The sequence below is a fragment of the Benincasa hispida genome, chromosome 8 (assembly GCF_009727055.1).
Source record: "Benincasa hispida cultivar B227 chromosome 8, ASM972705v1, whole genome shotgun sequence".
Classification (NCBI taxonomy): domain Eukaryota; kingdom Viridiplantae; phylum Streptophyta; class Magnoliopsida; order Cucurbitales; family Cucurbitaceae; genus Benincasa; species Benincasa hispida.
Window position 1 is genome coordinate 63,040,582 of NC_052356.1, and position 72,089 is coordinate 63,112,670.

A 72,089-nucleotide genomic window follows, 5' to 3' on the forward strand; every position below is an offset into this window, starting at 1 on the left:
ACAAGTCCCATATGCATCTATCGTTAGCAGTTTAATGTATACGATGCTCTGCACTAGGTCAGACATCTGCTATGCTGTGGGAATAGTCAGTAGGTATCTGTTTAATCCAGGCCAGGGTCACTGGAACACAGTTAAGAATATCCTCAAGTATCTTCGGAGAACGAGAGACTACATGCTTGTGTATGGATCTAGGGATTTGATCCTTACTGGATACACAGATTCTGACTTTCAAACTGATAAGAACTCTCGAAAGTCCATTTCAGGGTCAGTATTTACTCTTAATGGAGGAGCTGTAGTGTGGCGGAGCACTAAACAGGGTGTATCACCGACTTCACGATGGAGGTCAAGTATGTAGCGGCTTGTGAAACTGCTAAAGAGGTCGTCTGGCTCAAGAAGTTCTTGATAGAGCTGAAAGTTATTCCAGATATGTCTAGGCCCATCACCCTCTATTGTGACAATAGTGGTTCTGTGGCGAACTCCAAGGAGCCCAGGAGTCAAAGGCGTGGCAAACACATAAAGTGGAAGTATCATCTGATCCGCGAGATAGTGCATCGAGGAGACTTGATCGTCACGAAGATTGCCTCGAAGAAAAACGTTGTTGATTCATTTACAAAGGCTCTCACGGCTACAGTGTTTGAGGGTCACCTTCACAACATGGGTCTACAGGACTGCAGAATAGGGCAAATGGGAGATTTTGTTGCACTGGGTTTTTATGCCCTAGTTTATTATTTTATACCTATTTGTTTGTACTCCCCACTTCACTTTAGGACAAGTGGGAGATTGTTAGGGTTTGTGCCTAAAGTCTTGTGTTCTGTAGTTTGTAAATAACTTTGTAAGAACGCTTATGATGTATAATATATATGATATTTACTTCACTTCTTGACTTTGCACATTTAGATGTTTTATTTTACTATAAACCAATAAACTTAATATCTCTAGTTGTCTTTATGTAACTTAAGCATGTATGTAGTGACATACAAGTGGATCATGTCTTAAGTGATAACCAAAATAGTCTGTAGTATATGGATATAGGAGGGAAACCTTATCCTGGTAACACTACGAACACGACCCGCTTTGTGGAATTGTTACAAGTGTTGTGACTTGTCACAGATGATCTGATCCTGATCATTCGTGTAGCGGGCATGCGAGTGGGGGCATCCTATACAAAGAGTTTGTATAAGACCTAACCTCGAAGTGTTAATGTCTCATCATATAACTCCATTCATGATTGAGACTTCACTTCACTAGGATGATCATAGGTAACATGACCTCAATTTTGAATGAGTTGGGAACTCCTTCCACTGAGGGCGGTCTTTTGATTTACATGGCTGAGAGTGGCCAGAGCACTGACTCAAACCTCCACTTTGGGGATTCGTCTAATTTGAGAGCTGGAAACTCAGCTTCACAAGATGAAGTTCACTCCTTCCCCAAAGTAGAGGTAAGTAGATAGATTGCTCTCTTAAGGGTTGATCCTAGGGCTTGAACGATGTGGCGCCACACACCTTCTCATGGCCCGAGAGGTGTTCACAATAGTATGACTATGTTGTATTGTTCATTAGAGGGATCAGTGGTACTTAAGGAGTAAGATGTAACTACAACGGCAAAATGGTAAATTGGTATATTGTAATTACGAGCATCTGTGAAGGGTCATCGTACTGATGATTGGTTATATCTAATGGACATAGAAATATATCTATGGCAAGAAGAGTTCAACTGTCGATCTTTAGTAGAATGCCTGACAGTTAACGGATGGTGGATATCGTGACTAAAGAGTTTAGTCAGCTATTCACGTACCATTGGAGCTTTGAGCCATAGGTCTATAAGGTCCCCTTGGTAACTTGGACACAAGTTAAGCGTCAGTTTTTGGGTCAGTTTGAAATGCTCAAATTGACAAGAGAGAGTTCAATTATATATGATATAATTGAACTAGTTAATTATATATGATATAATTAATTTTATATATGAGATGCATTAATTTGGAGGAAATTGGATATAAATATGATTTATATCTAGTAGAGAAAAAATACTGTGATTAATATATGATATTAATTTATAAGTTATGAATATGATGTGATCATATTCATTGTCTATTAATTGGACGGTTAAAAGGATAATGGGGCGGCGTCTCTTTTGTTTTAATAACGGATGAGTAAGTTGAAAGATCACTTTGAGACGCATAAATAGCTCACGGTGTGTTAAGCAGGGTATGTGTGGACATTGTGTTGAAGTGTGTCATCGCTTAGAAAATATGTGCCTATACGATAGTGCCTGAACGATCGCTTACCTATACGATAGTTCTAAGCGATCGCTTAACGATTACACCTGTGCATGCTATTTACTAAATGATAGTTTATCTTTTCCTAAGTGATTGTTTAGTGCTCGATATTTACTAAACGTTCGTATAGACGATCGCTTACCTTCTCCTACACGATCGTTTAGACGATCGCTTACCTTTTTCCTACATGATGGTATAAACGATCAAGCATTTTATCTATATGATAGATGAGTCTATCTCCCACTTGCTTGATCGTTATATACGATCTCTTTTCCTCCTTCCCTTTACCAAATCCGAACAAAGCCCACCCTTTGGATTCTCACTCCAAGAATATTGAGGGCTCTGAGTGGTGGTGTCATTTCTGTTTCCTTCTGTTCATGTGGAGATTGTTCGAGGTAGACGATTGGGTTTTGCCGAGCAATAGCTTACCGTCTCAGCAAAAGCAAGATTTACTGTGAAAAAGAAGTCTTCAACTGGTATGATTTCTCGATCTCTTATTTACTATTCTTTTGAACATGTAAATATTTTAGCATTATGAATGCATTTTAGTATGTTTGAATGTATATGTGGAAATTCTATCACAATGAATTGGAAAGATCGCTTCCGCTCATAGGTACTCTTGAATAAGAGTTCCTTCAAAAAGGATCTATTGGAATGTGAGTTATTCTGGTAATAGTGATTAGCCGAGAATGTCTCGATTCAAAGGAGGAGGAGTAGACTACCCCTAGGTGGATGTTAATCTAAATCATTGAAGTATCGTCGCAATAAGAATAATGATGGATACATTATTACTTTTCTTAAACAAGATTGGATTAAAAAGGTTTATAGAAATTCACTATTTGAATTTGTTTATATTTTCAACATGACTAGTTCATTAGTACAATTACTTGCTTCCGAGAAACTTAATGGGGACAATTATGCTATGTGGAAATCAAACTTGAATGTAATATTGGTCATCGATGATCTTAAGTTTGTTTTAACTAAAGAGTATCCTCCAAACCCCGACTCAAACACAAACCGAACTATTCGGGATGCTTATGACAAATGGACAAAGGCAAAGGAAAAGGCCAAAGTCTATATTCTTACTAGCATATCTAATGTCTTGGCTAAGTAATATGATGGTATGCGTATCGCTAAAGAGATGATGGAATCTCTGCAGAGGATGTTTAGACAGTCGTCTTTCTTCCTTAGCATGATGCCATCAAGTACGTTTATAGCTATTGTATGAAAGAATGGACCTCTATTAGAGAACATGTCTTGGACATGATAGTCCATTTTAATGTGGCAGAAGTAACAGAGTTGTCATTGATGAGAAAAGCCAAGTAAGTTTTATTTTAGAGTCTCTTCTGAAGAGTATCTTACAGTTTCACTCAAATTGATGATGAAAAAGATAGAATATAACTTGACTACTCTTCTCAATGAGCTTCAGATTTATCAGTCCTTCTTGAAATCTAAGGGACAAGAAGCGGAGGTAAATGTTGCCACCACGAATAAAGTCTATAGAGGATTGTCCTCTAGGACAAATTTTGGCCCTTCTTCTTCAAGAATAAGAGTGTTCCAATGAAAAAGGGGTAAGGGGAAAAGGAAGACTTATACTAGCCACAAAGGCAAGGCTGAAGTTGCAAATAAAAGAAAATGTTTCTACTGCAACAAGAACGAACACTAGAAAAGAAACTTTCCAAAGTACCTTGCGGAGAAGAAAGCTGAAAAGGCAAAACAAAGAAACTAATTTCTGAAGAATACTTGCGGAAAGCGAGATAACTCAAAGGGCTGTGAAAGGGAAAGGTTGTCTTAGCAAAATCAGTGGGAGTTTCTAAAGTTGTTATCGGAAGATAGATTCATTATATTAGATAATATACTTTTTGTTTTTGAAATGAAAAGAAATCTTGTATCTATCTCTTATTAAAACAATTGTACAAAGTATCTTTTGACATAAATGAAGTGTTCATTAGCGAAAGATGTATTCTTATTTGTTCTACTAGAAAATAACTCATATGTTAAAAATCAACCAAAGCGAAGGGCATTTTAAATATCGAGACATTTAAAATGGCTGAAACAAAAAACAATAGGAAAAAAGTTTCTTCAAGTACATATTTTTGGCACTTAAGACTGGCCACGTTAATCTCAATAGGATTGAGAGACTGGCTAAAAGTGGTCATCCAAACCAGTTAGAAGACAACTTCTTATCTCCATGTGAGTCTTGTCTTAAGGGTAAAATAACTAAAAGATCTTTTTCTGGAAAAGGTTTTAGAGCCAAGGAACCCTTAAAACCCGTGCATTTGGACCTCTATGGACCAATGAATGTTAAAGCACGAGGAGGATATGAATATTTCATTAGTTTTATAGATGATTATTCAAGGTACAATTATGTTTACCTAATTCATCATAAGTCCGAAGCATTTGAGAAGTTCAAAGTATATAAGACTGAATTTGAGGACTTGTTAAGTAAAATGATTAAGACACTTCGATCAGATCGAGGTGGAAAGTATCTGGACTTGAGATTCCAAGACTATTTGATAGAACATGGAATCTAGTCAAAACTCTCTGCACTTGGTACCACAGCAGAATGGTGTATCGAGAAGAAGAAACGGAACCCTGTTAGACATGGTTCGTTTGGTAAATGAGTTATCCTCAGTTGCCTAATCTGTTTTGAGGATACGTAGTAGAGATTGCTATATACTTTTTTAACTTAGTTTCCATTAAGAGTGTTTTTGAAATTCCATATGAGTTATGGAGAGGTGGTAAAAGTTGTTTATGACATATAAAGGTTGTTTACGTTATTTCAAAATTTTGAGATAACCAACACATGTGTTGGTGTAAAACCCTAAGGAATTGAAACGTCATTCAAAAGTATGCCTATTTGTAGGCTACCCAAAAGCTAAATACTTCTTCAATTAAGAAGAAAATGAAGTATTTGTATCAAAAAATGCTACTTTTCTCGAAAAAGACCACCTGAAAGATCATCAACCTTGTAATCAGCTAGTATTGCGTCAAGTTTCTAGAAGTTACAGAAAATTAATAAGAGTTGTTGATTAAGTTGATCCTACAACAAGAGTTGTTAGAACCGGTCAGATGCATCTTTCTAAAGAGTTAAGATTGCCTCGATGTAGTGGGAGGGTTGTGTGACAGCTTAGCCATAACATGGATTTAGCAGAAACTCATGTCATCAATACTTGATGAAGGCGTTGAGAATCCTTTGACCTACAATTACACAATGAATGATCAAAGGAATAGAGTCTTAACACACCTCAAGGAGTTGAGGCATCGAAAATGTTCTATTTTCCTCTTCTTAATTCTAGGTCGTTACTATGTTTAATGTGTTTATTTAATGATTTTATAGGTATCAAGTATCTTAGAGGTGGAATCAGTCGTTATGAGCTGTCCAAGGTTAACTTGAAGCAACTAAGAACTAATTTAAGCAATCGGGCTTCAAAAGGATGTGAAATGACGAAAATGCCCCTAAATGGAGCGTTACAATGTCAGCCGAGCATTGTGCAACGCTACAAGATAGTAGCCTCCATAATGCTAAAAACAAGGTAGTGTTGCAATTTGACAGAGGCGTGCAAGGCCTCATAGCATTGCAACGTTGTGACTGCCATATAAAACGTTTCTTCTTCGTTTTAGGACAGATTATGATGAAAGAATCAACTTCTAGTTGGTTCTATGACAATTTTTTCCTCTCCTCATCTCTCCACTTGTATTTTTCTCTATTTTTCTCCCCATCTCATGTAATTAATGAAGACATTACCAGGTTCTTCTCTTCTTCATCTCTATAGGAAGGTAAGACTTAGCTCTCTAGTTTAGGGATATGGAATAAAGTAATTCTTTTGTAGTTTTTTCAATGTAGTTTCTATATTCTTGTCTATGGATTTCAATATAAATTTTATGTTTATGAATTGCATAATTTTGTTATTGATTGACAACCAATAATTTGTTGTGCAATTTGAATGTTTAGAGATAGCTTATAATATGTGACATATAATTATAGATTAATCTCAAAGTAAGTAGTAGGTTAATTAGGCTTCAAATTCATTGTGTAAAATGAATAGTATTGCTCCCATCAACCTAGAGAGAAACCACATTGAATGTTTGATTAACTGGTGGAAGTTGAACACTCATCCTAGCATTATCCCTAGAACTTAATGCGGTTTGTTAATTTGTATGGAACGAATTCATTTTCTATGCATTTTGATTAATTAGGTAATTATGACCATTGATTGGGATTCCAATCAATTTGGCTAGGTATAGTCAAGAACCTCTAATTGCATTTCAATAACTTGATGGACAAGAATTGGATTGGTCCATTCCATTTCCCTAAGCTAGAATGTCGTAGTTAATTGCATTTCTATCTTTTATCTTTTAGTTTTATTGCATTTTATTTATTTTATGCATTTCCTATTCCAATCCACACAAAGCCCCCTCATTTTACCATTTTTACTAAAAATGCGCTTCGAAGAACCAATCTTCTGTGCTTCTCTAAGGTTCGACCCAGGACTTGCCGCTTGTACTACCATTTAGTATAAGTAGTTCGTTCGGTGCTTTATAAATATTATTTGGCTAGCAAGGGTTTATCGTCTGTACCTCAGAGGCAGAGTTCCTCAGAGGCAGAGCAATCCATCATCTGTACTTTGGAGGTAGAATTCCTTATGGAGTGCTACTACTCCAGTGATGATGAGGGCGTCACTCCATGCTTGCCAGTTTGTGAGGCTAAGAAGGATCCTGAGCCTAAACCTGAAGACATCTAAATGATACAGTTAGAGGTCAAAAGACCTCGTCCTGTTCTAACTCCTTGTATTTTGTATATTTTTTAATTTTCCTCTTCTAGTCCTTACGAGTCTATTGAGTCTTTTCTTTGTTTCAACTCTTTTTGGTCATTTGAGTCTTTTAATTCTTTCTTTTTACCTTTTTCGCCATATTCCAAAAAACCAAAATTCGACCTGTCTAGTTCCCTCGAAAAAATGAGAAGTCTTATAGTCTTACTGGGCTATATTGACTCATCTAAGAAGGGACCAGAGAAATACGAGAATTTCTTTGTACTTTGATAGGGGACAGGTCACATTGAGCAACCGATGTTAAAAATTTGCTCTTCTTGGAGGGAGCCAAGTGAAAAAAAAAATTACTGCTTTCTAGTTTAACTTCTTGTTTTTCTTTTGTAGGCTTTTTCCCTTTGCCCCAAAAGAAAAATAAGATCAATTCATGTGCGAGCCCTCATACCACCATCTCGTGTGCGAAAACGCCATCAGGGGAGGTTTTCTGTTTCCTTGACTCCTTTATTTTTGGGCTTAGATTAGAGATACATTAAGGACAATATATCATTTTAAGTTAGGGGTGGGGTATGTTATGATAGCTTGGGGTCCTTGAGCGTTGTACTCGGACAATGTATGTGTGCTTGAATTGCTTGCTTGCTCTTTTGCTTGGTTTGTAATGATGAAAAGTTGGTGCACACATTCTTTGTGATTAGATTTGTATGAGATGATGTTTGAAGATCATTATCATGATTTTTAACCCTTTTTTTTAAAAAAAATCTTATCTCTCATGCATCTATAAGTCCTTTATCCAACAAAATTAGGCCTTGCGTGCTTAGAATTGTATTATGTGGCTTGTACATTTGTTGTCACCCTGAAAGGCCTAGGTAATAGGTGTTAAGTGACTGAAAGCTCAACCTAGTAATGCATGCCTAAGTTTTTTTCCAAACTATTGTTTTGTATTATAAAAGTTAAGTGTTGATGAGTAAATAAAAAGAAAGTTTGTAAAAGGCAAAGCATGTTGTAAAGTAAAAACAAATTTGTATGTTATTTTTTAAGGGGATTACTCATCTTTCTTGGGGTTATGATTAACCTGGGGCGGCTATGACACTCTAGTTTCCTTCTGAGCTAAAGTACCCTGAGAAACGAGTAAGCTTCGGCACCTTATTAGGAGACGTTGCCCATAGTTGGATGTCTTTCACATAACCCTTGTCGACAAGCCAAAATGAAGGTGATATGTCTAGAGAAGGGTTCCTCTTTTGTGTAAAGTAAGAAAATGAGAAAAAAGAAAAAAATTATAATAAAAGTTTGGTTTCCTTAAGTGTGTCATTGCATTGTTAAGTCTAGGAGGCTTAGCTCTTGAACCTTTGAGCCAGAGTAGGGGAAAAATGAATCGAGAGCCTTAAATAACCATTCCGGGTTTTGCGAGCATAATTAGTAGGACTTTGGACTCACTCATGCATGAATAGGTTTAGAATCATTTTTAAAATGTGTTTCATTGATTGACTGTAATCGGATTTCATTTTTTATTGCAAATCTTATCCTTATAGACTGTTGAGACTAGAGTAACAACCCTCGTGATTAAGCAAGCATATTTTTGTGTGAATGTGTAATTCTACCTTGCTCAAGGACGATCAAGAATTAAGTTGGGGGTGTTTGATAGCACTGAAAATGTCTTATTTTCATCTTCTTAATTCTAGGTTGTTACTATGTTTAATGTGTTTATTTAATGATTTTATAGATATCGAGCATCTTGGAGGTGGAATCGGTTGTTATGGGTCGTTCGAGGTAATTTGGAGCAATTAGAAGCTAATTTGAGCAACCGGACTATAAAGGATATGAAATTACGAAAATACCCCTAGATGGAGCATTGTAACGCTCAGCCGAGCGTTGTGCAATGCTATAAGACAGTATCCTCGATGTTCAAAAACAAGGTAGCATTGCAACGCTCCAAATTTTGACGGAGGCACATTGATGCTTGATTTTATGAAGTGAATTATGGATGATATGCGATGGTGAAATTGCGTTGTGCACTTAAGTTTCCTCAACGAAATCCAAGTATAAATTCTACTGAGTTTCTTGGTAAGTCCAGAGTCGAACTCAGGGACTTGTGAAAACAGGTTGCGTTGGTAATTTTTATGAAAACTTTGCAGTAACCGGTAACTCAATTAATTGTGGGTTTTTTGTTGATTGCGTTAGTGAAAAAATAAACAAATGCAGTGGATTTGAGAAAAGTCAATTGTGTGATAGATGCACTAAGTATGCGGATGAATGGGTTGAGAAGATCTTTAGCTAGCATTACGTGGGAATGCGTCAGACTATGCGATCATGCTACAACCATGTACAGCAAGTCATTTTCCAATGAAAATGCGATGCTCCTAAGTCTATGACACATGTGTTGAATGCAAAATTGTCCATAGAGCTTATCCCTAAGTCTCTACTTTTTTCCTATACGATGATGCAAAATGCATAAAGGCAAGGTGATCGCATAAAATCATATCCTATCTCTAGGATGCATGTGATGCGTTGATAACAAATAGTGCTTATTCCTAAACCTCTATCTCTTGATTATGCATTCTAATCTGACTCTCTCGAGCCTAGATTCTAACCTGACCTTCCCAAGCCTAGATCCTGTCCTTAGACTACCCTCCCGAGTATCTCTAATGGACGAATGAAGCATACATAATACAAGATAATTGCATAGAATGAAGATTCCCCAGTTGTGCTAGCTAAATGCTTCTCAACCCATTCAACTGATTTAGCTACTCATGCGTAAATAACAGAGAGTGAATAGATATAGAGAGAGAAATTCCATTTCGATAAATGAGTGGAGTACAAAATAACAATGGAAGTTAAAGGTAGAGAGCCTGATAGCAATTCCTTGCTGACCGAGGCTTTTACACTGTAAATCTCTATTTGGTTCCAAAGATGTTTCTGCTTGCGCAGGTGTCGGCCCTCTCTTTGTCCTTGAAGCTTCCGACGCTCTCCCAAGTTTACCGAAACGATCTGTCGACACAACCTTCTCCTCTCGCGTTCCCCATGAAGTAAAGAAAATCTAAGAACCACGCTTTGAGGAACTGATCTTCTGTGCTTCCCTAAGGTTCAACTTCGGACTTGCCGCTTGTACTACCAGTTAGTATAAGTAGTTCGTTTAGTGATTTATAAATATTATTTGACTAGCAAGGGTTTATGGGCGACAATAAACTTCGAGCTTTATCAAATTGCGCCATTGCTAGGGAAGCCAATTAGTTCTTCTTAGTTAGTTTTTAATGAAAGTTTCTTTTACTTTGATTTTTTTTCTCTCTTGTGTTAGTTAAGCATGACAGGATTTCCAAATCAATCTTAGACGTCCAAAAGTTGAGTTGCAGGTCTTGACGACAAGGTAAGTGGCCTTGATCAACACATTGCCGAGTCAACCGCCTTGGCTGGCCACATGATAGAGTGGAGTTCGCAGTAAGCAGAGGCAGCAGACCTGAGATTGCAATGGAGTTTAGTACCATATGGTCATTCTAAGGAGGGGTATTATGATCATTTGGACTATGAGCCTTACCATTCTTGGTGGGAAGAGTCCTTTGACCATGGATACTCAAAACGGCAGCAGAGCTTAGACAACCAAGATTTCACAGCACCATGCCAGTTGACTTATGCTCAGTCTTCAGGATCAGGTAAATCTTTAGAGGCTTTGGTTATGGAGCTTGCTGACAATACTTTTGAGCTTCAGCAGGACACCCTCCGTAGGCAGCAGGAGTTCGAGTGCTTCCAACATGAGAGTCTTTGCCCCGTGCCAGAGGCTGTAACTGACTTGCAAAGTCTGAGTGGCCTTGTTGCTCAGCTTGCAACTTCAGTTGTGAGGCTAGACGAGTTGTTGCCAGACCATTCCTTGGATTTTCCAGAGACTCAAAAGCATGAGATAGTCCATGTTGACGTGGTGAAGGAGAAAGAATCACTTCCTGAAGATTCGTGCCCAAGTATGTGTTTGAAGTTCTTAATTTCTGAACTTGCTAATAGCTCTTTTCAGTTTGAGCAGGGCGTTCAAGCTTAGTTGCGAAGCATGACTGACCATGTTGCCAAGCTGACAGAGGTCGTGCAGAGATTGGAGAGTGTGCCAGAGAAACCCCTCGTCTATACCTCAAAGGCAGAGTTCCTTGTGGAGTATTACTACTCCCGTAATGATGATGACTAGTTTGAGAGTCACCTAGTGAGTCTAAGACTAAAGGTTGTATAATTTAGGGCAAGTGGGAGAAAAACCCATGGCTATATGATGCTTAGTGAAGACAAACTATTGGTATGTGATGTCCTACTTTATTATATTTCTCTCTAAAAATTCAACAACTCAACATTATGTGTATATATGTGTTACCATTGGAGTTTTAGTCCAAGTAGAAGTTGGTTGGATTTTATGTCCTAAAACTCATGGTTTGTAAACAATAAACTTACTTTGTTATCAATAAAGAAGTTATTGAGGTTTATTCAATAAAGTTGCTATTGAATATATTAATTGCTCATTTCGTTTTAGAAAACCCTAAATCCAATAAACTAAAATTCATGGCTATAACATGAATATTTGGATTTTATGTAGTAACATAAAAGTGGATCAAGTTCAAGTAAATAGTCTAAACGGTCTATAGTAAACGATAAGGTTGGATACCTTATTCTGGAGACACTATCGGATGCGGCCCACTTTGTATTTAGTACAAACGATGTGATCTTAAATTGTTCATATGGAGACATGCGAGTGGGGCATCCTGTGCAAAGAGTTTATATAAGATCGGACAAGAAATAAGTCACTCTTACTTTATAACGTTGTTTACTATTTAAGACTGACTATTTCAAAGCGATGATCTAGGTAACTTGACCTTAATCCTGAGCTAACTATTAACTCCTGTTTATTTGGGATTATCCTTAAATTTGCATTGGTGAGGGTTAGCTTAACAGCATTGGCTCATAAGCTCCCTATTTCAGGGGTAAGACCGGGTAGATAGCTGGGGACATAGGGTGTAAGACGAAATTCACTCCTACCCACTTTTAAGGATAGTAGAGAGGTTGTTCCCTTAAGTACTAACTTCGAGTCTTGAACAAGAGGCCCCACTCTCTCATTGGCCTAGGAGACTCGGTTTGGTGATTGGATCACAAACAAATTGTTCATTAGATGATCAGTGGGACTTAAGGAGCAAGATGTAATCTCGAGGGTAAAAGAGCTTTTGACCTAACCGTTGTTAGAAACAACCTGTGAAGGGTTGATTTACTGATTATGGTTATATCAAGTGGACAGAAGTATATTTATAGTGAAGAGAGTGCAACTACTAGGCTTTAATGGAGTGACCCTATAGTTAATGGGTGTTGGTTAATTGGGTTAAAAAGTTTAGTTAGTTAATCTTGGATCGTTAGAGCCCATGACTGTACGTCCATTAGGTCCCCCTACTAGCTCATATCGGACTAAATCTTATAATAGTGTGAAGAATGAGTTCGAAGTTTTCAAATTCAATTTTTGGAGTAAATTGTTAATTATATTAATATATTTAACCTAATGTTTAATTATGAATTAAACATATAGAGAGAAAAAATATATTTAAATAAGATTTGAATATCGGAATTTTCTAAATAAGGATTAAAAACGATCAATCAGGATTGATCGAAGTAGTATGGTTTTAATTAATTAAATTGTTTAATTAGTTATTTAAATTTAAATTAATTGTTTAAATTAATTTTAATGTAAAGAGGTCAAAATTGGATTAAAAGTCAAAATTATTGACTAGGTTAAAATTAGTATAAAGTCAAAATGCTGACCACAGACTTTGAGAGTCAAAGTTTGATTATTTGACCAATTTAGTGGAAAAATCCAATATCAGCTTAGTGGGAAAATTGATTTTTTTGTGAATTTGATTAAAATATTCTTGCTAGGTGTTCATCCCATCTGAAGACACTAATCCCACTTAAAGTTAATGGAATTTTGAGTTTCGAATTTTGAGTGTCAAATTTTCATAAACTCGACTTTGCATGATTTTACCTATAAATAGAATGGTTCTATGAAGTTTAATCCTCTTAGCAAAAGTGGAAGTTCTTGGGATTTTGAAGAACTTCAACTCTAATTTTCTCTCAAACTCTTATACAATTTTTTCTCCAAATTGGTCAATTATCGGATCCCACCATCTCGTTCTAAGGCCGAAGAATAGTCGGGAAGACTCTCGTGGTGATCTATGAACCGTTCGTGAGAAGAATTGATAAAAAACTAAGAAGGAATTTGGGCTACAAAGGTTGTATATTCTAGCCCTTTAATCTATATTAAAATCCATGTCTATTCATTTGAAATTAACCTAATTAGAGTACTTAAGATCTTTTATTGTTTCTATGTGTTAATAGTTAACTCTTTCACTATGAACACTTTCCCTATTCATCTTGGTATTGACCCATGCAAACACTTTCTGAAGGGAGGCCGCGCCCAAGGCGAAACGAAACCAAGCATGGATCTCACAGTGTGAACTTTAAGGGACACGAGAGCTAAAAATTGATATATCAAATATACTATTTTTCTCCCACTAAAATATTCTATTATTTTAGAGTTTTATTATACTTAGTTAAATTTCACCTAATGAATCTATTTAATTCCTTCTTAATTTGCTCAATATAACATTTGTATTGAATATTTAACAATACTTGATTTCATTTTATTAAACTCTGGAATAAAATCAATCATCTATTGCATGCATATAAATATTTATCCAAATCACCTTTCAGGTCAGTTCCTAGGTAGAGGTGATCCATTTCTGTCAGCTTAAATACCTCCACCTAGTCAGAACGTTCGTAGACAAAGGTTCTTTATGGACAATTATTTTATAAATTTGATCCTTTAATAGAATTAATTTTAATCCTGTTTAAAAAATTAAAAGATTAACTTATTTCTAATCACATTAGAAATACTTGCAACATAGGTCTAGGTGAATTAATTTAAAATCATTTTAAAAATAACTTGGACCTATGTTTGCATGCAACTCTTGATTATAGGTTTTAATCTATCCCATTAAACATATAACACTTATATTTTAATGTCGTATTAAAACCTATAATTTGCATCTAATGACATCGATCAAATATAACGCTTATATTTAACTAAGTATTGTCATGCTCAATGCAAGGTTCATTTTCATTGGAAAAATATAACATTTATATTTGCCATCCATGAAAAAAAAACATTCATATTCATCATTCCACCATACATTATAACATTTATAGCTTTGTATGATGCATGAACATGCTTAATTAATCATACATCAAAATAATGCAATACTTATATTATGATGCATGAGCATGCTAGTAAAATCATGCATCCATAAAATATAACACTTATACTTAATCATGATGCATGAATATGTTTATCCTAAGGTGGGATTTTGAATCTATATAACATACATTATGTAATATAAATTCAAACATTAATTTAAACATACATCCAATGCATAATAAATTAAAACAATAAATTTTGGACCAAGATTTGGCACCCTAAAAATTAATTTAATTAATATAACTAATTTATATTAATTTAATTAATAAAAATAAATAAAATTACAAAATAAAAGAAACACAATTGCAAACACGGAATAGAGGCTTGAACCCACGACCGTTGGACTCCACGTGCATATGAAACTCGAAACGTTGCAACGTTGAGGGGCAGCGTTGCAATGTTGCAGATGAACGTCCTTCTCCCCTAGCCCCCTAGCGTTGCAACGCTTTGACAGTAGTGTTGCAACGCTACAGTCCAGAATGCTCTATTTGGCTTCGTTTTGCATCGAACTTGGACCAAAATCCTCTGTTTCTCATCGATCTCTTTAGCAACTCTTACTCCTCGATCGACATAGACTTATAGACTCGATAGCAAAACATAAATACTCAAAAACAACGACCCTTACATTTTAATAGGATTAAAACGTAAACCTAAGTGCCAAAAATTGCAAACATCCAATATTGCAAACCTTCATTCAAAATGCATATTATAACCCCAACTTTCCACACTATTTTTTGTTTTCAAAATGTGAAAAATAAAATACAAGGTCTGATACCAATTGTAGGGATCGAATCCCGAGCAAAAGCATTATGATCGTCTTGCATATATTTTTTTTAATAAAAAAGATTAAATTTGAAAGAAGTAGTGTTCCTTTATGGGTTTTAGGGTTAAAAGTCCATAAATACATGAAATTTCTAGTTTAAAATTCTAAATTTGAAATCATTTTCACAAAATTAACAATTTAAATTTCAACCATCAATAACAATTTTTAATTTAAAATGAGAAGTGTTCGCTTTTTTTAATTTATAATTTCTTAAATACATGAAATTTTCATTAAACATCGACGACAGACACTAGAATCATCAAAGTTTGATATTATAATAAGCTTGAGGTGTAAGAAATTATAATGGGAATCCAAAATAAATTTTCAATTTATTTAATGACTTTGATGCCACTCACAATTATTAGCACATGTTTTATTTCTAAAATGTGAACTAATAAACATGAGACATTAAAAAACAAAGCAATAACATTTGTTGGACCTTATTTTTTTTAATTGAACAATAAAAGATAAAAGTTGGTAACCTTTTATGGGTGTTATAGGGTACCAACACATTCCCTACACACAAATGGCTTCCAAGCTCAAATCTGAATTTACATAGACCAAACCTTTTTAAATTAGGCGACCAATCATGCCTATTGGTGGCGACTCCATAACTCTTTATTTAAAGAGACCCATAAAAGAGGACGTCGGCTGCTTCATGTCGCGACCACGTTGTAACAAATGGTCACAAAGGATCTCCACTCTTCCATCCCTTTTAAGACGTAGTTTTCTTATTGAGACTCTAGTTTGACTCTCCTTCATTCAATCGGCTACCTTTTTTATCCTCTTGGCTCATTTTTGCAGCATGTAGGTTTGACAATTTATTTGCCGATATAACATATTTCTATTTAGTTATCAATCCTCAAATGTATAATAGTACTTTAAATTTTCAATTTTGTATTAAATAAGTCATTGATTTTCTTAAAATAAATACCTAATAAATTCTTTAACCTTTCAATTTCATGTCAATTAAGCTTCTAACATTAAAAGTGTATAAAAGATATGGTAAAAAAACTAAGAACGTGGTGGAAGCTTGAGCTCATTGCCCTCTAGGTATTATCTCTTTTGTTTATTGTAAGTGCAAGTATAACTTTGTCGTCCACTCTGTCATGTACTATTGTCAGCTATTTTGACCCTAGGCCTTTCCTCTTAAGAGGATCTCTCTAAATATGTGGAATGCTAACTTTTTTTTAAAAAAAATAGTGTCCATTTTCAGAATACCAAATGAAATTTAAGGTTGGTTTAGAGAAAATAGTAAACACTAAGACTTGTATAGCAGGTAACTCAGACTCTATTTTATATTTTCAAATTTATTGAGTTCAGCGAATATGTGTTTGGTTGGTAGTCTAAATTATGTTTTCAGAAACTGTTTTCGAATTCTATGGTCCAAACAATGCAAATTCTGAAAATAACTTTTTTATGTTTTCAATGTATTCATATTTTGAATTCAAGATTTTAAAAGCAGAATTACATTAAAATTAGTGATAAAAAATAATAACAAATATACTGTTTCATGCTATAGACTCAATTGTTTTTGTTAAATTATAATATGTAATATATTACATATTAATATGATGTTACAAAATAATAATTATACAAAAAATTTAACATAAAAAAGTTCATAAATTAATTAGTAGTGGTTTATATTCAACCTAGTATGTAGTGAGTGGTTAAATATATTTTAAAATATATTTTGAAAAATTATTAAATTGGAATTTGATTTTTAACTCTACTACCAAACGCATATTTGAAAACATAAAATACAATTCCATTTTCTTTGAATTCCTTGTTTTCAATATTCTATTTTCAGATTGTCTACCAAACAGGCCTTACGGTATTGAATTTTTTTATATTTATGTGGACTGTAACACCCTGCACATTTTTTAGTAATAATGTAATTTCAGTAACCTTATTATTTGGAATTTTAGTAATTGTTATTAGTTGGAGGACATTTTTGAAATTTTGGACTTTATAAGTGCGGAATTTAATTGTTGGCATAAAATTATTCAATTTGAAATTCAAACTGAAAATTAATGGCAGGAATTAATTTTCTTTTGAAATGGAAAGGAATTTTATTTCCTTTTTTATTTTATTATTATTGTTGTTGTTGTTGTTGTTATTTTTAATAAAAGTCAAACCCCCCCCCCACCCCCCCCCCCTTTCTTCCTCACGTTCGTGAGCCGTCCGAGCCGCCCAAAGCCGCGCATCAGTTTCTTCTTCATGACCTCCGTCCACCACTGCTCAAGGCGTCGTTCGCTTTTGCCGTCACTTGATCTATCGATTTGGGTAAGATTTCTGCCGTTTGGGTTTGTTTTCGGTTGATTCTTGAATACTCACTTACTTTTGGCATCAATTGTTGGAAACCATTGTGTTTCAACTTTGGATTCAAGTTTGTGAAGGTATTGAGGTGTTGTTCAGTAAAGTTGGAGTTTGTTTTAGCGAGTTTTGGTAAGTTTTATGCTTTGATGACCCTCTTGTGGATTAATTTTGGTTGTTGAGAAATTTTGGTAAAATCATTTGGAAGTGATTTTTTTGACAAAGCTACATATGGATAATTTATTTGAGACATTGGTAGTGAAGTATGTATTTGATTCAAGCTTTAATCATGTAAACCTAATTTCAAATTATGATTAGGGGTTGATTCAAGAATTTCATTCAAGATGAAGAAGAGTTTGATTTGCTAATTATTTAGGCTTAAAATTGGAGGTTTGGAAGGTGAATTCGAATTGGACCGCACCTTAGGTAAGGTTATTTGGAAATATTTTGTAATATTTGGGTGTTTGGAATTTGACCTTAACTATTAATTTTAAAGTTTGGTTTATGTTTAGGCTTGATTAAGGATTCAATAATTTCACAAAGATTCGATTGCTTTTTGGTTCGACCTAATATCAAGGTAAGTAATCTTACTACTGGAACTGCCCATGGGCCAGGCATTAGATTTATGCAAGCATGTTAAATGAAGGTTATGGCAGAATGACAGCATGAAAGATTGATAGTATAACATGATTAAAGTATGTTCTGTTACGAGATCCGAATTATTTATTTATGTACATAGACACTTGAATGCTAGTATGAGATGGTATGTGCTTCCATGGTTGTATTTGATCTGATGATGTTGAGGTATACATGTATGTGGTTGAACCATGATGTTGAGGTATATGTGTATGTTGTAGAGCCATGATGTTGAGGTTTATATGTATGCCATAGATTTGTACAGTGATGATTATGATGTTGAGACTGTGCAAATGTACTTACTGATTAGTTAGATGCCCATTAGATTTTGTGTTTCCATCGGGATTCACCATTTTGTGTTTCCTTCGAGATTCACCAGTTTGTGTCTCCTTTGGGATTCACCAGATGTAGTGGGCATACTTAACTACAGTAGGATAGGACTCGGTCTCCTTTTTGTTTCATATGGATATGTGTTCCATGAGGACTAGAGCAGTGTATATGTTTCACCAGAGGTGGGTATCTAGAGAACATAGATGCCCAGCCTGACCCCAGTGGGGTTACTTACTAAGTATTTTATACTCATTCTTTCTCATGTTGTTGTTTCAGGTAAGGGTAGAGATGCACTGGCGATGGAAAAGCAGAATTCATGATCGAGCCACAGGGACTAGTTTTTATGCTTCTGCATCATGAAATCTAGAGTTCTTTTCATGTTTCTCTTAACTTTTCGTTTTGACGTTTAAAACTTACTTTAAGAATCATTTTTCAGACTCATTTACTATCCTTTATGATTTATGGGTACCCTACTATTGTTTTAGTATTTGAATTTGATGAAAGTCTTTTGAACTTGCCTTATTTAATTAGCATTTATTTCACCATAACTGAGTGTCATTTTGAGTTCCATGCATGCATGTATTTAGTAACGGCCTAGCTTAAGTCCTAGGGGGTCGGGTCATTCAAATACTAAACCAATAGTAGGGTACCCATAAATCATAAAGGATAATAAATAAGTCTGAAAAACGACTCTTAAAACTAAGTTTTAAACATCAAAACTAAAAATTAAGAGGAACATGAAAAGAACTCTAAATCTCATGATGCGGAAGCGTAAATACTAGTCCTAGTGGCCCGATCACGAATTCTGCTTGTCCATCGCCGGTGCATCTCTACCCTTACCTGAAACAACAACATGAGAAAGAATGAGTATAAAATAGTAACTCTACTATTGGGGTCAGGCTGGGCATCCATATTCTCTAGATACCCACCTCTGGTGAAACATATAAATTGCTCTAGTCCTCATGGGACACATATGCACATGAAACAAGAAGAAGACTGAGTACTATCCTACTGTAGTTAAGTATGCCCACTACCTCTGGTGAATCCCGAAGGAGACACAAACTGGTGAATCCCGAAGGAAATACAAACTGGTGAATCCCGAAGAAAACACAAAATCTAATGGGCATCTAACTAATCAGTAAAAACATTTGCACAGTCTCAACATCATAATCATCACTGTACGAATCTATGACATACATATAAACCTCAACATCATGGCTCTACAACATACACATATACCTCAACATCATAGTTCTACAACATACATGTATACCTCAACATCATCAGATCAAATACAACCATGGAAGCACATACCATCTCATACTAGCATTCAAGTGTCTATGTGCATAAATAAATAATTTGGATTTCGTAATAGAACATACTTTAATCATGTTATACTATCAATCTTTCATGCTGTCATTCTGCCATAACCTTGATATTAAATCGAACCAAAAAGCAATTGAATCTTTGTGAAATTCTTGAATCCTTAATTAAGCCTAAACATAAACCAAGCTTTAAAATTAATAGTTAAGGCCAAATTCGAAACACCCAAATATTACAAAATATTTCTAGATAACCTTACCTAAGGTGTGGTCCAATTCGAATTCACCTTCCAAACCTCCAATTTTAAGTCCAAATAATTAGTAAACCAAAACTCTTCTTCACCTTGAATGAAATTCTTGAATCAACCCCTTAATCATAATTTGAAATTAGGCTTACATGATTAAAACTTGAATCAAATACATACTTCACTATCAATGTCTCAAATAAATTATCCATATGTAGCTTCTCAAAAATCACTTCCAAATGACTTTACCAAAATTTCTCAACAACCAAAATTAATCCACAAAAGGGTAATCAAAGCATAAAACTTACCAAAACTCGCTAAAACAAACTCCAACTTCACTGAACAACACCTCAATACCTTCACAAACTTGAATCCGAAACACAATGGGTATCAACCAATTGATGCCAAAAGTAAATGAGTATTCAAGAATCAACCGAAAACAAACCCAAACGGCATAAATCTTACCCAAATCGATAGATCTAGTGACGGCAAAAGCGAACGACGCTTGAGCAATGGTGGACAGAGGTCATGAAGAAGAAACTGACGCGGCGGCTTTGGGCGGAGTCGGACGGGCTCACGAACGTGAGGAAGAAAAGGGGGGTGGGGTTTGAATTTTTATAAAAAACAACAACAACAACAACAATAATAATAAAACAAAAAAGGAAGTAAATATAATTACATTTAATTCCTTTCCGTTTTCTACTATTAAATTCATTTCCGTTTCAAAAGAAAATTAATTCATGCCATTAATTTTCAATTTGAATTTCAAATTGAATAATTTCACGCCAACAATTAAACTCCCGCACTTATACTTGAAGTCCAAAATTCTAAAAATGCCCTTTAACTAATAATAATTACTGAAATTCCAAATAATAAAGTTATTGAACTAAAAAAATTGCGCAGGGTGTTACATGGACATTTTGACAGTAATGGCATTTTCATATGTAATAATGATAGTTTTCAAAGTATGTATACATACACACACAATATATATAGTTTTTATGTATTAATTTTAATATTTTTTTTATGAGTTTCCAAAATTATTTACGATTTGACATGATTATCACGTCCTCATGAAATTGTGGTTCATTATCAATAATTAAAACAGTTGTTTTCAAATATAATAAAACCCTATCTCTATCACATAGTGACATTTTGTTATATTTTAAAATATTTCAAGTAATTCTTCTATTTAAAACAATTACATTAATTAAAAACCTTCATTTAAAATTTGGAATAAATTTTACAACTAAATTAAGATATATTTGGAGTAGTTTTTAAATTATTAAAATTACAATATATCTTTCTAGTCTCGAGTTTTTAGAATAAGTGTATTTGGTGCTAAATCTTTAAAATATACTTTTTTTTAATCCTTAATGTTTAAAAGTAAGTTTAAAAGGCCATGTATTCTTTTTATTTTTTTAATATAATTACATGACATTTCAAATTACAAAAATAATTTAAACAAATAATTTTACGGAGAACTGGATTCTTTTTTAAAAAAATCAGTATCATATTCCTCGCTCTCTCCCTCCCGCAAGAACTCACTAGCCGCGCCCGCCGCCGTTGCCGCCGCGCTGTGAGTATCTCTGTGCATGTCTCTCTCTAAACTGCCCCCACCTCCGAACGACGTCAGTACCGCCAACTACCACACCGTCGCCACCGTCATTCCCCGGAAAACCCCTCCGCCGCCAGCTGGTTGCGGGTGAGTGTTGTAATTAAAGTTTTCGGTATTTTTTAAGACTCTCGAATACCTATTGAAGTTTTAACGTAATTATCGGTTTACTTACAAATTTAGAGGTTGGATTCGAAAGCTTTGAAGGAGTTAGAGTCGCTGTCTAGTGGGATTAAAGTTAACTTTTTGGGTATGTATCGAGGTTTCAGAACCCTTTTAAATTCGTTGGACGCTGTAAATTGGGTTTCTATCCCTTAAATTCTGGTGTTCGACTTAGGTTCGTCTTGATTTGGAAGTTTGGGAGTGGTTTCGGAAAAAAGTCATAAATTGGATGAGTTGTTTGGACCTTTTGGATGAATTTATGTTTAGAATTAAGCCCTAAAGATTGAATTTAATTTAGTTCATGTTGTAGAGTTTGATTTTTTTGGTGTGGTGGATAATTTTGGTTTTTGGATTATTCACTGAACTTCAATTCAAGGTTAGTGGCTGTTCTGATGACGGCCTTATGGCCTGTTGGATATGTATCTACTATTTGAAAATTATGCATGATTTTTGTGATGCTTAATGTTGACGTATGTTCTATGATTTTTGCGCTGCTTAATACATGCTAGTGTAGGAAATTGATATGGGGTTATTTCTAACTTATATTGGTATGCTGACCATGTATATTTGTTTGTCTGCGTGACGTAAATTCACATGATGAACGAGCTAGGAGAATATATATATATATATATATGTTATTTTTTAATCTACGTTTGTTTGTTTCTCTCTGTTATTTTAATGCTGGTGATTTAAAGAAACGGACACCCTTTTTCTTAAAAAAGAATAATAGATTGCTTTCAAGGAAAAATTGGAAACCATGAGAATTCTGTTCGTTCCAGGCTGAAGAGTATTATAATGTTCATCCATCCTTGGATGGAATTTAATTATTTTTATCGGGATTTATGGTTTGTTCTTTATATTAATATAGGTTATTCAAGTGTTTTTGATGGAATTGAAGTTTTGATCAAACTTGTAAATATCAAAATTTTCTTGAAAGAGTTTGAGCCAAGTAGAAGAATTCAAGCTCATGAAACACTTCTTTCTGATATGATAGCATAGAAAGTTGAAGAATATCCATTGAAATATCAGGATGGGGGAGAAAGTTATCGCTGTTAATGGTAAGGACAGGTCAATTCCTAGAAATCTTAATGTGCATAAGTTTGTAGAGCCTCGAGCATCTGAGCTGGAAGCTCTGCAATCCATCATTTTGAATCGGATGAGTAGTGGTACTTGTGATCAAAGATCAAGGAGGAGAAGAACTTCGTCTTATTTAACTAATGCTTCAAGGAAAAGGAAAAATAAGAAAATGAAATTGGATAGCACCAATCTGAATTTAGAGAAAGATGAGAAGAAGGCTTCTCGAAAAATACGTCGCAGAGCTGAGCTTAAAATGAATTGTGAAACTGGATTTTCTACTTCTGGAGATAGTACCAAAAGGCTCAGAACTCATGTTTGGCATGCTAAGCGTTTCACTATGACTAAGCTTTGGGGTTTTCACCTTCCTCTGGGGTTGCAAGGCAGGTAATGCTTTACTTTTTCTTGTTTAATATTCTTGAATATCCTGAGAGAAGAAAAGGGGAAATTGGATTGATATAATGCTGATTTTAAAATGTGAAAATTTTGAAAGATTTCTGGAGTTGGTTGAAGATTGAAAAGCACAGATTTGATGGTTACCTTGTAAGGTTATAGATCGTAAAAATACGTATAAACTTCACATTCGTTAATTATTTAAAAACACATTTAACGAATGTGAAGTTTATACATATTTTTAATATCTATAACCTCATTATCTGATGTCCCCAAAGGGACATATCTATAACCTCGTTAAAATCATAAATATTGTACTTTTTCTTTTTAAATTTTTAGATTGTTGAATCCTCAAAGCTCAAACATTGGAAATTGGACCACAAATCTATTTATTAGGGAAAATTCTTATAAATAGAAAATTTCTAAAAATATTTACACTTTATAGCAAAAGTTCCAAAAGTGTTTTATACTTTTGGAACTTTTTGCTATAAAATGTAAATATTTTTAAATATTTTTTTATATTTAAAAAGACCCCATTTATTAATGTAGTTTTTTAAAGAGTTTTCTTTGTTTTATGTATAATTACAAAGAGTTTTATGTGATAGAAATGAAATCAATCTTCTATCATGCAGAGGTAGGGGTTCTAGAGCTCTTTTGAAATGGTACAATGATGGAGTGCTTATACATGATGCTAGTTATTACGTTCCTATCCAGTTGGAGGGTCCAGAGGTGGGAGGTCTCTTTCCTTTGTGCTCTTCAATTTTTTCATGTGATATGATTTTTTTTAATTATTGTTGTTTTTCATGATCATTTGTCTTCTAAAGCCTGTTGTCATTTGCCTACAGGACTCTTTGATCTCAGCGCTAAGAATGGTGTTGGTACCATCCATATTATCTCATTCTCAAGACATTTCCCATGCAATTATTTCTGGTGACATATATGGTAGAGCAATTGTATGTCATCTGGCTACACATTTTTACTAGTTTAATGATGCTAGTAGATGGATTTGTAATTACTTAGATTTCGTTCTTTTGCAGCTTCATGATGTCAGAGCTCCAGGTATTAATGCAATTGCTCCTGTAACATATATGTGGCGGCCGTGTCCTTGCCGAAATAAGGAATTCAATGTTGATCATCGTAATAGTAATGTATTTAAGATAATAGATGGTGCAAACATGTCTTATAGTACACGCCAACTTTGGGTTTGGTTACATGCTTCTACCTCTAGTGAAGGATATGATGCTCTAAAATTTGCTTGCCAAAAAGAGGTAAATATTATGTTCGTTTCCTGACACTACAAAACATTGAGGGATTCTCCCCGTAGAAGGTTTGTTGTCTGATAGGAATAACTAATAAGAATAAAGCATTCTGTATTTTCTATAAACTAGACTGTTTATCACCTCACTCACAATTCACTTTAAGTTTGATCTACTTGTTTATGACGTTGATAGGAATGTTGTTTAAGTATTGTAAGAGTATAATAGTAATTAGCTAGAGAGGTAGTTATGATGTTAGGTTGTAAATTGAGGGAGTGGGAAAGGAGAAGGAAGATATTATTTTGGTGAGGGGTTTAGGGCTGGAGAGAGATCTCGGGGAGGGTTCAAGTACCTTGGACACTTCTATTATGTAATTCGGTTATTTTCTATATTTTAAGTTTATCACCTCACTCACAGTTTACTCTTAAGTATATTCTACTTGCTTATGATGTCTATTGCTATATTTCTATGATGCATAGCAGTATGACCCCTTCTAGAAATGTTGTTTCTAGAATGAAAAATTATGAATCAACATGTTAGGTATCCAAGTATCCCTGCACTCAGAAAGACCCAACAAAATCGAAAACAGGGGAAGAAACTTGTAACAAAGTAATAACAAAGAAGAAAGAGTAGAAGAACAATGAAGATAAGGATTTATTCAAGAGCGCCGCCCTCTTCTATAAAGTTTTTCAGCTCAAATCTTCCACACCTTGTGTCACACTCCTCCCCAGATTACCCTCTTAATCCAAGAATGGATGTGAGGACAGCAATTGCAACCCTTTTGTGACAACTACCATCCTACACTACTCTGTAACCTGTATCCTTAGCTCCTGGCAACCTGATAAACATTTCAATACTATGACTGTTTCAAGCATCATCCATAACAACTTGTTAACACAGCTGCCATTGATCTAAAATTTCACATTATAGTTAAAAACAAAAAAGACATTACTATAATTGTAACTCTTATCTCAAGGTTTCTACCCAGATTCCCAAGATATGTACAGACAAAATCATAACAAAACAGACATGGTGAACCACCTAGATACTACTCACTGAAGGAATCCTAGGCGATGACTGACTGACAAATCTACTCGGCTTTGGGACGTCGACCGCTACCTGGGGAAAGGAAACATATGAAAGAGTGAGCTTAAAATGCAGTGGGTGACTATCTTGTATAAAACATGTTTAAAAACATAATTAAGTAAACGTGATTATCATTGAAACATTTATCAAATCATAATCAGGGTTTTGGAAGTAAAGTTGGAATCATAAAATACATCACGTAAAAACCCTGAAATAAACATCATAAGCATCTTTTAGGAAAACACCGCTACTCCACTGCCTGAACATGTGGGAGAACCCTTTTGCTCAATCCCTAATAACCTTAGTTGAGAGAGTCTTTTTGCTCGATCTCATCAACGTCGATAACATAGTCATACGTGCACATAGAGCTGATCTAGGCCCTGACCACCTTACCATAGCTTCAGTGTCACGGAACCCTAGCATAATTGAAATCTGGATACCTTACCATACCTTCAGTACCAACATTGGAGTAGGGTTTATACAAGAGACAAAACATTTAAGCACATGACAGAATGTACATTCATTTAAAACATTCCTTATGGTTTCATAGCAACACATGGTGCCTCGTAAAACATTATGCATGTTATAAAATTCCTTGATAAAACTGTATTATGCTATAAAACATGGCATGGGCTTACTAGAAATTGCATGCTAAATTCATAAATAACTTTCTCATTTGACACAAGATCATGCGATCAACATTCATTTAAAGCATGTGTCCATCAAAACATATTATGTAAACTGCCTATGCGATTAAAACTTGTCGCTCACTATCTTAAGCTACTTATCCAAGGGATCTGTAAGCCTTTCCTACTTGCGTCTGCCCTGTAATAAGAAGAGGTCCCTTGATTAGTTACATTAGCTCCCTTTTGGGCTTAACATAATACTTAACATTATCACATAACTTCATCACATCATACTGAGTTCATCGCATCCCTTAAACTTAGCCATCTTACCTCTTTCCTAACTAGAGACTGTCTACCCTCTCTATGGGTTCTCTATGGTCGCGACACACCCCTCTGTGCCTATGTGTCAAACAACCCTCGTGCCTTACTTCATGCCTATGTGCGTCGTCGCACACCTTGACAAGTCAGTTGCTTGCTTACTCTTCGTATGCAGTTGCCTGCTTATTCATTCATAACATTAATTCATATTTCAACTTTTAAAACTTCATAATTCTATTTCCAACCATTTATTAACTAAATCTCCTTTTAATAAAACTTGCTAAAAAATTCTTAGCTCTCTCACCTTAGAATTTGAACATCAAAACCTTTTGATTCAGCTGAAAAACTTCTCACGTCTCCTTAAACTTGCTCAAAATTTATTCAGCACCTTCAATGTCGCAACAAGCACTCACACTTCTCTTGGACGTAAGAAAATTTGGCAAAATAGTCTCCTTCTTTGCTAAGCCTATTTATACTTAGGCTTGCATGATAAGTTTGCTTAACTAAGTGCCACCTGGTCATTAATCCTTAACTAACCCTCTCTAAGGTTGCCACTTTGCCCACTAACAAATTATTAAGGTTGAAATCCTCAACTTATCTTCATTGCATAAGGCTTGCGATCACTTAGGCTTCTTCATTACTTTATCGTATAACCAGACCATTGTCTTATTGTCTCACCTTGGACATCCTTAGTAAGCCTTGCGTGAATAACCAACCCTTATCCATTTCTATAACCTACTTCGTACTTGACTATTATTCTGACTGCATAGTAGTAAGAAACTGATCGCATACCACTTTGTCACGCTTCAGCCAATATCTTACTCGGCCCTTAACTTAACTTCCTTCATGACCTTCTTACTCTTAAACATAATTCCTTTTCTTCCTTAAACACCTTGGCCGCATGTCATTTGGAAGAGTTGGTCGCATGAACTGGCATAATTTCATCGTATGACATCTTTGTTTTCCCTCTAAGTGTTAATTCTTCCTTACTCACCCAAGAGCTTACTCCTTCCATACTTGTAATATTTTACTGCCTTCTAAAGTACCCGAGAGTTATACTTTTAACACTTAAAAATTTTCTTCCCCCTAACAACACCCACATGTTCATCATATTTTCACAACATTGTAAGCAGTGCTTTCATCATGAATACTTAGAATATTTCCTCATTTAAACCTTGCATACATACATGCTAGGCCTTTCTACATTATGACTAATACAAACACCTTAGATACATGCTTACAAAAGCTTAAACACACAATTAGGAGGGCTTAAACATTATTAACTCCTAAAACAGGTTTAGGAGTTTACACCTTGCTTATTCCTCAAACCCTTCATAAACTCTCAGCCTGGTCCTCTCATGGTTCTCACACTTGTAACCAAATTCTCCATGTACTCTTACTTTTCTTTCTCAGTTGTTTTCTCCTTTTTACTCCTCTGTCAATACGTTTGAGTGATTGGAGATTTTACACAACACAACCCCAACCATTTTATGATGTGATTGACAACTAGAGCAAATAAATGGTGTGCATAGCTAGATAGGTGTTGGGAGTTTGTTTTCCTGAATGTGGAACGACCATGTCAAATCTAGTTGTTTTAGTTTTCCTTATCTATTTGGGAGATCGTTTGACTCTTAGGTTTAAAGTGATTATATAATTTTCTCTTGCATATTTTATCAATTTCGGTGAACTGATTCTTTTTTTTCAATTATAATTTTTTAAAAAAACTGAAAGTTTACTTGGTATCTTGAGAGTTGAGAAGATTATACTTTGCGGTTAGTTGCTAAGGTCTTATCTTCTCTCTTATCTCAGATGGGAGAGAGAAATATCCCAATTTACTGTACTTCATTAGAAGGCCAGCTTGCAAAATTGGAAGTGTTTGGCTCGAATGCATCCCAGCTACTTGAAAATGTTTTGCATCCTGTTTCACGGTATAAGCACATCTTGTCTTACTGTCATATATAGTTGATAACTATGCATAATGACTAATTTTACCTCTGCAGTGCTTTACAGAATCTTTGGCAGTTAAAGAAGCACCCCGTTGGGGGTTTGGAAGGTAATTCTCATTTGAAAATATTTTCCAATCATGAAAATGAGAATTACATTCCATCTCATGGAATTGCATCCGTCACTTTTAAGGATCCTCGAATGCTACCAAATGAAAAGATTGCAGACGTTCAAGATTCAACTTCAATGCAGAATCCTGTTGATTCCTCAGCTACTTATAATAGAGATCCAAAAATTTCAAGAAGTAATGGAATCTTATCATCATCTTTGTATTCAATAATCAACGAAAGTGGATTTTTACATGAGAACAAGGAATTGTGGGATGCCAACAGTGGAATGGGGGCCCCTGTGGAAGAATCTATTATTTGTGCAACAAGACATCATATGCGGATGAATCATTTTTGCCTTGATGAACCACCTGCAGAGATGGTGAAAGATCTGAGCTCATTGAAATGCTCGAGCTCTTGCCCCACATTGCTTTTAAATGAGAATGATGAAAGCAGTACTCTTATAAGGTAATCTCTTTTTCCCGATTCTATTAGTTTCATTGTTATTAAGGTAAGGAGTTAGGATTATTTTTCTGCTTTCTGATCGCTCAATGTTTACATGTTTGGTCTTTCAGGTTATTTAACTAGTGCATTGTTTTATATTTTTATGTTATATGATTGATCAAACACTGCTTTGAATTGAATGAATGAACAGGATGGTAGTATGATGAACTCTTTTAGGCTTTCTTCCCTTTTTCATCAGTTTCTAATATTACTCAAAATGGGAATTTGGAGTCCATTCAGCTACTACTTAGTCAAGTTTTGAGGGGAAAAAATATCAATTGTTTGATGGAGGCTTTGCTCAAAATTCTATTTTATTCCATCGACTGGCTTGTTCTCAAATATGGAGACGAGCCTTAATTTGAACATCAATTAAAATGAATTATTATTTGTCATAGGGATGTGAAGGTTTGTTGTTCTCATTGTGTGTTAATTCTCGTGGAAAACTTGAGTTCAAAATCATATGAAGGGTTCTATTTCACTAGACATTTCCACCCTTTTGACCATGTTCATCTCACAAGATTTGAGTGGGTTTATCTTTTTCTGTTATGTTTTCATGGATCATAATGTGGTCTCACCAGTCTTCTATTTGACACACTATGGTAGTTCATTGAGAATGTTTAATAATAACAATGCATTTTTTCGTTGTATTTCAGATGGTCAATCATATTGCCCATAAGTTGGGTTAAGGCATTTTGGATCCCTCTAATATCTAGGGGTGCTCGTGCAATCGGTTTGAGAGAGAGACACTGGATTGCATGTGAAGTAAGAAATATTCCAATAAAAATATTCATTTAAATAAAGTTTCCAATAGTAGGAATCACATAATTACATCTCTATATCTCCCCTCTTAAATTATAGGTAGGATTGCCATCATTTCCTTGGGATTTTCCTGATTGTGCCGCTTACTCGCGATTCATGGCAAAAGAAGCTACGGCAGCTGAATGTTCTACTTCTTCCTCTTCAAGATCTTTAAAGGTACCCATTCCACCCCCATGGGATAGTGTCAAGATGACTCTTTGCAAGGGACCTGATGGAGTGGGAAAAAATGGAGCTTGTACTGAGAAGAATATGACTCACGCCCATTCATCATCAAATTTTTATGATGGAAATTGTGAAACTGCAGTGGTTGGTGTTGATGATCAGAAATTGTTTGACGGAATTGTGGCTCGAACGTCCTCTTCATTGTTCGAATTTTTGAGTGAAATAAAACTTGAACATTTGCCTCTGTTTCCTCGAGAACGAGATAAGAAGGCTAGAATTCTTGAGTTTCTTAACAAAAGCACACTAGATCGATGCAAAAGTAGTATCAACCAAATTAGTTATACCAGCAAATCATGTTTCCTTAGAGTTATTCTCCGTGCTTATAAAAAAGGTGCTTTTGAAGAGGGAGCTGTTATTTGTGCTCCCAAGTCAGATGATCTATCTTTATGGACTTCAAGGTGATTAAACTTTTCATTTCCTTTTTTATATGTTGCAAAAGTCTGGTAGTTCCAATTGACATTATGTTATGTTGTTGGAATCTTTACTACTAACATTCATTCATTCTATATGATCTTGCAGGTCAGTAGATGAAGAAAGAGCACTCCAAATTCCCGAATCTGCTGTAAGGCACTACTTCAAACTCAAAGAGCAGTCACTCTCAGAGTGGGAACTACAACTACCAGATGATGATGTTGCTAGGGAATATCACAGGTGGCCCATTGGCTTCGTCACCACTGGATTCGTCCATGGAAGGTTAGGATACTACGGTTATCTTCAACCAAACTCTTTATACCGGATTCATCATGTTCTTTTTTTGTCGTTATGATATTTTGATATTGTTCCTGTAGCAAGAAGCCTGTTGCAGAGGGTCTTTGTGAAGCAACCTTACTAGCTCGTCTTCGAGAGCAACAGTGGGACGGTATGTTTGCAAAAAAGAAGGAACAAATATATGTGCTTGTTAGGAACTTGAGATCTTCAGCATACCGAGTTGCTCTTGCTATTGTTATCCTTGAGCAGCAGGAAGATGATTTAGAATTTATGTAACTTAAAGATCTCTAACTCAAGGCTACGAGAAGCCTGCAGTTTTCAACCTCATGATGTTTTGGTGGTTCATTTTTTTATAACTTAGTCTAGAAATTAGTTCTCACTTGATTTATTTTCCATCCTTTTGGCTAATGTATAAGCTTATGAGAGATCATGCAGAATGAGGCTATAGTGAAATATCATTTGTTTTGTAGGTTTTGATAAGGACATTATGTAATTTGGGACAAATTTCATTTTGTATACTTGGTTTTGTGAATTAATTCAAATTTTATATAATTTATATACAAGTTTGAATAAATGATGAGATTAGTACTCTTCATAGGAAGCTTGAAAATTATTCAAATCTAATCAATGAATTAGATTTTAATTCAAATAATTCTTCAAAATGTGTGATAATATATTTACAACCATAAAGCTAGTTGCCAATAGATCTGTTTTGTGTTGGACACTGGCACAAAGATCCCCTCATAGCAACCTATACTACAATCAATTAGTTTCTGATGATTTTGAGTAATGCGAGATAGGCTAATTATATTTGATTTTTTGTTTTTAAAATTAAATCTATAAACACTAATTTCATCTCTAAAAATTTGTTTGGATTGCAAATATTATTTTAAGTATAGATATTAAGCATTGGAGATAATTAATGTGTATTTTGATATACATGATAATTAATATTTGGAAGTTAAATACGTGTGTTAAATTTACCAATTTTGTATATAGAAACCAAAATAACTAATTAATTGATTAAATGCAAGAGACAAATTATTGTAGTCATCCGAATATTTAGTATTATTTAATCAATAAAAATAAAAATAAATGAACATTTTATATTAAATCTTTATTAAACATAATTAATAAATTTAAATTTATTACTAAAAGGAACTAAATTATGATAAGTTAATTAGAATATTGATAAGCATCGTAATAATAATAATTTATACTAAATAGATAAGATAGAATAAAATAATGGTAGAGATATTAGTTGAAATTTATTAAATCTAATGAATATATTTATATTTAATAATTAATTAAACATAATAATAATGAGTAATTGATATTAATTTAGTAATTAATTAAGCTATATTTGTATTGATCATCTTCTAGACATAAAAATCTCATACTTTTGCAGGGTATAAAAAAACTCAGGTCAAATGGATTTTGAAGTTCCCTGGATAATAATATCTTAGGTTTTAGAAATTAAAATTTTGTGAAACAAACAATTATATTAAATGTATGTCTGAAATCCCATGGGAAAACTTGTGAAACAAATAAACCCTAAATGATTTACTTGTCCAAGTGAATTTGAAATCTTAAAATAATTAGGGTTATTTTCAAATAAAGGAAAATGAACAAATTTAATTACAAATATAGCAAAATGTCGTTGTCTATCTATTATAGACCACAATGGACATCTATCAGTGTCGTCGATAAATGTCTATTACAGTCTATTAATGATAGACAATGACATTTTACTATATTGAAAATACTTTTAATAGTTTTATCATTTAAAACAATTAACTTTTATATTTAAAAGATTAAATATTTAATAAATATAGTAACATAAATTAAAATAGCTAAAATATATGATATTGTTAAATAAACAAAATTTTTAAGATAAACAATGTTTCTATTGTGAAATTGATGAGCACAACAAATATGGAGAAAATATAATATAATAATATATATATTTAAATATAATAAATAAATAAATATAATATGATATAATAATAAACTAAAATTATAAAATAACTAAAACTATAAAAATTGGGCAATATGAAAATTTAAGTGGAATTTTGAAGTGGATTAACCCATCAATGTGTATGATTTTAAGATCCACCAAATGCCACTATTTATGGGCAAAGTGGCAAGTAAGATGTAGTCTTACATGGACACAAAGCATGAATAACTACAAGGCACATGGACAACATGAAGATTGACACACGATTTTTAGGATAATATGCAATTGACACCTATTTATTTTTATAATATTTATAATACTTCCCCTTAGATGCCTATATATATCATATACATCGTTAAAACCTTACTAGGAAAAACCCAATGGAAAAAAACCCTAGTGAAGGAAAAAGAGTACATATTTCTTATAATATATACTCCTAAAAGAATATAATATATTCACTCCCCCTCATGAAAACATCACTTAAGATTTTTGAGTCGTCACATTCCAATGTTGTGCACCAATTTTTCAAAAGTTGCGGTTGGTAATGTCTTTATAAATAAGTCGGCCAAGTTATTCTTACAAATTTTTTGTACAGTGATGTTGTCATTTCTCCAAGATCATGAGTGTAGAAAAGCTTTGGTGAAATATGCTTTGTTCTAGTGAAATATGTTTTGTTTTATCTCCTTTAATATATCCTTCTTTGACTTGGGTTATGCAAGTTGTGTTACCTTCGTATAATATTATTGGAAGATTTTTATTAGAAGACAAGCCACATGTTTCACGAATGTATTGAGTCATTGATTTTAGCCATACCACATTCTCGACTAGCCTCGTGAATTCCAAGAATTTCAACATGATTTGAGGAACGGGTCGTTATGGTCTATTTCACCGATCATCATGATATAGAAATTCCTCCACATGTGAACAGATAACCTGTTTGAGATCTAGCTTTATGTGGATTAGATAAATATCCAGAATGTGCATAATCAACTAGGTCAAAATTTGATTTATTTGAATAAAACAAACTCATATTGATTGTTCTTCGGAGATAATAAAGTATATGTTTAATTTTGTTCCAATATCTTTTTGTAGGAGAAGAATTATATCTAGCTAATAAATTTAGTGAAAATGCAATATTTGGTCTTGTATTATTAGCAAGATACATAAATGCACCAATTGCACTAAGATATGACACTTCAAAACCAAGAAGTTCTTCATTATCGTCTCGAGGTCTAAATATATCTTTCTTTATATCCAATTAATGGACTTCCATTTGAATATTTAATGGATGTGCTTTGTCCATATAAAATTTTTTCAAATTTTTTCCTGTATAAGTTGACTGATGAATAAATATTTCATCTGCTAAATGTTCAATTTGCAATCAAGGAAAAAATTTATTTTTCCGAGATCTTTCATCTCAAATTCTTTCCCAAGATATTCTAATGTCTTTGAAAGCTCTTTAGGAGTTCTAATTATATAAGTCATCAATATATACAGTTATATTAACAAATCCTGAATGTGGTTTTTTTTTTGTATAAAAACACACAGACATATTAGATTATTTTGATATCATTATTTCAATAAATATCCACTCAGACGATTGTACCACAACCGTCCTAATTGTTTTAATCCATATAGTGATATCTGTAACTTTATTGAATACAACTCCTAGGAATTTGATGTATATGTTTTAGGTAACTTAAATCCTTCTGAGATTCTCATATAAATATCATTATCAAGAGATCCGTATAAATATGTTATGACTACATCCATAAGATTCGTATCCAAACTTTCACACACAGTCAGACTAATTAAATATCTTAGTGTAATTGTATCCATTGAAGAATATGTCTCCTCATAATCAATACTAGGTTCTTGTGAAAAACCTTGTGCAACTAGTCTTGCTTTGTATCATGTGACCTCATTATTTTCATTTTTTTTTCACACAAATACCCATTTGTATCCCACAGGACTACTGGTCTAAAAACCTGCCATTTCGAAAGTGAGTTTATTTTTGCCTCGATTACTTATTTCCACTGAAGTCATTCTTTTCTATGTCCACATTTTTCAACAGATTTTGGTTCAGGATCCTCATTTTTATATATAATATCAAGAGCAACATTATATGCAAAGATATTGTCAATAACTACATTAATTCGATTTCATATTCTTCCTCTCATGGTATAGTTTATTGAAATCTCATTATTATCTTTAGGTATTTCACCTTCCCCACAGTCATGTTGAGGATTTCTTCATGGATATTTACATCCTCAACCAAGTCTTTTTTACTATTAATTATTTTTCCTTTCGAGGATTTTTATCTTTGGAATCCACTAGTCTACCACGCTTCTAATATGTTATAGATTCGTTAGTGATAACTTGTTGTGTTAGGATATCAAATTTTGATAGATCATTTACGCTGGTATATGTGACTTAGTTACTTTCTTTGCATCTATAAATGTATCTGGTAATTGATTTGTTATATTTTGCAAATGAATTGTTTTCTGAACTTCAAGTTCACATTGATATGTATGGGGATCTAAATGAGACAATAACGATGCATTCCATGTAATTGTTTTTCCAACTTATTAATTCCTCCCCTAATGTTGGAAAATTTGTCTCGTTAGAATGACAATCGACAAATCGTGCAGTAAATATATCACCCGTCAAAAGTTCAAAATATTTAATAATTGATAAAGAATCATATACAACATACTTTCCTAACCTCTTTTGAGGACCCATCTTAGTGTATTGTGGTGGAGCAACATAAAAAAATTCTCAGGTGGGAAATATTTGACTCATGGCCATAAGCTAATTGTAATGGTGATTATTTATGATAAGCTACTGGCCTAATACGTACAAGTAATGCGACATACAAAATAGCATGTCCCCATACAGATGAATGAAGGTTAGCTCTCATAAGTAATGGTCTTGTAATTAATTGCAAACGTTTATAAATGATTATGCTAAACCATTTTGTGTATGAACATGAGCTATCCCAATTGACATACAATAATTATCAAAAGTTTGGGATGTAGATTCACCAACATTATCAAGATGAATGATCTTAACTGTATAATCGGGAAATTGTGCTTTTAACTTAATTATTTGAGCAAGTAATCTTGCAAATGCAATATTTCGACTTAATAATAAACACACGTGTGACCATCTACTGTATGCATCTATTAATACCATAAAATATCTAAATGGTCTACTTGGTGGGTTAATAGGTTCACATATATCACCATGAATTCGTTTTAAAAATATAGGTGATTCAGTTTCCACTTTAGCTAGTGATGGTCTAATTATTAATTTGCTTTAAGAGCAAGCATCACATGATAATTCATAGATTGAAGAATCTTCTAGCTCTTCAATTGGAGTCCACTTGAATTCTCAATAATTCTTCTCATCATTATAGACCCTGGATGACCCAATCTATCATGCCAAATAGCAATATATATGTATTCGTGAACTTCAGGTTCATTATTGCACATGTTTCAATTACTCATATATGAGTATAATACAATCTAAAAGATAAAAGCAGACAACTTTTTCAATATACATTTTTCATTTGAGATAGTGGAGATAATATATAGATATTTCCTATTATTCTTACTACTAGTCTCAATATGATAACCACTGCAACATATATCTTTAAAACTTAGAAGATTTCTTTTTTATTGACTAGAGAACAATGTATTGCCAATTGTAATTTTTGTTCCTTTAGACAAAATAATATTTGCTTTTTCAAAACCTTCGATCAAGTTTGCAGAACCTGATATTGTATTTACTTTTGCTTTCAACATTGTCAATTTGGAAAAGTATTTTTTATTTATTAGTATTCTGTATATAGTTGCACTGTCTGCTAGACATAGATAATTTTTGTTCATTTTTTAATCATCCAATGTATGAAAATGATCTATGTTTCTTCATTAAAAGAAAATAATTACAATAAGAAAAACAACACTTAAAAATAAAAAAGTTACTAATAAAAACATGAAGACAAATAAAAGAAAATAACAACATTAAGTATAGATATTCTCAAAGTCAAAAGAAATACTTAAAGGTCCATCAACTGTGTCAATCTTCTCTTTGGGAGATTCAAAGAAATCCACCACATCCAAATTTGTCATATGGGATGAGTCAAATATGTCATTATCATGGTATGCAAAATTTGCTTCCACATTTTTCTCTTTTTCCTTCAAGGAGATTTGATAGGGCCAACTAAGTGTTTTGACTTATGATAGGTATATGACCAATGTCCAGTTATTCTACATTAGAAACATTCATTTTCAACACTTTTTGAACTTTTATCTTGTTGAGTTTTTCCTTTGTGGTCATCATTTTGTGTGGTTCTTTTGAAAATTTGAATGATTAGAACAATCACCACGAAAATAATTATTATTTCTTCCTCTGCCACGATCATGACCTCGACCACGATTATTAACATTCACAACATTCACTTCAAGGAATGGTGTTGTTTCATATGGTCGAGATTCGTAGTTTTTTCATCAATAACTTGTTATTTTGTTCGGTTATGAGAAGACGTGAAATTAATTCATAATATTGTTTAAAACATTTCTCTCGATATTGCTGTTGCAGAAGCATATTTAAGACATGAAATGTAGAAAATGTCTTCTTTAACATATCAGCATCAATAATTTTCTCTCCGCATAACAACAATTTTGAACTAATTTTAAATAATGCGGAATTTGTAATCACTTACTGATTTAAAATCTTATTGCTTTAAATGCATCCACTTGTAACGAGTTTTAGAAAGAATAACTATTTTTTGATGATCATACATTTCTTTAAAAAAATTTCACAAGATACGGTGATCTTTTATTGTAAGATACTCTATTTTTAATCCCTCGTGGAGATGATGACGAAGAAAAATTATAGTTTTTGTTTTGTCCGGATTGGATATCGTATTTCCTTATTTAATTGTTTTTCCCAAATTCATAGTATCTAGGTAAATTTCGGTATTGAACACTCATGACAAATAATTATTGCCATTAATGTCAAGGGTTGTGAATTCTAATTTTGTAAGGTTTGTTATCACATAACTATCACAAAATATGGTATTTATATTAGAATTTTAATATGTACTAAATATGCAAAATAATATTTAATTTATTAATTACAATAAAGAGGAAGAAAATCGACCTACTTTTAGAATCTACGATGGAAGCAATAGAAGCTCATGCTGATAACGTGTTGTGAAATTGAGGAGCACAATGGATATGGAGAAAATATAATATAATAATATATGTTTAAATATAATAAATAAATAAATACAATATGATATAATAATAAACTAAAATTATAAAATAACTAAAATTATAAAAATTGGGCAATATAGAAATTTAAGTGGAATTTTGTAGTGGATTAACCCACCAATGTGTATGACTTTAAGATCTACTAAATGCCACTATTTATGGATAAAATGAATGTGGTCTTACCTAAGCACCAAACATGAATAACTAAAGACACATGGACAATATGAATATTGACACATGATTTTTAGGACACTATGCTTTCTATTTATTTTTATAATATTTATAATAGTTTCTAAATAAATTTAAAATAGTTTATATTGGAAAGTTACAACTAATTTTATGATTAATAATTATGTTACATGTTAAAATACGAATCCAATTAGAATTTGCTTAAAAAATCTTTTTTCTGGAAAGAAAAAAAAAACCTTAAAAGAATTTGCCGTTTTCAAAATTTCTACCAACATAGCCCTTCTAAAATAAAATAAATTAAAAGAAATAAAAATTATGCTAAAACTATAATAATCACATATATTATTTTAACTACCTACCGTTAATACTATTTTAAAATCTAAGTTATTAGACTTCAAATATATAATATAATAATTTAAAATCCCAAATACAAACGATTACGATCCAATTATAATAATAACTCATTTCTACAATCGTACCTAAATTTTTCATCTTCCTTTAACTCTCACGTGCTTCGCGCCACCCTATTTTACTTCTTCAAGATGTGTGCTCATCCCGGTTCAGCTTTTTAGTATCGCCGCCGCCTCTCTTCCGTTCAGTGCTGCCCTGCCGTCGTCTTTCGCCGCCGCAGCAGACACCCTCCTAGCGGTTTTGCACCGATTTCCACTATCTTGTTGTTACTGGTATTCTCCTAATCTCTATCTCTGTCTTTCGTCTTACAATAGCCGGATATCAACGAAGAAAAGAAAATACAAAAGAAAAAAAGAGTCTTGCGGCGAATTGGGACGTGGGTGTATCGCCAATTTGAAATTCTCTTGGATTAATCAATACAATAACCAATGATATTTAAATTGACCGGAAATAAGAGCCCTCAATATGCTTTGTATTTCATTTACTTGATTTACGTAGGCTTTTCTTTCTTATTCTTTTTGGAACTTGATTTAAGAAATTATAGCCAATGTTCAGGATAAACTAGATGTATTTCAGACCTTTAGGATGAAATATTTGTGTTGGATGTCTAATATCTTCTTGTTAACAGCAAGGATGGTACGTCTGGGTTATGTTATGTTCTGTGTGGTTCTTTACCTTCTAGGTTTCTGAGTGGCAGTGAGGGACTTACGCATTTTATTTATGATTTTGTCCAGGTTGCATTTAGAACCTGTAAGTTTCACTTGAATATTCATAAGCCTCATTGATTTGGTTGCCTCAAACTTACCATGACGGATTCCACGTGAGCTCACTCTTTTCTTCGCTTGTGCAATTTCTCATATGTTCATTGCAAAACATTACAATTGAAGTAGAAGAAAAAAGAACTTTTGATTTAGAATTTTCTGCCTAACGCAGGTCGAGGATATGTGTGAAGAATTTACCTAAGTACATAGATGACAATCGCCTTCGTACCTTGTTCTCTGAAAAAGGAGAGATTACAGATGTTAAGCTTATGCGGACCAAGTATTATTCATACCCGAATCTCGATTCGTTTGAATGTTTTTGCCTTTGGTTGTGTCATTTTTATCCTTACAAGATATCATTCATAATGACTTTGCTTCGTAGACTTTGATTCTGGTATGCTATTTTATTCTTAATTTTTTATTTTTGAAGGGATGGGAAGAGCCGACAATTTGCTTTCATTGGGTTTCGCACGGAACATGAAGCTCAAGAAGCGATACGATACTTCAACAAATCTTTTATCAATACTCACAGGATCGCTTGTGAGGTCTGTTATATTCTCTTCCCCTGTATCAGTTTTTCCCCCTTGGTATTTTGGATTCTTGGTGATGTTTCATATTTTTGCATTTGCTTTGGGAAAATTTTCTGCTTGTGAACTTAAAGGATGTAATTATATGCTGCTTATTTTTTTCATTATTTCTTGCTATTCTTCTTGAGAACATTATTATATATGCTACGGGCTATTTGTTCATTCACTAGCTTCAAGTGCTCAAATGAAAATGTGGAAAAGTATTGGAGTTTTAATTGAGTTATAATGAAGATATTCTCTAACAGAATTTAAGAGTCAGTAGAAAACTAGAGGGTTTCAGGATTGTGGGAGTTTAGAAGCATCTCCAACACCTTAGGTTTGTTGATGGTTCCGTTGGTTTAGTGTATCAGTTTTTAGTTGCCCCCTGAATCCTAACGCTCTTTGATTCCTTGAGAATGTCCAAACCTCAGTACAATACTTTCTACAATTTTTGCAAATAAAGTGTCATTTAGCTTTTGTGTGGCATTTGTTTAAGGAGAAGACTATTTCCCTTTAGTTATTTTGATTACATGTGGTAAAACTGCTATTTGTTGGATGGAGAGGAATAGAAGGATCTTTGAAGAGAAGAAATTTAGTTTTCATGGATTTTTGGGACCGTATTCATCTACCTAGCTACTAGTTGATGTACTTTTTCATTTTTTGTTTTGTTTTTGTAATTTGCCTTCTTCTTCCTCTTTTTTTTTTCTTTTTGATAATTGGTTGCCATTGAAGCTCTGTGATGGCTTGGGAGGTGGCTTATCTTCCTCTTTTGTATTTGAGCTTTCAGTGGTGTATATTTTGGTTTCAATTAGAAAAAAGGAAAGAAAGTGAAGTGATTATCAAGGTGGGTTTCGGACCAATTTGTGTTGCAATGCCAATGCCTGGTCATTTTGTGAAGTTCGTTGATTATGCATTCTGTATATGAGATCTTTAGTCGGAATCATAGTCTTTTATTAAGTTGAGTTGTTTTGCTTGTGTAAACATAATTAATTAGAGTGCATACGTAGTGAAGAAATGTTTCCTAAAACCCTCGGACTGTGATTATTACTAAATCCTGCTTTTTTCCCCCCTAGAGTGCATGGAAAGTTGGGGATCCAAAAATTCCCCGACCTTGGAGTAAACATTCTAAAGCAAAAAAGGGCACTAAAGATGAAATGAAAGTAGAAGATGACAAAAGTTTAAGCTCTTTGGGGTCTAAAGAAGAGGGAGACAACCTTAAATTGAGTATTCAAGATGATGATCCTAAAATCCAAGAGTTTCTTCACGTGACACAGCCTCGGATTAATTCAAAATTGTGGGCAAATGACATTTTGATGGCTCCAGAAGCTGATCAAAATGGAAAAGGAAAGGAGAAACCAAGTCAAATGAAAAAGATTGACAGAGAAAGACTGGAGTTGGTGAATGTTGATGGAGATAAAGCTGAGGAAAAGCAAACTTCATTGCTTAAAAACTCTGCTCATGATGATAAAATTTCAGATATGGTACATTTTGAAAGCAGGGCGACGAAAAATTGGTCAGATTCAGAGACTAGTGACAATGATAATAATGATGAGGATGCTCAAAATGAGGATGAATCTATAAAGAAAAAATTGGAGAAAAAGAATGTTCAGATGGTGAATTCCAAGTCACCTCTAGAATCAAAGGCCAAAGAAGAGGACCATTCCAATCATTGGGATGAAGTCGCAGATGTACTTCACATGGAGAAGTCCTCATCAACTCTGGAAGATAAGAAGGATGAAATGCTGGAGAGTGGTCGACTCTTTGTTCGTAATCTTCCATATGCAGCAACGTAACAAATCCTTTCTGCAATCTTTCAACTGTGCCAATTCTTTGTTTTTTTGTTTTTTTTAATCAATTTATATTATATTCATGCAAATTTACTGTAATTAATTTTTTTTAATTGATATTTTTTGAACTTTCATCATCAGCGAAGAAGAGTTAGAAGAGCACTTCCAAAAATATGGCACAATCTCAGAGGTGCATCTTGTAGTTGATAAAGATACAAGACGTTCTAAAGGCATTGCTTATATCCTTTACACTCTTCCAGAATCTGCAAAAAGGTATTTGTTTAGTGAATGAAAATGGTTTATTAGATTCATTGTTCCTACTTGTCTTTATTTGTCTTGACATATTGTATTTCTTGGGGATTTAATGGCCAATTCGGGGATGTATAGTTGATCTCAACCTCGTTAAAATTTTTAAGTGCCGCTTCATTGGACTGGGTCTAATTTGAAGATCTTTGAGAAAAATTGAAAATTGAAAATATGAATATTTTGAATGGGACTGGTCTAATTTGAATATCTTTGAGAAAAACTGAAAATTGAAAATATGAATATTTTGTAGTGATTTTCCTCTTCTTTCTCGCTCTCTTTTGAACTTCAGATTTTAAATTCAAATAAGAGAACAGGAGTATGCTTGGCTATCTGCTTGTCACTTGTACATTCTTGAAACAATTGGACCTATTAAGAAAAAATTTCAATTATATTTTAACTGAAGGGCACTTGAAGAATTGGACAATTCAATATTCCAAGGGAGATTATTGCATGTCATGCCTGCTCAACTAAGGAAAACAGTCGAGAAACCAGAGTAAGTTCCATTAGTGTACTCTGTGCATGGATTGCACAAATTTGAATTCTATTGCTATTTTCATTTCCCCTCTGTTTAATCAAATATGTTTAATGGAGAATGTCGCTCACTCATTAGGGCAAATATTTTAGAGGGACAAAGGTCAAAATCCTTCAAGCAAAAGAGAGAGGAAGAGAGAAAATCATCTGAAGCTAGTGGCAATACAAGAGCATGGAATAGTTTATTCATGCGCCCTGATACGGTATGACACCCTAAGCTGTGTCTTCTTTCCACTTGCTTAGATCTTTATTTTCTTAAAAGAAAAAGTACAAAATACATAAGTTGACTAGTCGTTTGCTGTATGGACCAAAACCATTGCATGAGTGAATTTAGAGTAGGAGACATTTTCTAAGAATTGCAGAAAGAAGATTCAGGGCATTTTTGACATTCCATTTAGTATAAGCACCACTTTTAAGTCATTTTAGATAATCAATCTCTCAAGTATTTCTTCAAACATAGGTGTTTTTTTTTTCCTTTTAACAAAAATGTATCCCACTTTTTAAAGGCTTTTATTTATTAAAATTTTAAAATACTTTTTTTTTACCATATAAAATCACTCAAAAAGCTATATGAAACACACTTTAAATTAACATTTTTTTCAACGATACTTAATGAAAAAGTGATTTTTATTTAACAAACATTTCTCAATACATTTGAAGTTTGATAACATAATATGGAATATAATGCTTTCTACCACCTTCGTATTTATAAACAATAAATTTCTGTTGTGAGCTTGTGGCAAGCTTCTTGATGTCTTCTTTTATCTGTAGGTCGTTGAAAACATTGCTAGAAAATATGGGGTTAGTAAGGGTGAGTTACTGGACGGGGAGGCTGATGACCTTGCTGTACGAGTTGCGTTGGGTGAAACTCAAGTCGTTGCAGAGACGAAGAAGGCTCTCACAAATGCTGGAGTAAATGTTGCATCTTTAGAGGAATTTGCTTCTGGAAAAGCTGATGGACACAAAAGGAGCAATCATATTCTTCTTGTGAAAAACTTGCCTTATGGTTCTTCTGAAGGAGAACTTGCAAATATGTTCGGAAAATTTGGGAGTTTGGATAAAATCATTCTTCCGCCAACAAAGATATTGGCCTTGGTAATTGTTGCTTTATATGTATATATATTAATATTTATAAGTTAATGTTTCATAAAATTGTTGATTTGTCTGAACACTTGCATGACTGATCTTACAATAAATAATTTCATCTACGCCCACCACTCACCAGTTATGATTTATTCATGACTGTCTTTTATTAGCTGGACTGATTAAAGCAAATTTCAGTATTGGTGGCGCATATAAAATCTTTCAACTGTTAATGATATATTTATTTCGTTACTTAATTTTATCTTCTATCTTCTAACCTTTGAACTGCTTTACTGTGAGATTCAGGTTATTTTTCTTGAGCCATCTGTGGCCCGTGCTGCTTTTAAAGGCTTAGCATACAAGCGTTACAAGTGAGCTCATTCTCTTTTCTTCTATGTTGGAGACCAGCTGTTGTATTTTATGGCATATGCTTAATGGAATTGCATTTTAGCATGCAGATCTCGTCGATTGAAGAATATTATGCTTTCTTCACTCTCTAGATAGAAGCTGATTGATATTAATTTTTTATTGTTTTCATGTTATATAAAGCTAAAAACACTTTAATACCACAAATAACAATGGTATCTGACAAATTTCATAGATTCTTATTTTTTTGGGAATTTTACTATCCTTGGAAATTGGAGATTTTTTTTGGGAACCTTATGGAAAATGCTTATTGTAGTCATTTGAATTATGACATCTTTTTTCTAGTATACGGAAAGATAGTCATTGCAGTATAATTGACAATGAGTTGAGCTCTTTCCAGAAAAGATGTTTCTTAATTTGTTAAGCTTATGAAAGTTTTTGTTGTGTAACACGGATGGGGAAGGTGGTGAATATTTACTCATTTGCTGTCCCTTGGGTAGCAGTAATGACTTCATTTTAATATGGATTACGGATACTGTGGTCTTTTAAATTTAGTTTTACCTTTTATCAACAATGATGTTTAATGCTTGAATAATCCACAGCTGTTTTTTAGAGAACTTTGGCGTATATATTCTTATTATTTGTTTGTTTGAGTTACCCTTGTTTCACTTCGATCAATAGTTTTGTTGCACTTGACTTGGAGCTTTCCTTGTGCTTTGAAAACTTTGTTAAAAACTGAACATATTACATTAAAATGCTATCTTGTGCAGTTTATATGAGTTAAGTGTTCGCCAAATAAAATCTTGATGCACGATGCAAGTGCTACCTTTATTCTTTGCCCTCACTTTGAGAATAATGTCTTTTGTTATATTGTTCTCAAATTTGATATTATAGTTTTACATCTCTTATCATTGATGTGAGCATGCGGGGGAGGGTTTTTATTATTTATTTATTATTATTATTATTATTATTGCAAACAAAAGCATATCTCGACTGGTTAGGTATAAACTATTATATCATTTATCGAAAGGTAAAGGCTTGAATTTCCGCTCCTGTATGTTGTTGAACTGACTCGGAAAGAATAGTTGTTTTTTCTTCTTAAAGGTAATGGTTCTTTCATTTTGGCATTACACTAGGGATGCTCCGCTATATTTGGAATGGGCTCCTGACAATATTCTTAGTCAAAATCCAATGGCTGGCAATGTGAAGGACGAGAAAGTTGCTGAAGGTGATGCTAGGAGGGTGATATTGCAGCAGGCAGTGGAAGAAATATCAGATGTTGATTTGGACCCTGATAGGGTTGAGGTTTGTTTTGATGAGCCTCTCTCTTGTCCCCTTCTTTTTGTTGTTTTTATCCATTGTGATGGTTGATGATGTTGTCCTTTTGTAATTTACGTTGGACAATTGGTGATCACATTGTGCTCTATCTGGTTGTCAATGAAGAAAATGTGCATTGTTAAACGTTAACTCATGGTGGATGACCCCTCTTAGGCAATTATAGTCTAGGATGACGCCTCAGGCAATAATAGTTTACTTCATTGTTGATCTAGTTAGTTTAAATGCTGGAGAGTATGCTCCCTCATTACATCTGGTCCACACACCGTGATGCTGTCAGAACACATTAACGTGTAGGTCATCTCTCTCACATGTGTACACATGATGTCCATTTCTGACTATTCCTGTCAGCTGCAAATTTGGAAAATTTCTAATTGTTTTTTTTAGCCCTCTCTTGCTCATTTGGGAATAAGCAAGCGCCAGAATCATATAGATAAGTAAAAAATCTTGGTTTAATCATTTTGGATCTTGTATAATTTACCTTCCTAATCCGAGTGCTTTACACAAAAATCTCATTATCTTAGAGAGGTATTTGATACTTTTAGACAAATGCCTGTGTTCTTGTCCCTTGGTCATAAGGTGGAACAACAACATTTATCTCAAGATACTCATGGTTAACATGCGTATGGCGATTATTCAGCTTATTTCATGAGCCTTTTCTCTATTTTTTTGTACTACAAACAGAAAGTACAAAAAAATAAAATGAAGAGAAATAAATGTTGATGGTACTCGGTAATAGTAATATTTGTCCAGTGGGACAATATATATCTAAGCATCAACTACTTTTGCGTCTTGTATGCCGCGCCAAACATTTTCTTTAATTTTTTGAACATGGGAGCTTAGTTATGTTGTCTATCTAAGTCTATTTACTTGCTTTTAAGTTTTACTTCTGTTCTATTTTCTTCAGTCACGATCTCTTTTTGTCAAGAACCTCAATTTTAAAACGACCGATGAAAGTTTGAGAAACCATTTTAGCGAACACATGAAAGAGGGAAGAATATTAAGCGCCAAGGTATACCTTGATCTCAACAGTTCATTTTGTTGATCTCAAGAAGTTCAATTGTTTTTTAGTGCTTTATTTCTTGATTGGCAGGTTAAGAAGCATATAAAAAAGGGACAGCATGTCTCAATGGGTTTCGGATTTTTGGAATTTGATTCGGTGGAGACTTCCACAAGTGTCTGCAGTAATTTGCAGGTGATTGTGCTTTCAAAGCAATTTTTTACATTGCTCGTCAGTTTAGGAATAAATTAGATTTCTTGGTTCCTTTCTTTGTATCAGGGAACTGTTTTGGATGGCCATGCCCTCATCTTGCAAACGTGCAATGTCAAGAAGGATGATCAAGGGCAAAGAAAAGTAGATAAAGAAAAGAGTTCAACAAAATTACTTGTGAGAAATGTGGCCTTTGAGGCAACAGGGAAAGATCTAAGGCAACTGTTCAGTCCGTACGGACAGGTGATTGCTTCTTTTTGTTAATAATTCAGCTTTTTAACTTTGAAAGTAATATTTGAGAGAATTTGGAAGTTATATTCTAACTGGAGATGTCGCCAACTTTTATGATCGATATGAGGCAAAGGCTATTAACCTATAGAGATGGGAGCATGGTACCAGCTACCGCTGCCTCTATGTTATTTTCATGTGTGGATTTGTATCATTCAAGTTGAAATCTAATATTTACTAATTTTGTTTACTTTATTGCACTTGGAGATGATTTCAAAACCACACACTATAAGTACAAGATCCATACAAACCTTCATATTGTACCTTCGTCCACTTGGACCTGAACACAATTCTCCATCTAAAGCACCGTTATCCTCTTGTGAGTTTGGCATAGTTTTTAGTAGTGACAAGTGCTTTTAGCTATAACTTAAAGCACTTTTAAAAAATTTTCATTAGGAATTAAAAAGCGACTTAAGGGCAGTAAACTCAACAAAGATTTTGGATTTTCTTGTAACGATCAAATTTTATATCGAGTCATCTGTGTACGTCTCTGGTGATTCTTTTGCTCTTATAATATTTATCTTTTCTCAGATTAAGAGCTTAAGACTGCCAATGAAGTTTGGAAAACATAGAGGTTTTGCATTTGTGGAGTTTGTCACAAAGCAGGAGGCACAAAATGCATTTCAAGCGCTTTCAAACACCCATTTGTATGGTCGGCATCTTGTAAGTCTTGAACTCACCTTACGAATCAACAGCCGTACTTATTACTTCATTTGGTGCTTTGTTACAGCAGAGTGTAAAATCTGAGCCAATGACTTTTTTTTTTTGTTTTTTCCTTCCACAACTACCAGGTTTTAGAGAGAGCAAGAGAAGGTGAGAGCTTGGAAGAATTAAGGGCCCGAACGGCTGCTCAGTTTAGCAACGATCAAGATAAGTCTCAAAATCCAATCTTGTCCAAGAAGAGGAAACAGATGACCGACTTTGATGAAGATGAGATGAAGTTGTAAAGGACTTACTAATCATATTTAAGGTTCATGGTAGTTTAGAAGAAATATATGATCAATTTTGTTTTGTATTTTGCTTATTTGTTGTACCATATCTTGTTTTCTGGCCCCCTTTTTGGTTCATGGGAGCTGCATTGTCTATTGAATACAGGAACCAGTTAGCATTTTCCTCTTTTATACTTGGCTAAAGTATAGTTGAAGTTCAGGTCATTACATAATCTATGTTCTTTAATTCATATAACATTCGCCATTGTTCCTTTTTAATGTTGAAAAATTGTAACGAGGGGCAAAATAGATTAGGTATTTTGCATTGGTTTTTTTGTTTTTGTTTTTTGTTCTTTTTTGTTTTTTTGTTATTGTTGTTGTACAAATGGCCTTGTTTGGGAGCTCCAAATGTAAAATGGCCGCCCATAGAAAAAGTAATGGGAAGTGACTTTATGCTTACGTCATAAGAATGCGATATTATCGATTCGTCCCCGCGATGCATCCCTTGCGCCTGCCAATACGAATTTACTCAATCTTCAATGGTTCGTCACACGTTTCTCGATGCACGATCACTCGATATCTAGTTTCATAGTCACTCGATATGGTTGTAATCGACACGTGTATATTCGATCATATCTACTTCATATTCGATGCTCGATTACTTTGTACTCGATTATTTTGAATTCATAACTCGTTTGAAGGTCATTCGATATCCAGCTTCATTGTCACTTGATACGGCTGCAATTGACACGTGTATACTCGATCATATGAACGTTATACTCGATGCTCGATTATTTTGAATAGACATTCGAAGTTCATTATTTTACCACTTCCCACGAGCTCAGACTATTCTCTCTGTTCATTCGATTGTATATCTTTCGACGACAACACATCTACACTTGAAGCTCCACTATCTCTGCATCAGGTAACATTCTTCTCCTTGTTTGTAGTTTGACATCATTCACTAGAAACTTGACTATCATCAGGTAACATTCTTCTCCTTTTTGAGTTTTGGCATCATTTACTCAAAACTCAACTATCTTCGCATCATGTTCCTCGATATGCGCTTGCAGGTTACTCAATACTCGACCGACACGATTTTCATTTATGTTTTCATATCTTGCATGTTTAGCTGGACTTCGAGTTTATTTTGTTTTAGTTTTCATATTTTTGTTATTTCGGACCGTCTGGAGTTTAGGGTTTGAGTTGGATAATGCATGAAGGTGGAAAATCAAATCGAATGCTCGAAAATCGACTATCTAGTCACTTGTAATGTAGCGAGTAAGGGATACCATGTAGCATGTATAGGGTATTGAGAAATCAAGTATCTTGTATCGTGCATCGAGGAATGTGCATCGTGTATCAAGTATTGAACAAAATTCTTATTTATCTTTTTTTTTTTTTTGTTATTTTGTGCAATATGGCTAGACAATTCAAGATTCCTCCATAGGATCGTTTCCAAGGCCAAATGACCAACCTATCCTCTCACATTGGGATGACTAACAAGATAGTGAAAAAGAAGCTTACTCCCACTTGACTTGCCCTCTTTAGGAAGACTATATTTGGACGATTTGTGGACGTGGACATAAAGTTGCCAGAGTACGCTTAACCTCGGGATTTGACAGGCATCCCAAGTAATTCAGTCTTATGGTTCTTTATCTTCAACAATCCATTGATCCATTACATTTTATTGAGGGAGGTTGAAGACCATAAGAAGGATGCAATGACATTTTATTTGAATGGTACAGTTGTAACATTCACCAAAGAAGACTTCCTATTGGTGACGGGATTGTGATGGTCACTTAATTCAGTAGTTGTGAGAAGGGCTGAAGGAATTGGATCACTATGTAATAGGTATAAGGAGATGAAGTTTGAGAATGATATGGATGTTGTGAAGATGACATTGGTCTACTACACTGAATTGACTATGATGGTAAGGGAGAAGACGAGGGCCAATGTCGATAAGACCTTATTAATTGACGTGGAGGATTTAGATTACTTCAACTCCATGGATTAGGAAAATGTGTTATGGGAGGGGACGTTACTTGGACTACAAAGAGGATTGAGTGGTAAGTCCGAGAACTACAAAAAGAGGTCCAAGATCAATAAGAACTACATCATCAAGTACAACCTACCGGGGTTTCCTCATGCTTTTAAGGTAATACTCATTCATTGGCCATAGGAGATCTACTAATTGTAGTGTCAATGTCACTTACTACTTATGCTTGTCTTATAATCGTTTATGAATTATGATAGGTATGGGTATACGAGATCATTTCAACGGTTGTCGGAAAAGTTACAACCTGACTCAATGGACATGTCGTACCTCGATTCCTGAGGTGGGAGTGTACATATTCACCGCCAACAAAAACAATAATGCAAGACCTGTCTGAGTCCATCGAGGTTAGTGTGTTACATCACAATTTACTTGGATTTAAGGTGAATGACATATATAACTAACAAATTGTTCGTTGTTTTGTATAGACAAAGATCACACCCACACCTTTGGTCATGTTCGATAGGGAGAGGTGGTATAAGGACACTAAGGTCGATGAACAACCCGTATACGAGTGCATTGATGTCGAGACGACCTCCTCAGAGACACACAGATCACACCATGATGAGGATGCTCGTAGTCACTCTAATGATTATGAGAGTCACGATCATCGAGCCTACGAGCCAGAACTCAATGAGCATCAGTGTCACGAGCTCCCTACCGATGAGCACGAGATTCACCCTCTTCATAATGAGTCTTATGAGCTCCCTACTAATGAGTATGCGCTCCCAACTGAGGAGCGAGAGTCACCTCGGTTGAATGTAGCCCATTCATAGCCCATGAGGGTGTGGGCATTTGCACATCGCTCCATGACATAGATCAGAGAGTGGCTATGATGGAGCGTAAATTGGACGATGTACAGTTAGACTTGAAAGATGTGAAGTATGACTTGAGTGTCCTTCAGGCTGATGTACAAACAATTACTAGCCTATTGCAATCATTGTGTCGGGTACATAATATCATCTTAAACTTATTCTAATATAAATCTATATCATGTTGTGTTTGACCTAACATACTTCGTAAATTATATAGGGTTTACGCGTGGAGTCCATTGAGACTATTGAATCCATTCCTCCACATTTAGTCGAGTCCCGTGACCCAACCCTCCATCAACCACTGAGTCCCGTGACCCCATTCCTCCACCTTCCACAGAGTTCCAGGACCCCATTCCTTTACCCACTACCGAGACTAGTGACCCCATTCATCCACCTTCCACTGAGTCATATGACCCCATTCCTCCCTTAGCCACTGAGATCCAGAACCCCATTCCTCAACCTTCAATGGAGCTTGTGAATTGTGAGGGGGAACATAGACAGACAAGTAGGAAGAGGAAGCCAACACAACCGTACACCCCTCCAGTTGACAAGGTAAGGGCAACTGGAAAAAAAATCAGAAATACATTCAGCTCAGTGAATGTTCGATTGACATTGTCCCCTACGACCTGACACACGCTATTCCAGAGGACTTGATGAATGAGTTCATGGTCTAGTTAAACAAAGTGGACATGGGTCCTCACTAGCTGGGGAATGAAATCCTATTCATGACGAATTATACGATAAAAGAGTTATTCCGGGAGCTAACACATGATAGTAATTAGGTTGAGAATGACGAAATAACATCCCTTATTTCATTTATATGCTTGTTAATTACTATTCCCATTCTTTAACTTAACTTGCAAACTATAGGTTCTCGAATCTTTATTCATGTTTCTCCGACGGAAGTTTATTAGTCGGCCGGAGATATGTGCTCATCGGTTCACGACATTGTCACATTGCATATTGATATGTATTATAGAGGGTTTAAATTTTAGTGTACAATTTTGCATTATTGATATATACTTGAACCTGTTGTTATCTATTTTGTAGAGTCACTTGAACCTTCAAGGTCCAGATAGCTTGTTCGAGGCCATATGTGGGAAAACGATGGAAAAAGCTGCTAAAGTATGGGAGAAAGAGCATACATATTTCGATTACATGCTCGAACTGGTACCTGAACATCAATCTGGATGGGCAGATGTCGATTACAACTATAGCCCGGTCAACTACAAGCAGCATTGGTTTATGTTGGTCGTGGACATGAACATCAGATGCATCCTTTTGTATGACTCACTGCCCAAGTACATCACATCGAAGGATCTGCTAAAATTCCTGGTGCCCCTATGCTTTACTCTCCCTTCACTGGCACAATTCTGCAGCCTATATGAAGCAAAGCCCCATCTTGCACCCAGTCCTTGGAAGCTGAGTCGTATCAATATAGGTGCACTACAAGGGAATACACTGGGCTGTGAGATTTTCAATCTCAAGTACTTTGAGTACTTGGTGACCGGGTCGAGTATGGAGAGCTTACGATAGGCTAAAATGCATAATTTTAGGTTGCAGTATGGTGTCGAGTTATGGGCAGATCAATTTTTTTTTTCTTAGGGCAGATCAATTTTTCTATGTAAATTTATACAATCTATGTGAATTTTGACATTATTTGTAAATTTGACACAATATTTTGACATTATTTGTAAATCAAACCAAATCTGAATTGTATATAGTATGATGCTGAGTTGTAGGCAGATCAATTTTTTTATTAGGACTTTCCATGTAAATTTTGACACTATTTGTAAATCTATACCATCTATGTAAATTTTGACATTATTTGTAAATCTGAGATAGTATTAGTATTCTCGAGTATCGTGTAACATGCATCAAGTATATAGTACATGTAAATTAACAATCTATATAGTCAATGTTTATCGAGTATTGTGTAACATGCACCGAGTATATAATACATGTAAATCAACCATCTATATAGCTAATGTTTATCGAGTATTGTCGAGTATCGTGTAACATGCACCGAGTATATAGTATATGTAAATCAATCAACCATCTATATAGTTAATGTTTATCGAGTATTGTCGAGTATAGTGTAACATGCACCGAGTATATAGTATTTGTAAATCAACCATCTATATAGTTAATGTTTATCGAGTGTTGTCGAGTATCGTATAACGATTATATCTAACGAGTATCGAGCAATGAGTATTGTGTATCGAGTATTTATCAGAACATCTCTACATTACCGAATGAACAATCTATATAATACAGAGTTTGGAGGGTCCCATATAAACAATTTATATAAGATAGAATGAACAATGAACAATCTATATTGGACGTTTGCTGGGTCCCCTATGCCGTCCTTGCTCGTTGTTGAGTTTGGACGTGTCAAATGGTTCGTTGCGCTTGTGTCTATTATGTCTCGATTGGCCACACCGTCCATAGTTCTTTAATGTGACATGTTCTCCAGCAGACGGTATCATGTTTATCCTTCGTCTGCCAACCTGTACCACTCTTTTTGGTAGGAGTATTTTCACCTCGGCATACCTTGGTGGCTTTTTCCATTCGGATACATGATCAAGTGGATTTATTGATTCCGCATATGCTAGTACTAGGGAATCAACACTATACAATCTGCTACATAGAGTAAACGGATTAATATTGCACTCTCTAGCTGTAGCAATAACATGCGAACACGGAATCTCCAAACACTGAAATTGCTTATAACTACATTTTCGAGTGTTAAGGATGACTATACCATCTAATCCACTGTCATTGACATGAAATCTATAATAATCGATTGGATTTATTCGACATCGCCTAGCTTTGTCACACTTTAAACCCATTATTTCTTCTGCATACATTGATTGTATCGATGTACTATTAGACTACATTGTTCACCGCCCAAAAAGTCACTTAGTTAAAATCCTTAGCCGTGTTTTTTTTTATAAGTAAGCTAAACCCTAGGTTATAAAATACCCAATAGGAGGAAGAGGTGTACAGATATGTCTATAATTCCACTCACGTTTCTCCTTGTATGTTCACACCGTGAAATTTACGCCTCGTGGTGCCCAGGATACATCCCCCTTCGGATGGTGTTTGCATGAGTCAATATCAAGGTGAACGGAGGGAGTGTTTATAGTAAGTGGGTGAAGGGTGTGTGTCAATATGTCCTATGGTCTCTGTCATTCGTTCACACCATAAGATCATTCTGTACGCCCTTGTGATGCCTTCGGAGGTCCCCCTTCGGATGAGTTTTGTGCAGTTGGTCAATATCAAGGTGAACTCTAGAAATGGATAGGGTCGCTTTAGGTTTTACCCCAATCGGATTTTTTCCCTTTGGATTGGCCTTTTGGGATGGACCTCTAGGGCTTAAAATGGTGGGTCACATTTACGGAAGATTATTAAGTAAGTTAATGATCTCTTGGCTAAATCAATGATGGCTAGTTGTTATAGGAACAAGAGTTGTTCTGATATTAATGACTGGTTGAAAACTTCTCAATTCAGAGGAGAGATAACTGACCTCCCTTCGACTTTTTTCCTAAACCTTTGAAGCGTCATTGCAAAACTAGATGTCACACGGGGTTCATGTTAGTTTTGCTAAAACCTTATTGGATGTTGTTTTGTTTTACGTGTATTTGCTTAAAACCTAACGTAGGTCAATGTGTTTTTCTTTTCAGCAACTCGTTAGTATTTCCGTCTAAATCTTTTTATAACGACTGATTATTTACAATGGAAAGAATCGTGTGAAACGAATTTCGTGGCAAACGACCTCGATCCCACTACTCTCCAAAAGAGGAGACAAGACAGTAAATATGATTTATTGGTCTTGGAGACATGTCTGGTAGAGAATGATGATTCTGCTTGGATCTTTGATTCAGGTGCTACCAATCATGTCAGTCTCTTTTGCAAAGGATTCAGTTCCTGACAAATGTTGTCATAGGAAGAAATGACTCTTCGAGTCCATACTAGTGAGGTTGTTTCAGTTGTTGCTGTCGACAGGCTGAAGTTATTTATTGACAAGAAACGTTATCTGTTACTGGATAATGTTTTTGTAGTTCCTCATATTAAGAGGAACTTAATCTCGGTTTCTTGTCTCATTGAACAAGACTACATCGTCTCCTTTTCTGAGAATAAAGTATTTATTTTCAAGAATGGAATGGAGATTGGTTATGGTTCAATGAAAAATAACTTATATGTACTAAAACCGTTAGTCATAAAAGCCTTGTTTAACATTGAAATGTTTAGTACGACAAGAACAACTAAAAGACCAAAGGTTTCTCCAAAGAAAAACGCCCATCTTTGGCATATAAGGTTAAGTCACATCAACCTCAATAGGATTGAGAAGTTGGTGAAAAGTGGACTTCTAAAGAGTTTAGAAGAAAACTCCTTGCCGGTATGTGAATCATGCCTCGAAGGCAAGATGACCAAACGACCTTTTACTGGAAAAGGTTACAAAGCCAAGAAAACCTGGGAACTTGTACATTCAGACCTCTGTGTCCGATGAATGTTAAAGCTTGAGGTGAGTATGAATATTTCATCTCTTTCATAGATGATTATTCAAAGTTTGGGTATCTCTTCCTAATGCAACGTAAGTCTGATACCTTTGACAAGTTCAAGGAGTACAAGGCTGAAGTTGAAAACTTGTTAGGTAAGAAGATAAAAACACTACAATCTGATCGTGGTGGAGAGTATATGGACCTCCAATTCCAGAACTATATGATAGAACATGGGATTGCGTCCCAACTCTCGGCCCTTGGTACACCTCAGCAGAATGGTGTATCAGAAAGAAGAAACAGAACCTTGTTGGACATAGTTCGGTCTATGATGAGTTATGCTCATCTTCTAGACTCGTTTTAGGGTTATGTAGTGTAGACTGTATGTTATATCCTGAACAACGTTCCCTCGAAAAGTGTTTCTGAAACACCTTTTGAGTTATGGAGAGGCTGTAAAGGTAGTTTACGCCACTTCAGGATTTGGGGTTGTCCGACACATGTGCTAGTGACTAACCCAAAGAAGTTGGAACTACGTTCGAAGGTTTGCCTCTTTGTAGGCTACCCGAAGGAAATGAGAGGTGGATACTTCTATGATCCGAGTGAGAACAAAGTGTTTGTTTCCACTAATGCTATCTTCTTGGAAGAAGACCATATGAGGGATCATAAGCCACGAAGTAAGCTCATTTTACATGAGATCTCTAGTGAGACTGAGACTGCTAAGGGTTCAACAAGAGTTGTTGAACAGGCCGACAGATCAACAAAAGTTGTTGAGGTCGGGATGTCTAGTCAACCAGCTCAAGAGTTGAGACTGCCTCGACGTAGTGGAAGGATTATAAACCCACCGGATCGCTACATGGGTTTGACTGAAGCCCAAAACGTCATTACGAATGATGAGGTCGAGGATCCGTTGTCTTTTAAGAAAGCAATAGAGGATGTTGACAAAGATGAATGAGTTAAGGCCATGAACCAGGAAATGGAGTCTATGTAGTTCAATAACGTCTGGGAGCTTGTTGATCCACTTGATGGGGTAAGACTTATTGGCTGTAAGTGGATCTATAAGCGAAAGAGAGGTGTAGATGGAAAGGTGCAAACCTTTAATGCTAGACTCGTGGCAAAGGATTATACCCAGGTTGAGGGAGTTGACTATGAGGAAACTTTCTCACCTGTTGTTATGCTTAAGTCTATCAAGATTCTCCTGTCTATAGCCACATTTTATTATTATGAAATATGGAAAATGGACGTCAAAACTGCCTTTCTTAATGGTAATCTTGAGAAGACCATCTATATGACTCAACCAGAGGGGTCCGTAGCTCCAGATCAAGAGCAAAGAGTTTGTAAGCTTAATAGGTCCATTTATGGGCTGAAACAAGCATCTAGATCTTGGAACATCAGATTTGACACTGCTATCAAGTCGTTTGGCTTTGACTAGAACGTTGATGAACATTTTGTTTACAAGAAGATCATCAACAGCTCAGTAGCTTTCCTGGTATTGTATGTGGATGATATCCTACTCATTGGGAATGATGTAGGGTATCTAACTGACATTAAGAGTTGGCTAGTTGCCCAGTTCCAAATGAAAGATTTGGGTGAGGCAAAGTGTTCTTGGGATTTAGATTATTCGAGATCGCAAGAACAAACGGTTAGCCTTGTCTCAGGCATCGTACATTAATTAAATGTTGATCAGGTACAAGATGTAGGATTCCAAGAGGGGTTTGTTACCCTTCAGACATGGAATCATTCTGTCTAAGGATCAATGTTCTAAGACACCTCAAGAAGTTGAGGAGATGAGACGGATTTCCTATGCTTCTGCTGTAGGAAGTTTGATGTATGCGATGTTGTGTATCAGACCTGACATTTGCTATGCAGTAGGGATCGTCAGTCGGTATCAGTCCAATCCAGGATTTGATCACTGGACGACGGTCAAAACGATCCTTAAGTATTCTTCGCGAACGTAAATTACACTGCTTGTTTATGGAGGATAAGGATGCTGATCGCTTACCGGATACACAGAACTCGGATTAGTAATAGAGATTCTCGCAAATCGACATTCGGGGTCTAGTGTCTCACTCTGAATTGGAGGGGCTATTAGTTTGAGCGAGAGCATTCAACGCAAAGGATGCATCACGTGACTCACCATGGAAGCCGAATACGTAGCGGCTTGGTGAAGCAAGGCTAAAGGAGGCTGTTTGGCCTGAGGACATGTTCCTTTTAGATTTGGAAGTTGTTCCAAATATGGATTTACCTATCACTCTTTATTATGATAACAACGGGGCTGTGAAAAATTCAAAGGAACCTCGGAGTCATCATCAGGGTATGTACATAGAATGGAAATATCACCTGATCAGGGAGATTATGCATCGTGGTGATGTGATAGTTACGAAGATCGCATCGGAGCACAATTTTGCTGATCCCTTTACAAAGGCCCTCATGGCTAATGTGTTCGAGGGTCACCTGGAATGTCTGGGTCTTCGGGACATGCGGCATCTTGTCTAAGGCAAGTGGAAGATGATACTGGGGTATGCTCTAGTTTATTGTATATTGTACATTTTTATATTGTATTGTACATTAGTCTCCTGAGTCATTAGGACAAGTGGGAAATTGTTTGGATTGGTGTCCTAATTCTCCCAGAGTCTCGTTGTTTTGTAAAGATACACATTGTTTAATGAATAAAATAAGTGTTATTTAATTCTGGCATTTACTCATATCCAATAAACAAAGCTCCTTGGTTATCTTATGTGAACTTAAACATGTCTATGTGATATACAAGTGGATCATGCCTTAAGTGATAACTTAAATAGGTATGTAGTATAAGGATTAAGGTGGGATATCTAATCATGGTGATACTACGGATATGCTGCTTTGTAGAGGTTTGCAAGTGTTGTAAACTACTACAGATGGTTGATCCTGACCATTCATGTGGAGATGTGGAGTGAGAGTGTCCTATACAAAGAATTTGTATAAGACCTGGACCACGAGATGACTAGACTCTGTATATAACGCTGTTGATACTAGAGACTTACATCTCACCTAAACGGCCATAGGTGACACGACTTCAATCCTGAGTGTTTTGGGAACTTCTGCTTTTGAGGACGGTTCTTTAATTAGTATGGGTGAGAGTGGCCAGATTGCCAACTCAACATGCCTACCTTTTTGGGGACTTGTCTGATCTGGGAGCTGGGAACTCAATCCACAAGATGGAATTCACTCCTTTTCCAAAGCAGGGATAAGTAGAGAGATTGCTCCCTTAAGGGCTGATTCCGGGGCTTGAACATAATGGTCACAACTTCTCTTTGGAAGAGAAGACCCAGTCATAGTAGAACTATGACTTATGTTCATTAGAGAGATCAGTGGTACTTAAGAAGACAAATGTAACTACAGAGGTATAACGGTTATTGGCCCAGCTGTACTTACGAGCGATCTGTGAAGGGTTGTCGTACTACTGATTGGTTAAGATGGACACATAATATATCTGTGGTAAGGAGAGTTCAGCTGTCGGTCTTTATTGGAGAGCCTGGCAGTTAACAGATGGTGGATCTCGTGACCAAAGAGTTTAGTAAGTTATTCACGTACCGTTGAAGCTTCGCACTACAGGTCTATAAGGTCCCCTTGGTAGCTCAATGGATTCAGTTGAGGATCAGTTCTTGGTGTTGATTTGAAATGTTCAAATTGACAAGAGGTATTTTGATTATATATAATATAATCAGTATGATATATGAGATACGTCTAATGGAGGATTGATGTAAATGATATTTACATTAAGTACCCTAGAATAGAAAAAGAGCTATGGTTTATATGTTTCATGAGATGAAATATTAAAACTATAGGTTATAAATATAGTATGATAAGTTGGTTATCATTTATATTTATAATAATATTAATTATTAGATAATTAATTATTTTTCTTTAATAATTAAAGTACTTGGTGGTTATTGGATTCATGGTAACTGTGAATTTAAAAGGAAAATGGTTTTCCTATTTTGAAAAGAAGGGTTTTACAAACAATTGAAAAAGTTTTTGAGTTTTTTTCTCTCGGCGCAAAGAATCGTGAGTGGCGAGCTAAACAATCGTGCAGTTTTTACTAAACGATCGCATAGCTTTGTTGGACGATCGCTTGCCCAAAGTAAACAATCATGTAGTGTCTGTAGGTGACAGATCAAGTTAAATGATGAGCTAAACGATTGGGCATCGACTTATACGATAGGTCTCCACCATCTCCCACTTGCTCAGTCGTGTATGTGATCGATGTTTCCTTCTTTGTCTGCCTCATACCAAGTCCGAACAGAGCCCACCCTCTGGATTCTCCCATCGAGAATACCAAGGTTTCCTTGTTGGCAGTGTCAGACTCAACTCGACACCATCGAGGATTTCTGGAGCCCATTTGTGGCTGTCTCTTATACACATCTAGATGTGTATAAGAGACAGGTTATTGATTGTTCGAGTGGTCCCGCAACAGAGCGTGGAGACGCCTTTGCAAATGTTCGTAGGGTTCTCCCTTTCTGCATTTGTATTTATTCATGCTGTAATTGCTCTGTTAATTGTATAATTGCTTGTTTGAAGTCGACTATAAATATATTGTTCATTCATGATTATGATTTGAAATAATCTTGTTCCGCTACTCATGGAAATCTCATATCTGATTTCCTTCACCCTTTGGGTAAACCCTTTTGCCACAAGCCTAGCCTTGTAGGTCTATACCTTACCAACTTGGTCTCGTTTTCTCTTGTAGATCCACTTGCAATCGATGGGTTTTACCCCTTTAAGTTGATCTACAAGATCACAGACTTAATTGAAGTATATTGACTCCATTTCGAGGTGCATGGCTTTAATCCACTAGTCCTTATCCACATCTTCCATTACTTGTTTGAATGTTAATGGATCCTCTAAGCCATCATCCGGTATGATGACTTGAGTTTCAGTTAAACCCATATACCGATTAGGCTGTTGCACAACTCTCCCACTACGCTGAGGCACTCTTAACTTTTGAGAAGGATGTAAAATACCAGTTCCATAAAAAACTCTTGTTGATGGACCTGCGTGATCTATAACTCTTGTTGATGCATTTGTCGTTTCATCGATCATTTCATCTATTACTAGCCTACTGTAAGGTTGGTGATTTTGAATATGGTCTTCCTCTAGGAAAGTTGCATTCGTCGATAAAAATATCTTATCTTCTTGAGGATCATAAAAGAAACCACTTTTTGTCTCTTTAGTATAACCTACAAATAGGCATACCTTTGAACGACATTTAAACTTCTTAGGATTTTGCACCAACACATGTGTTGGACATCCCCAGATTCTGAAGTGATGTAAACTACCTTTACATCCTCTCCATAGCTCGTAAAGTGTTTCAGAAATACTTTTGAGGGAACCATGTTCAAAATGTATATTGCAGTCTGAACTGCATAACCCCAAACAAATTTGGTAACTGAGCATAACTTATCATAGAACGAACCATGTCTAACAAGGTCCTATTTTTCCTTTCTGCTACACCATTTTATTGAGGTGTACCAGGTGCTGTGAGTTGCGATCGAATTCCATGTTCTATCAAATAGTCCTAGAATTTTAAGTCCATATACTTATCCCCTCGATCTGATCGAAATGTTTTAAGCCTTTTACCTAATTTGTTTCAACCTCAGCCTTATATTCCTTGAACTTTTCAAGTGTTTCGAACTTATGATGCATTAGGTAAATATGGCCATACCTTGAATAATCATCAACGAAGCTGATGAAATATTCATACCCTCCTCTAACTTTAACATTCATCGGACCATAAAGGTATGAATGCACTAGCTTCAAGGGTTCTTTGGCTCTAAGACATTTTCCAAAAAAAAGATCTTTTAGTCATTTTACCTCAAGACAAGATTCACATGGCGGTATTGAATTGTCTTCTAACTGATTTAGATCACCGTTCTTAACTAATCTCTCAATCCTGTTGAGATTGATGTGACCAAGCCTCAAGTGCTAAAGATAGGCATTTGGAGAAATTTTCCATTTCTTATTTTGAGTCTCAATTGTTTTAAACATCTCACATCTCTATGTTTAAAACGGCTTTTACCTCAACCGATTTTAATATGTACAAGTTATTTTCTAGTTTTGCGGAACAAATTTTGATATTTTCAAAGTAATGAACAATTCATTACTTTTAAAAGAAACTTTATAATTTTGTTCTAGCAAACACGAGACAGATACTAAATTCCTTTTCATAGAAGGAATGTAATAAACATTTTCAAGTAAAATGTAATTATCTCCTATTAATAACTTCATATCTCCCACTGCTTTAGCTGAAACAACCTCCCCGGTCCCCACCTTAAAGGTTGCTTTGCCTTCTATAAATTGTCTCCAGGAACTTGTTTCCTAAGAGAAAGTATATATATGATTAGTGGCACCTGAATCTATTATACATGTCTTTTTATCATTTTTCACTAAGCATGTTTCGATGACAAGTAAATCGTATTTACTTTGTCGTTCGATTTTCGCATTCTCATCTATACAATTCAAAACTTTAGATGAGATGGGAGATAGAGAACTCTCCTCTATTAAAACATGTTTTGAATCATTATTTGCTGGTAATTTGCATGTTGAATTGTTATTACTATTAACTAAAGTGGAAGCAAGTATTTTAGAAGAATTCGACATGCTGAAAATTAAAAAAAAAATTCTATTTAGTAAAAAGCAACTAAACCCACATCAAGTTTTAGCAAAAAATAATAATGTACCCATAATCATTATTTATTTGCAACGATACTATAGTGAGTCAGAATAAGTACTACCGAGGGGCAGTCAAATACTCCTTCACTGAAGCAAGACATTCTTGACTAAATACTATCTCAAGAATAACTCTTATTCTTATAGTCATTTAGTTACTGTTTTCGGACAGAAATTACTAACACTTCGTAATTCTGTAACTGCAACCCTCCATTTTCAGACTTCAAAGGTCAAGCCCAACGATGCTACCAAATTGGAGAGTCAAGGTTGAGAATGGACCTAAGAAATCCTATCCATTTCTAGAGTTTGAGTTGTTCCGAATCTTATGTTACAACCCTTCGAGGGGATAGCCGTTGTTAAATGACTAGCAAGGGCCGCCTAAAGCTAATCAACAGGCACAATATAGGAATCTCACAGCCTAAACCAACGTAAGAGACCACAGTACACGTTGACATATATCCTTCACCCACTTACTATGAACTAATTCCCCCTATCCACCTTGATCTTAACCCATACAAACACTTTTCGAATGGAGTGGTCGAGGTATGATCGATACGAAGCATTGCATGGACCTCATGGTGTGAAATCTTTAGGGATATGAGAACTAAAATCAAAACATCATGTATTTTATTTTACTATGAATAACTTTCCCTATTCACCTAGATCTTGATTCATGCAAACACTTTTCGAATGGAGCAGTCGAAGTATAATCGACACGAAGCAAAACATGAATCTCAATGTGAACTCTTAGGACGTGAGAGCTAAAAACAACATATTGTATATGTTATTAATCTTCTATTGAAGTGTTCTAACAATATATCATATACGTTATTAAATTCCACTAAAGCGTTCTAACAACATATCATATACACTATTAAACTCCCAGTGAAATGTTCTACTTATTGTTTGGGTATATTTATACTTAGGTTTATTTTGGCTAATTAAACAACCCTGAGTCTATGTGGTTTATCCAAGTATAACGCTTATAAATGGATTTAACCTACAATGTTTAGGTGATAAACCATTCTATTATCTCACACCGCTCACATACGCTTATAAAACCGGTTAATAATACTCAATTATTCAGCCATAATCCCCGGGTAGGAGGCGTTTCATAGACCGTCAACTTCAAAAACCTCCCACCTTAGAGAGGATTATATATCGATTGAGTTTGTTATCGTGATTTATAAGATAACGACCTATTTTAACTATTTAAAAACAAGTGTTTAACCTACCTGAGCATGCTTTTGTCTTTGTTATGGATTTTAATGTCTAATCTAATTTTATAATAACTTATAAAATAATAGACATACTTTGCATCCATAACATGCTTTTATATAACAATTATATAAACATTCATTCCATGCATTAATATAACAAATTATATCAAAAGCTATAGAATCTTACACATGCATACTATATATTATAACACTTATAATATACTTGCAATTCATGCTACATGCTTATCCTATGGTGGGGTTTTAAATCTACATAACATACAATATGCACACAATAGATAAAATATTTAATTCATACATTCACAATGCATAATTAAATAAACACAATAAAATGGACCGATTTTGGCATCCTAAGCTAGCTAAAAGCTACACTTATTACAATAATAAGTAGAAAACAACCTCGAATCGCCTTCAAACACTTTGAACTAGCTCAAACCACTTGAAAGGGCTTGAACCGGCTTCAAAACCCAAAAAATAGTAAAAACTACTCTAAACCGATCAAAACTGGTTAAACCAATCAAACCGAACCGGTCTAGACCATATAAACTGGCTAAGCCACCACAAGGTATGTGAGTTAACAGCTGAAGCGGACGCGGGTCATTGGGTCGGTTGGGTGTGGGTCGAAGTGAAGCTGCTGGGCCGAATTGGACGGGCTGGTGAGGTGAATTGGGCTGAAAACAGACTGGGCTGCAGACAGACTTGGATCAGCGCGTTGACGCGAGCGACAACCGGAGCGTTTCTAGAGTTGGGTCAAAAGGTGGGCTAGGCTACGTGCGCAACTTCAACTGGAACGGATAGATCGGGTCAATCGAATCGGGTCGCTGACGCCAGTTCTGGACCGGGTCTGGGAACCTACAAGTGTCAGCCATCCACCTCGCGGGTTAAGCGCCTTCCAGGTCGGGTTGTCAGGTCGGCTACTGAGTCCAGGAGTCTTAACGGGTCTGTGAGCTAAGAGGTCGAACCTTCCACTTTCTAGTGCCAGAGGAAGAAGGTCCAAACTTAGTTCCAAAGGTCGAATCTTCATGGAACTTTTTGGAAGATGAAGCAACATTTGCCTCAACAACCTTCTTCTCCTTACTTTTTAGCAAAGATTCCTCCGTAAGGACGAAGCGAAGGTCATCGATGATTAGTATCGTGTTAATGGCATTTTTCCAACTAGCGTAATTTTCGACAGTTAGTTTATCGGCGGCAAGTAAAGACAATGTAGCGGTAGCCATAATAAAATTGCTAAAAAATGAACAAACTTAATAAGTCTACTTGCATTAAACCACTTTTAAAACCAATTAAGTTTTAGGAAAATAATTCTCGTGTACCCTAAGTGACATCTATTTTGCAATGATGCTCCAGTGAGACAGGACAAATTTCACCGTAGGGTGATCAAGTGCCCCTTCACTGGAATGAGACAATCTCAAAGATTAGACAGAAACAACTCCCTGTAACTAAATCTAATAGTCACCATTGTTCGGTCCAAAATTTGTTAACATCCTTAACAATTCCGTGTAAGTGTAACCCCTCATTTTAAGCCATAGAGTCCTGCCCTAATGAGCTAATCTTAGGGAAAAGCCGATTAGGACAAAAGACTAAAGAAACCCTATCAATTTTTGGAGATCAAATAAAGAGTAGTGCAAAACTGCCATCTTTTAGGGGGACACTCCCCGGGTGCCACGAGGCGATGCACAAAAACTTTATCCAACTTAATAAAAGAGACTGAGGGATATGTTGTCACACATCCCACTCCCAGTTACTATGAACATTCTCTCCATTCACCTTGGTATTGACCTACCCAAATGCCACCTATAGGGGGACACTCTAGAGGTGCCTCGAGGTCGAAGATAGATCTCATAGTGTGAACTTTTAGGGACAAACGTGTAGAATTAAAGTGAAGTATCACATACCCCATTTACCTCCCACTGAATATGTAAGAGTAAATTAGCATGCAGTGAAAGTAACAAGGATTAATAAGCATTCTAATTCATTAATTTTGGCATAAATTAAAGCATGTTCATCTAATATATGAGGGTTTGAAATCGTACCTTTGTAGAACTCTTCAAGATCTTGATTCTTAGCAGTTGTCTTCTCCAAAACTCACCGCGAACCACCTTAAGATCTTTCCCACTATTCTCTTGGAGCTTTAGAATGAGTTGTGGGATTCAAGAACAACTTGAACCAATAGAAAACTAGGGAGAAGCTCACTATACCAGTTTGTTTGAAAAACTCTTTCTTCAACACGAAATTTTCTCTAAAATCTCTTTTGAATTCATGCCTCAAATCCACTCTAATCTTCTTTATTTATTGCAGATAAACATGCAAAGAAGATGACTGCATGAGATGCAGCTCATGCTTAGAGTAATTGAAGAGAATGTCAATGGGTTTTGAGTGAGCTAGTTGAAGATGGTAATGGAAAAACCTATTTTTTCATTTTGTGCATATTTTTGCAATTTTTCAATTTTTCCAAAAAAACCAAATGATTTTAATAAATCCATTTGATTTTAAAACTGAAAATATTATTAATTTTATAAAATTAATTTCATAAATTAATTTTCCAAAAAAATTAATAAATAATTATTTAAATAATCACTTAAATAATTTCAATTAATTTAATATCAAATATTAAATTAATACTCCACATTCATATATTTAAATATAAATTCTTCTTTTTCGTTTAATTCTAATTTGAACGTTTCAAATTAACTTATCATGCTACTCTAAAGCTTATCCATTTACGAGCTAGTAGGGGGACCTCACGGACCTACAGATCATGGGCTCTAACGATTCGAGATTAATTGGCTCAGCTTATTAGACCAAATTAACCCTCAATCGTTAACTAATGGGTCACTCCACTATAGCCCATAGTTGAACCCCCTAACTGTAGATATATTATGTCTATTTGATATAACCATAATCAGTAAGTCAATCCTTCACAGGTTGTTCATAATCACAGTTGGGTCAGGATAACCGTTTTACCTCTATGAATACATCTTGTTCCTTAAGTTTCCATTGACCCTCTAATGGACAATTTTGATTCAAAATACCTATGAATCAAGTCCTTTCTCTATCATGAGAAGGTGGGCTCCGATTGTTTAAGACCTGGAATCAGTACTTAAGAGAACAACCTATCTACTAACCCTAAATCGGGTATGAGTGAATTCCATCTTGCAGGGCTATGTCCCTAGCTATTCACTCTGTCTTATCCCCAAAATGGGAGGCTTATTGAGCAGTGCTGTTGAACTACTCTCACCCATGCAGATCAAAGGATAATCCTGAACAAACAGGAGTTCATAGCTAGCTCAGGATTAAGATCAAGTTAACCTAGGTTACTTAATAAATGAAATAGTCAATTTTAACAGTAAACGGTCGTTATAAAGAAAAGTGACTATTTTCGTGGCCCAGTCTATATGCAAACTCATTGCATAGGATGCCCCCACTCACATGTCTCTACATGAACAATCTGTGGATCACATCATTTGTAGCACTTTACAACTCTTTGTAACAACTACAAAGTGGGTCGAATCCAATAGTGTTACCAGGATGAGATGCCCAATTTCATCCATATACTTATTAGACCATTTAGGCTATATACTGTTAACTTAATCCTGTTTATGTCACTACATAAATTTAAAGTATTCAAACTATAGCCATGGATATGTTTATTGGATTTTCATAATAGAATGCAAAATCAACAACTTATTATTATTGATAAATAGAATGTTTAACACGAACTGCGAGTTCTAGGACATTCCCAACAAAATGTTCTACCTAGGGTTCATTAACTTAGAAAATACGGCTACTGATTTTAACTAAGTGGTTTGTTTAATTTTCTAAAAAAAAACACTTGCTTTTGATGATTAAACAAGTTTGATTCAAGTCTTATTAAACTCTTTAATAGACTTTCATCAAATTTGCATGCATGTAACAAATCTATCTAATTCATCTTTCCAAGTAGGTTCTTAGGTAAGGGTGCAACGTTTTCATCGACTTAAGTACTCCAGCCTAGCCAGAACCAACCTTAGCCAAAAGGTCTCTTATAGATACATTCGTTACATATTTAATCTTTTATTAGTATCAATTTAATCCTGTTAAACCGATTTAAAAGATTAAACTTAGATTACTAATCTTATTAGAAATGTGATCTTAGGTCTATCTCAATTAAATTTTAAAACACTTTTAAAAATAGATTAAAGCCTAAGGTTTGCATGCAACTCTTTATTATTGATTTTAATTCTAATTTCATTAATTATAACTCTTATAAAAAACGAAACAACTAAAACCATTCAATATTGCCAGCTAGACATACATAAATTATTTATAACACTCATAAATAAACCTAAATGTTATACTTCATGCAATGTTCATTCATTACTAATATATAACTTTTATATAATAAAGTAATGAACTAAGCATACACTCCATACATACATTTAACCTTATATTATAACATTTATAATATAAATGATGCATGGATATGCTATAATGCATGCATATATTATAACTCTTATATTATATGTTGCAAGAGCATGCTTAATGTAATTTAATCATGCATACTAATATATTATAATTCTTATAATATAAAATGATACATGAAAAAATGCATAACCTATGGTAGGTTTTAAAACTATATGACATACATTATGGTATATAATATAAACATACATCTCATGAGTATTTAATAAAGTTGATGGACCGGGATAGAATATCTAAAAATGCGAAAAAAATGCTAATCTATTACAAGTTGAGTCAACTTGTTCGAACAGGTGAACTGGGTCTTGAACCGCTCGCCTTGAAGCGTTGCAGCTTGATCGTGTAGCAAACCCCTTGATCATCAAGCAACAAGCGTCGAGTGTAAACGATTGCGTAGCTTTGGACTATGCGACGAGTATGAAAGTCCACGTGATCTTGCAGCGCGCTTCGAGTAACGCATGCCATGCGATTGTGTAGCTAAAGACCAGTCTCTTATACACATCTAGATGTGTATAAGAGACAGGCTTTGGACTATGCGACGAGTATGAAAGTCCACGTGATCTTGCAGCGCGCTTCGAGTAACGCATGCCATGCGATTGTGTAGCTAAAGACTATGCGATGAGCATGATAATCTACACGATCATTTAGCACGCATGCCTTACGTCGAGTATCAAATATCGCGCAATCTTTTACTCCGAGCGTCTATGCGATCATGTAGCCAATGAAACACGATTGAGTAAACACTTTACATGATTTCGTAACATTAGCTATGCGATCGTTTAGCAGATGCTACACAATCGTATAGAAAAATCTACACGAACGCATAGTCAAATCTAAGGTTAAGCTACACGATGCAACCACCGTTTCTTTCTCCATCGAAATGACCTGCAACTCTTGTGTCTGTTGCTTCACGAACGACTCAAAAAAATAAACGAATACAGATTCGATTGCAAGAATTATGCCCAAAAACGCAGGGGCCCTTACAAATTAACTTTTGTAAACTTAAAGAAAAGCCATAAACAGAGATACAACTATCCCAAAACATCCATCAACAACGTCCACATACATTTAACCATTAAACGCAATGCAGAAGTAAAACCCACCAAACTGTAAACGATACAATACAAAAAATGGAGCTTGAAAATCAGAACACAACCTGGCTCTGATACCAACTAAAGAAACTTTTTTTTACAGTGAACCTTTGAGTAGAAGTGGATTGTCCAAATCCCGTTTTGATTGAACACATACATTTACAATAAACAAAACATATTATGCATCAAAAGATAAATTGCAACATGCTATCTAGCAATAAACAAAGGTTCAAGAGATTATACCTTTGAAGAATCCTTCTTCGCGTTAATCCCTCGAACGTTCACGAACGCGTCGGACAACACGAACTCTCTTCAGAACAAACAACAACACAACTTGAACCAGAGAAGGACACTACCACTTGGTAACTTTGGTATTCTCGGTGTGAGAACCTAGGAATGGTGAACTTTGCCTATTTTGGTTAGAGGGTGTTTTGAAGTTGGAGGAGGAAGACGATCGAAGGAAGGCAAAGCTATCGCATAGCAAGACTTCAATCGTGTAGTAAACTGAGTCTATCGCATAAGCTCTCAAACAAATCGTGTAGAAGATCAATCGTGAATAATCGTCTCTCGGAATATTAAAAATTATGTTTTCATTTAAATTTTGCCATAAAACCAATTAACTTCCCACTAAGGGTGGTTAGAGAGAAAAATGAAATTAATTATTAAATAATTAATAATATAAATAAATATGATAACCAAGTTATCATATTATATTTATAACCTATAGTTTTAATATTGCATCATATAGAATATATAAACCATAGTTCTTTTTCTCTATTTTATGGCATTTAATATAAATTATATTTATATTAATTTAACAACTATAAATCTTATTCATAGAAAATATATTTGAATCATATTTAAATATTAGTTCCTCCAATTAAACAATAATGTATCAAATACATTATGTCAATTATATCATATATAATTGAATTAATTTAATTACATCATATATAATTAAATTTCCTCATATTAATTTGAACATTTCAAATTAACCCAAAAAACTGATTCTTAACTAAATCCTTTGAGCTACTAACGCAACCTTGTGGACCTGTAGCTTGAAGCTCCAACGGTACGTGAATAAATAATTAAACTTTTTAATTACTTAATCCACCATCCGTTAACCGTCAAACACTCTACTAAAAACCGACAGCTACACTATTTGCACTACAGATATATTTCTATATCCATTGGATATAATCAATCAACAGTACGATGACCATTCACAAATTGCTCTAAGTACAGCTGGATCAAATTATCGTTTTACCCCTATAGTTATATTTAACTCCTTAAGTACCACTGATCTCTCTAATGAACAATAGATCATAGTCCCACTATGACTAAACCCCTCTCTGGCCAAGAAAAAGTGTGGCGCCACATTGTTCAAGACCCGAAATCAGCCCTTAAAGGAGCCATTCCATCTTGAGTAACTGAGCCAAACCTACCATTTTAGAGATTCGTCTGATTGGGGAACTGGGAACTCAGCTACTCAAGATGGTATTCACTCATTCCTCTTAAAATGAGAGGCTTATTGAGCCGACGCTGTTGAGCCAACCCTCACCCATGCAAATCTAAGGATAATCCCGAATAAACAGGAGTTCATAGTTAGCTCAAGATTAAGGTCAAGTTACCTAGGTCATCACTTTGAAATAGTCAATCTTAAATAGTAAACAGCGTTATAAAGTAAGAGTGACTTAATTCTTAGTTCGATCTTATGCAAACTCCTTGCATAGGACACTCCCACTCCTCATGTCAATACATGAACGAATCAATATCACTTCATTTGTAGCACTTTACAACAAACTGTAATAATACAGAGTGGGCCGCATCTGATAGTGTTATCAAAATAAGACACCCAACCTTATTTGTATACTATAAACCGTTTTGGCTATTTACTCGAACTTGATCCATCTTTATGTCTCCACATAAAGTTCAAGTATTCATATAATAGTCATAGATCTTTAGTTTATTGGATTTAGTCTTTATAAGGGGAATTTACAAATCCAATAACAACTTTATTGAATAAATGTTAAATAGCATATTTATTGATAATAGAAAAAAGTGTCTAACTTTACAAACTGCGAGTTTTAGGACATACAACCCAACACTATCTACAATGATCATGGGTCGAAAACTCTTAAAACCTCTTAGACACACACCTAGTGCCATGAATACGTATTTGAAATATTTTGATTATTCAAGCTCAATCTCAAATATAATTCCAGGATTTTTTATCTTCAAAGTCTCACCATATGCATGCAAGATGGCATATGATTTCTCTAACGTTCCCTTTGCAAGAGCAAAAACAGTTTTTCTCGCACGCCATGCCTTTTCATAACTAATATTGACACCGTATCGATGTTGCATATCCTCAATAATATAGTGTAGTTTGTCCCCCCGACCAACACCGAACTTGTCCTTGATTAGGTGACTAATAACGAATGTGTTGGCTTGCATGTGGTCATGATTCAATACTTCAATCGAGCATGTGTGATTGGACGTGCATTTTGTGATCTTGAAAATATCGCATCTGTCCATTTTAGTTGCTTGAACGGACCACTTACAAGTCTGGTGTAAACACCAAACACTATATAATTTTTTGTTCGATTTTTTAACCCGCAGCTCAAAGTTGTTCTTAATGGCTAACATTGCTAATCTCATCTTGACATCACTCTTGCTAAAGAAAATTTGACCTTCTTCAACTGTGTCCACCAACCCTATAGATGACTGTGGTTGCATAATCAAGTCCCCCGTTCTGGCGTTACTACTAGATGGTACATTGGTCGGATTTTAGCAAGGCACACTCCCAACAAAATGGCCAAAATCATTTGACATAATCGAAGTTGGTTGTTCTTCATTCACGAGAGAAGGACCACTCCCTAAAAAACCTGGGTTGGCTGTTCTTCATTCTTAACAGAAAGATTATTCCCTAAAAAAATCGAGGTTGTCTGTTTTTCATTTCCAACCTCTTCTTTTTTTATCATCGCATTCTCATTTACACATGTCCTAACTTCTTCTATTGTCACATTTAGACACAACACGTTCGCTATATTAACATCAATGTTATTGTTTTCTAGTGAGACGTCTGATGGACAAACATTATGCTCATTTACATCATCTCCACACATGGGTTGGTCTGATCTCTTCAGGTAATCAAATGTTGCTCCACGATGAATTACTTTGATTTCTTCAAGACTTACAGATACTTGTGGTCTTGTACGGTCGTACTCTGAGAGGAGAAATTTAACATCAGCATCGTCCATTAAGCATACTGGAGGAGAAGCAATACCCATCTTATATTTCACCCTTATTATAATCTTGAACTCTATCGAACTAACTTGCATGATATCACATACAAGATTTACCAGCCCATTATACGTCAATGTGCTTGAAACTAGCAAACCCTTCAAATGACCTTCAA

At 34.9% G+C, this 72,089-nt stretch overlaps 2 protein-coding genes across 8 annotated transcripts; both read left to right on the forward strand.

Moving 5' to 3' along the window:
• Positions 1-21,455: 21,455 nt before the first annotated feature.
• On the forward strand, positions 21,456-31,321 carry LOC120083179. Of its 7 annotated transcripts, none has more exons than XM_039038809.1 (12): positions 21,456-21,676; positions 21,770-21,836; positions 22,617-23,209; positions 23,848-23,944; positions 24,061-24,168; positions 24,253-24,483; positions 28,311-28,429; positions 28,502-29,020; positions 29,710-29,818; positions 29,915-30,495; positions 30,617-30,790; positions 30,886-31,321. In XM_039038809.1, exons 3-12 carry the CDS (start codon positions 22,779-22,781, stop codon positions 31,079-31,081), a joined length of 2,565 nt encoding a protein of 854 aa, XP_038894737.1. In that variant the 5' UTR covers positions 21,456-21,676; positions 21,770-21,836; positions 22,617-22,778; the 3' UTR covers positions 31,082-31,321. The 7 variants fall into 7 exon arrangements, with proteins under 7 accessions (XP_038894737.1, XP_038894739.1, XP_038894736.1 ...); XM_039038811.1 differs by having other exon boundaries at positions 22,743-23,209; XM_039038808.1 differs by lacking the exon at positions 21,770-21,836.
• A 7,406-nt stretch (positions 31,322-38,727) lies between these two features.
• LOC120083326 (multiple RNA-binding domain-containing protein 1) lies at positions 38,728-48,059 on the forward strand. The gene is made up of 16 exons (XM_039039034.1): positions 38,728-38,913; positions 39,376-39,461; positions 39,575-39,682; positions 39,833-39,947; positions 41,042-41,757; positions 41,897-42,028; positions 42,465-42,554; positions 42,672-42,795; positions 43,364-43,687; positions 43,982-44,046; positions 45,178-45,346; positions 46,284-46,388; positions 46,470-46,571; positions 46,656-46,829; positions 47,406-47,537; positions 47,666-48,059. The coding sequence occupies exons 2-16, from the start codon at positions 39,448-39,450 to the stop codon at positions 47,819-47,821; spliced, it is 2,526 nt and encodes an 841-aa protein (XP_038894962.1). The 5' UTR covers positions 38,728-38,913; positions 39,376-39,447; the 3' UTR covers positions 47,822-48,059.
• Positions 48,060-72,089: the final 24,030 nt, after the last annotated feature.

Excerpts from the sequence above, each read along its gene's own strand:
- LOC120083326 (XM_039039034.1), top strand. Across the intron at positions 41,758-41,896 it reads AATCTTCCATATGCAGCAAC|CGAAGAAGAGTTAGAAGAGC; the intron begins GTAACAAATCCT and ends TTTCATCATCAG. Across the intron at positions 46,830-47,405 it reads TGTTCAGTCCGTACGGACAG|ATTAAGAGCTTAAGACTGCC; the intron begins GTGATTGCTTCT and ends ATCTTTTCTCAG.
- LOC120083179 (XM_039038809.1), top strand. The coding sequence starts at position 22,779 with ATGGGGGAGAAAGTTATCGCTGTTAATGGTAAGGACAGGTCAATTCCT. Across the intron at positions 30,496-30,616 it reads CTATCTTTATGGACTTCAAG|GTCAGTAGATGAAGAAAGAG; the intron begins GTGATTAAACTT and ends ATGATCTTGCAG. Across the intron at positions 30,791-30,885 it reads ACTGGATTCGTCCATGGAAG|CAAGAAGCCTGTTGCAGAGG; the intron begins GTTAGGATACTA and ends TTGTTCCTGTAG.